Genomic DNA, 72,089 nt, shown 5'->3' on the forward strand with positions numbered 1-72,089 from the left:
GACGTCCCTTTTTCCTGGGGACACTGTGTTTCATGCCCGCAGGTCTCGATAGACAGGTCGAGAGTCCTCCAAGTAGGCGATCAGCTCAGCGGAATATGTCGGTGCACTCCATTTGCTCCGGAGTTGCTTGTTTGGTCAGTATGATTTAGATGTGTATTGTTTGGTATGGCGGGGCTCTGTCCCGACCTTTATGACAATTCTATATTCTTAGAGGCTTGTAGACAGATGTCATGTATATGAAAGATTGTACGACCTTGTCGGCCTATGTTTTGAGTTTATTAATGATCATGTAGGCCTATTAGTCCCGTATGTCACGTGTATATGATGATGTAATAAGAAAGATACGTTACGTCGGTACTCGGTTGAGTAAGGCATCGGGTGCCCGTCGCGGCCCATCGGTTTGGGTCGTGACACTTATAATACCATCTTCATAACCAACACTTAGACATGCATAACAACAACAACATCCACAACACAACCAGGTTATTCTACATAATTTCTAGCCACAAGAAGTCATATACACAACCTCAAAACAGTCCAGCAAAAAGACATCAACACCTTATGCTATTTTAACCACTGTCTTGTAGTTTTTCATTCAAACAACTCAACCAACACTTGAATAAACTTAAGCACAATCAAGGAGATAATACATTTACCTTATATATCAACTAAAACTTGATATCCAAGCTCTTCTTAGCTCATAACAACCCTCAACATCATCACAAGATCATAGAAGTGTTGTTCGTCACCACCCTTGAACCCTTGCAATCTGTTTATGAGGGTTAGGAGGAGTGTAGGGAAATATTTGGGTTGAAAAATGAGCAAGAATGGTCGTCCAAATCATTTTTAATATAAAGTAGGTTGACCACCACCTAAGTGGGCCCCATAGGGGCTGCCTGCGCATTCTCGCAAAAATGCGATTATCCCTCTACTCTAAAGTCGTATCAATGAATGCATTAGAAACTAGACTCGTAAATCTTCAATTTGGTGGGTGGATCACCTCGTAGCTCCAAGTAAATTGGGTGAAAATCTCAGTCATGTTAGACCTAAATTTCAGCAAAAATATGAACGTAACTTGCAATAACTTTTGCCGACTTTTCTTTTATAACTTGCTTGACTTCAAAGCCTAATATACGAATATTATATGATTTAAATATCTTTAATCACAGCCTGCTTAACATATTAATCACTCCTAGTTTAACCCCGAAAGTACGGGTTATAATATCTTTGATGCGTTTAACGCTGAAACCTTTTGGTAAATGATTAACACTTGTTTAATACCTCCCTTAGACTTGTAGGGGTTTCATGGCTTCCTCGGACTTACATTAATTTACTTACGATATGAATGATGCAAAAAATTTTAGTCGTAACAATACATACCTCAAATAAGCCAAGTCCATACTCTAAAATGCCTTCCCATGCGAATCGACCTCCGAACGACTCGAATCTAGCCAACAACAACTCAATAACATCAAATAGTGCCATAGGAATCAAACCCAAATGATTAAGGTTGAATCTTTAATCAAATACTCAATGTCAACCCATGCCCGCACCTCCGAACCCAACAAAACTCACATATTCTGACAACTCATTTAAATACTAGTCTAACCATATCGGTTTCATCCAAATTCGACTCTGAATCGGTGTTCAAAACCCAATTATTCACTTTAGAAAAGTTTTGGCCGAAACCCCCAATTTCTCTTTATGATCCACCTATCAAATGCCAAAATCAAAGATAGAATCATGAACAATAATCAACACGTGGTATTGAGCTCCCAATCTCATGGTATAATGAGTTCCAGGTCCGAAAATAGGACCTTATACAACTACTCCAAGCAAAACCTTCGCAAACGCAACACGTGCCTCACATGTGCGAAGCACAATATATCCTGACCCCAAATAAACCGTCTTGTTAGCATCATCACCATTGCAAACGCGATGAACAAATTCAGCCTAGCTGCCACACCTTCGCGAACTTGAATATCCGGGTTCGAATGCGAAGCACAAATTACCCAACTATCGCGAATGCGACTCCCTGTCGCGAATGATAAGTACAAACTCTCCCAGCTCCAAATTGCTCTTCGGGAACGCGTAACTCTGGCCGTGAACGCGATGAATACTGATACCTCATAAAAACCAGTTGCTCAAACATCAGTAGAAATGGTTTGAAACCACCCCGAATCACAGTCGAGGCCCCGTCCAATCCTACAAACAAGTACGAATACATAATATGGACCTACTCGAGGGCCCATATAACACAAAATAACATCAAAACAACAAGTTGCACCTTAATTCAAACTTAATGACAAATTTCAAATTTCCAAATTTCAAAATTACACCGAACACGTCTAAATAACTCGGAATGACCCCAAATTTTTCATAAAAGTCATAAATCACCATGCAAACCTATTCAAAGGCTCAGAACCCCAAATGGACATCAATAACTATAAAGTCAACTATGGGTCAAACCTATCAACTCTCCAAACCTTCAAACTTCCAACTTTTGAGAATTAGCCTCAAAATCATCTAGGAACAACAGAACTCAAATATGGGCATACGCCCAAGTCCAAAATCAGCATCCGGACCTAACAAAACTATCACGCCATGACCTTGGGGAGCACAACTGGCGCTCAGCCGAGATATCCCAGTCAAGCAAGCCTACTTGATGCCTTCTACCCAACCTTACCCATGAAAAATGTGAAGATGAATATCCAGAGTTGGACAAGCGAGGGAATAACATGTATAACACCGATTTCATTACTTTTAGGAACTTCATTTCTGATTTACAAAATGTTATATATTCATAGCTTAAAAGTGGAAACATGTTTGATTTTTACAATATTTTTAGTCTGCTACCCAAATCAACATACAACCCACACCATGTCTATGGATCCTCTAAATGAAACAAGAGGGTAGTATGAAAGTGCCAGCGACAAGGTCCCGACTATACCTCAAAACATACAATATTAAGTGACATAAGGCCCCGAAGTAGAATAAGGCTCACCAAAATCCGCTGAGTAGAGGGTAAGCTGCTAACAAGGATCAAAGCTGCTTGTTGTACCGGCATCCATTAATGATGCAGTTCCCCCAACAAAAGGGACGTTAGTACATATAGAAAAGTACTAGTATGTAAAACTAAATACCCTCTTATGGAATAGAGTATCAACACAAAAAGAGAGAAACATGGAATCAATATGAAAGTAAATCTTCGGCTAGCCGTCTTATGGTAGTGTATGGTAGTACCGATACACTACCATTCATATGGCATGGGGACCGATCTTCGCCCGATAGTCTTAGCCGTCTCACCCCTGTGTGTGCGCGTGGACATAGAAATACAACACCACCATCATGTGTGCGGTATAGTGTTTGATCACCGCCTGATCGGCTAAGCTGTCTCACCACAATGCTGTGTGGGTAGACATGGTCCTTTGATAGCTATCATCTCATCACAATTAAGGAGAATATCAACACGGGAATTTATCCCTCAATCACTCCTACACCGGCACGTGTAGTTTCAGGTTTAAGTCATTTCAACCCACCCTTCCTCAGTGACCTAACAATACTCCCAAGAATATATATATAAAATATTCATCTCATATCCCTTCATAAAATGTTTCATTTCATTGGCACTCTTGGCCATACACTTAAATCATTGCTTCTTGGCACGATGGTTGTTACACCTTATGTTTTCGTACGTGAGAGTATGTCGTAAGTCAATTGATGTAAGCTTAGAAATGAGATTATATTTGAAAGTATATAAAGTAATTAAATCATGTTACCTTAGAGGTTGCAAATATTTAAGATCATGATTAACAAGTACCAAGAGGGTTGGAAAGCTTAGAAGCTAAGCGAATTGAAGAAAATAAGTTTTGTCGAAAGTCGACAAGTTTGGAATGTTATAACGTGTACTTTTGGGGTGAGACTAGGGTTATTAACATGATAAGTAGGTTATGTTATGAGTTATTCTATTCGTATGATATTCGTGTATAACGTTTTGAAGTCAAGCGAGTTGTGGAACAAAAGTTGGCAAAGGTCATCACAAGTTACATTCATAAATGTGCTAAACATTATGTAAACTGTCGCTGATCTTTTTCTCCCAATAAACTTAGAATTACGGGATGATCCACATATTAAATTGAATATATACAAGTCTAGTTTCTAATGCATTAAACCATTCATCGATACGACATCAGAGTAAAGATATATTCGCGTTTTCGCGAGACTACACAAGTAGCTCCCTATGGGACCAACTTAGGTGGTTGAGATATCTTGATATATATGTGACGCCTAAATACCATTTTAACTCTTTATTTTTCACTCTCTTCAGACCCTACAATCCTAAAAACTTTCTCTCAAAGTTCTCTCATGATCCAAGACCCAAACCAAGGGCAAACAGCACAAATAAAGTGTCGGGAATCCCCTGGCGCTAGTGAGTTTCTTGTTCTTCTTGTGGTTGCTGATTTTGGTGTGGTTCCAGATCGTGTGGAGAGTTTTTTAAAGTGGTTTAAGTTATGTAAAATACTCTCCCAAGGTTTTCATATCAACCCTAGGTGATTTCAAGTCTTCCAAAGTGATTCTAGTGCCGAGAAACCCAAACTGATTATTAGTTTCACTTCCTTGTTCTTGTGGCTGCGTTGGAAAGATATTTTGTGGTGAAGTAAGCTTAAATTGGAGTTTTTCTATCTATTTAAAGGTAAGGAACCTCTTACTCTACATTTATTTAAGTTTATCCAAGTTGCGGCTAAGTCGTTAAAGCTAGAACTTGTGAGATATTATCACAACCCAAAATCCTAACCTATCGTGATGGCGCCTATCGTGGTACTAAGCAAGCCGACATTTAAAAATATTTCCAACACTTTTAACAGAAAATGAATTTAAGCAGTTTAAACAATGAATGATTTCATAAACGGGATAGGAACCCAAAATACAACGCTGAAATTCCCAACATCAGGGTGTCACTGAGTACATGAGCATCTATATATCCCAAGTCCGAAAAATGTTGTCTATGATAATCTGAAACTAAATACAATAAATAGGGAGATAGGGTAGGAGAAACAAGGTCTGCGAAACGCCAAGCAGCTACCTCGATAGTCTCCGAGAATCCGAACTCCACAACTCAGCAATCGTCGTGACCGGATGTACCTGGGTCTACACACAAGGTGCAGGGTGTAGCGTGAGTACAACCAACTCAGTAAATAACAAGACTAAATAAAGAACTAAAAGTAGTGACGAGCTTCACAGTTATAGTTCAATTACAGTGATTTCAACATGGGAAAGTACGCATGCTCTCAAGTTCGATAAATTAGATCAAACAGTTACTCCATGACAAGTTTAAGTGAAACAGAATGTAATATCTTTCAGAAATTTCAAGACAGTGATACATAGCAGCTAAGTGCAACAATAATGAAATCAAATGCATACTCTCAGGGCCACAATCACTCAGCCCTCCCATTCCCTCAGCACTCGGTACTCGGCACTCACACTAAGTAGGTACATGCGCTCACTGGGTGTGTGTGCAGACTTCGGAGGGTCTCTTTCAGCCTAAGCGCTATAATTCACAAGGACAACTCATGTGCTGCACGAAAAACTCACGCGCTATAGTATAATATCTAGATTCACACGGACAACTCACGTGCTATAGTATAATATCTGGATCCGCACGGACAACTCAAGTGCCTGACTCAGTCATAAATCTCTCTAGTCTCTCGGGCTCTTAGTAGTCATGAAAGTCAGCCCCAACAAAAATGATATAATGTATCAGCAAGGAAGAATAAAGACTGAGATCTAATAAATAAGTAAAACTGTGACTGAGTACAAAACATCAATATAGAAGATAATTCAACATGTACACGACCTTTGTGGGTCCTTACAGTGTCAACACATAGTCCAAACATGATTTCTAACATGATTTGTGGTTCAATTTCTCTACTACATGGAGAATGTACAGATAACAAAATATTATACAACTACACGGTTCCATGGATTTGACCAAGTCACAATTTCCTATGGTGCACGCCCACACGCCCATCACCTAGCATGTACGTCACCTCAAAATCAAATACATGACACGTAATATGGAATTTCGTACCCTCAGAACCAAATTTAGAACTGTTAGTTACCTCAATACGAGTAAATCTCTACTCCAACACACCCTTGACTAGCGAAACGGCCTCTGAATGCCTCGAATATAGCCATAAACAATGTAATATAATCAATACGGGGTAAAGGAATCAACTCCATAAGAAAATGCTAAGCTATTAATCAAAATCCAAAATCGGCTCAAAACAGCCCCCGGGCCCACGTCTTGAAATTCGATAAAAGTCACAAAATCGAAAAGCCCACTCAACCACGAGTCTAACCAAACCAAATTTATCAAAATCTGACACCAAATCGTCACCCAAATCCCCAAATCAAACTCTCCAAATCCCTAGCCTCAAACTCTCAATTTACACCTTAAATGCACACTAACTAGGTGAGAAAATCAATGGGGAAGCAAGATTATTGATCAAAAAATGAGCACAAGGGACTTACCTCAAGAATTCCCTCGAAAACCCTCTCAAAAATTGCCTAACCCGTGCTTGAAATGTTTGAAATGAAGCCAAAATCGCGAATAGTTGTATTTAACTTTTTGTCTTGCCTTTTTGCTTCTGCGAACACTTAACCGCATCTCCGGTGTCGCAGAAGCGACCAAAATTCCGGTTCTGTGGTGAACCACTGGAGCTGGGCCTCCGCTTCTGCGGTCCTCGCCTCACATCTGTGCAACCGCAGAAGCGGGATTCCCTATTGCACCTGTGAGCCCTCCGCTTCTGCGCCCCTAACGCCGCATCTACGACAACGCAGGTGCGGAAATAACCTCACACCTGCGACCTTTGCTCACTTCTATAAGGCCCTATAAACATTTTCCTAAAAATCGGGGTTCCGTGATGCGGGGTAGGCGTAGAGGTTAATAATAGTAGAAATGCTTCGGACTTTTTGGATTGAACAGTGCGCTAGGGAGTTGAAGGAAAATATTTTGCAGAAATAGGCATTTCTGCGGCCCATTATGCGGCCACATAATCACTCTGCGGGCCGCAGAATGGCCGTAGAGTGAAACAGTTATTTGGGCCATTTTTTATGTCAATTTTGCGGCCAGTTATGCGACCGCACAACCATTTTGCAGGCCGCACTTTGATCGCATAATCAGCCTTGGACTTTTGCGGAGGGAGGTTCTGTGGCACATTATGCGACCACAGAATAGGTTTGAGGTCCGCATAGTGACCGCAGACCCAGGCAGATTTTTCCCAGTTTTTGGCCCCAAATTGTGCGGCTGATTATGCGGACCGCATATGCGACCACATACCCTGTTCCGGAGCTTAATTTTTGCGTTTTTATAACCCGACCCTACCTCGATAATTAGACATTTTGTCCTATTTTTGAGCTAAAATCTGACATTTTGAGAGTGAGAGAGTGCCCTTGAGTGAGAGAGTGATCCTCAAAAAATTGTCCTTCAATTCTTGCTCGAATCTTTGAAGATTAACGAGGAAAACTCACTAGGTCTTCATCATAGAGGTAAGATTCTACACCCTAACCCTCAATTTTGAATTTTGTCTAAGAATGGGATAATTAGAAAGACAATTATTAGGTGTGGGGGTTATTGCCTTGCATGCGTGTATTCGAAGTATGTGGGAGGGTTGTGAGCTAAAAATGGTAGAGAATGGGTAGGGGAATGATGGAATCTACCACAAAAGGGCGTTAAAACATTGATGCTCACCTAGTATTTGATAATATGCTCAAATGAGCTACAATCATGGTCATCTTCCTAATTTTGGTTCAACTTGTTATATTTCTAAAAGATATTGAAGTTGCTAAAAACTCCGGAATGTTTTAAAGGTTTAAGGAAGCTCAATTGAGGTATTTTGGCTAAACCCCTTCTTCTTAGAATCGAATCCCACGGTGTTCATGAAATTAGTGTAGGTCCCAAATTGATCATTATAGAATTGGCTATTCCTAATGTGTTTGTGTGGAAGGATATATGTTCAATATTTATTCTAAATGCTTCATCATGTCATCTTGCCATTTGAGGATGTGTTCAAAATGTGGAATATGTGTTAGAAATGTTAAGACTTCATGTCAAGGTCGAATAAAGGTTGTTATGCCAAATTGTATGAAAAGCCTCTATGTGCCTAAGATTCCCAGATTGCTCATATGTGAATTTAATGTCTTGAATGGGAAACCTTATTGTTGTTGATAATGATAATGATTTTGAACGTGGAAAGGAGAAACTGGAATTATGATATACAGCCAAGTGCCAAGAATGACTTTCTAATTGATGCCACTCGTGCCAATGAATTGAAAAGATGTGAAAGAAGTATGACGTGAGATGATTGATTAAAAAGGTAATGTCTCGGGTGAGACGGCCTAGCCGATCGGGCCGTGATCAAAAGCCGTGCCGCACACATGGTGGTAATTATGCTGGAAATTATAAACTGAAAAAGGTAATGTCTCGGGTGAGACGGCCTAGCCAATCGGGCCGTGATCGGATGCCATGCCACACACATGGTGGTAATTGTGTTGGAAATTATAATGAAATTGTTGTTATGGTTGATGTCTCAAATGAGACGACCTAGCCGATCGGGTCGAGATCGGACTCCGTGTAAGAATACGGAGGTATTGTGAATTATGGTATATTGGCTTTAAAGATCACCCAACCTAATAACATGGGAATTGACTTGAGAACTTATATGATCCTTACTTGATGTTTTAGTATTGTTTAAAGCTCTTATTGAACTCATGACTGTTTCCCCCTTGTATTATTATTCATTCTATTGAGATGGTGTTTAGTTTTACATACTAGTACTATTCAACAGTTCTAACATCTTTTTTTTGCCGAGGGCACTGCATCTTTAAATGGATGCAGGTGGTTCAATAGAAGGCAGTGTTGATCAGCGATAGCAGTACACCTTCCTCCTAGCAGACTTGGTGAGCCCCACCTCATTACGGGGTCATGTATCCTTTGTACATTTTGTTATCACGTATTGAGGTATAGCCGGGGCCTTGTTGCTGGCACTATCATAACACTCTTTTGGATCTTTTAGAGGCTCTGTAGACACTATGTGGGTTGTGCATGGGTGCTAGAAAAGTCAAACAGATTATGTTGTGTTTTGGTCTCTTGTTCCACTCGAATCATAAGAATGTGTGTATCTTGAAACTTAAAAAAAAATGATGTAACCAATGAGACGATTTAGTATTGTATATATATGATCTTCCTATTGTCTAATTAATGAAATCATGTCTTCTCTTGATCATGGATAAGTTGGGTAGAAAGTATCTAACAGGCTTGCTCGACCGGGTTCACTCGGTTGAGCACCGGTCGCCCTTCCCGAGATTGGGATGTGATAACTTCCTCCCTGGCTGCTTCTGTGGCTCCCTTAACACTTTTGCGCGAACGCACCTACGATCCCAACTCCGCAGGTGCGATTACGCCAGAAGCTGGTGAGCTTCAGCATTCCCTCAAACTTCAAATCGATCCAATAACCATCCGAAATCAACCTGAGGCCCCCGGGACCTCAACCAAACATACCAACGGGGTCCTAAAACATGATACGAACTTAGTCGAGCCCTCAAATCACCCCGAACAATATCAAAAACACAAATCGCACATAGATTCAAGCCTAATGAACTTTGAACTTCCAATATCTATAAACAATGCCGAAGCATATCAAATCATGTCCGATTGACCCCAGATTTTGCACACAAGTCTTATTTGACATTACGGACCTACTCGAACTTCCTGAATCGGAATCCGACCCCGATATCAAAAGTCCACTCCCGGTCAAACTTTCCAAAAATTCTGACTTTTGCCATTTCAAGACTAATTCCACTACAGACCTCCAAATCACAATCCGGACACGTTCCTAAGTCCAAAATCACCTAACGGAGCTAACAGAACCATCAAAACTCTATTCCGGAGTCGTTTACCCATAGGTTAATATTCGGTCAATCATTTCAACTTAAGCTTTTAACCTTGAGACTAAGTGTCTCATTTCATTCTGAAATCTCACCGGACCCAAACCGACTACCTCAACAAGTCACATAACCGCTATAAAGTACAAAATGAGCAGTAAATGGGGGAACGGGGCCACAACTCTAAAACAAATTGGCCGGATCATTACAGATATCTATTGAAAGGCTTGTTAGTAACATGGTTGATTGGTGGACTGTATTGGGAGTATTAATATGATTATTATTGATGTTGTTTAGGTTGTTTGGTGACTTTTAGTAACTTATGGGATGTAGTAAAAATAGGGGAGGTGCTGTCTGTTTTCTTGTAGAATATTGGTTTCGATATATAAGATTTACAATGCTTATATGATGACGACGAAGTAGGTTTACTCATTGTAGACGTAAGAAGATCATATTGAGCTTGGTTGACGATTGGAGAGAGGCTTGTAGAGGTATGTTAAGGAACTTCCTTCTTTCTTTTGGCTTGATCTAAAGTGAAATGAACGTAAATGATACCTTATTTCATAACGGATCTACTCCTAGCAACTAAGGTAGTCCATGTTGTTCTTTACTTATAAAGTTATTCTAAGTATGTATGTATTATGTTTGAATTCTATTGAGGTTCATATTGATGGTATGATGTCCATAACGTTAACTAATAGCATACTAGGAAGCTCAACTTTATTTAAGGACAAGGATGAAGCTTTGGAATCTCAAAGAGGGCCTTTAACAAGATCTCAAGCTAAAAAGTTGCAAAACAAGGTCATTGGACTTCAGGAGCGAATAAAGAAATTGTTAGTTGGGAGGAAGAGCTCAAGGATAAAGGATATGAGTTGTCTAGGTGTTATATTTATTTTATGGCCCAAATTCATCTCCAAGAAGAGGTGGATTAGATCCCAAGAGACATCCTCTAAAGAAGGTCCAAATCAAGCCGTTGATGGACCTATTTGGCACCCAAAATATGTCCAAACATTCAGCCCAAGAAGTCCTACATAAGACACATTTTTATAACATAATAAGGACTTACTTGGAGGCGAGACTCTAGGAGGGGAAGGGGAGGTGAGGCTAGACTCGCAGGTCATCCCTAGGAGAGGGAGTTTTAAGTATCTCAGGTCTATTTTTCAAGGGGATGGAGAGACTGATGAAGATGTCGCACATCGTATTGGGGCGGGATGGATTAAATAGAGACTCGCTTCCGGTGTTTTGTGTGACAAGAATGTGCCACTGAAATTTAAGGGTAAGTTCTACATAGTGGTGGTCAGACCAATAATGTTGTATGGGGCTAAGTGTTGGCCACTGAAGATTGCTCATGTCCAGTAGATGAAGGTAGCAGAGATGAGGATGTTGAGATAGATTTGCGGGCACACCAGGTTATATAGGATCAGAAATGAGGTTATTCACGATAAGGTGGGTATGGCCTCTATTGAGTACAAGATGCGGGAAGCACTTCTTAGGTAGTTTGGTCATGTGAGGAGGAGGAGCACAGACGCCCCGATGAGGAGGTGCGAGAGGTTTACATTGGAGGGCCTACAGAGAGGTAGAGGTAGGCCAAAGAAGAGGTGGGGAGAGGTGATTAGGTAAGACATGGCGCAACTTCAGATGACCGAGGACATGACCCTTGATAGGAAGGTATGAAGGTCGAGGATTAGGGTAGTAGAGTAGGTAGTGTAGAGTGTTCATAACAGTAGTATTGGCACGCAATCTCGCTTTCTGTTAGTAGTAGGTTTTTATGACTAAACGTTATTTTCTTTCATTGTTGATCACCTTACTGTCTTGTTGTTTTATTGTGCTTTTATATGGATTTTTGGTACTATCCCTTATTGATTATTTTCATTAATGTGGTACTTATACTATCCTGAGCCGAGGGTCTATTGGAAACAACCTCTCTATCCTCACAAGGTAGGGGTAAGGTCTGCGTACACACTACCCTCCCTAGACCCTACAGTGTGGGATAATACTGGGTATGTTGTTGTTGTTGTTGTAATAAGGAATTACTTGATGTCCAAGAAGGGTTCAATAGGTGTTCTAGAATTTGAGTGCAAGTTGGTGCCAAGTTGCTTGCAAATTTCCTTCAAGATTTTCAAGATTTCCAAGATCCTATCAAAGATTAGTTTGGGACTTTCAAGATCCTATCCTAGATTAGTTTTAACTTATTTCCATATATTTTGGTAGTAGGTTTATTGCTTTCCGAGGTAGTGAAGGTTATGTTTTCCTTTTCCTAAGATTGTTGGAGTTACTTTCCAAGATTGACTTGATTTTTGTTTCCTAGTATTTTTTCCTTTTCCTAAGGTAGTTGGACTTGTTGTCCAAAGTAGTTTAGGACTTTATTTCCTTGTTTTTAGGCTCAATTTTATGACCCCTAACCTATATAAAGTGGTTTCTTCTTTGTTTTTAGACATAGATTATGACATATTATTATCAATAAAAATTGTGAGATTTTTCTTGTACTCTTGTGTGTGGCTACTCTTGGATTTATTCTTCAACCTTTAAGACTCAATTTAAAGTGGTAAGATGAAACTCTTTTCAAAATGTTAGATCACTTCTAGGTATTCAAGAAAGGTGATAAGTTTATGCTTATTGTTGTTCTTGTTATTCTAAAGGGTCGGGTTTCACAATCTATTTCTTTCTTGAATTAAATCTATCTTTAATTTATGTCTTCTTTTTCGTTTCCCTATTTTCTTTTAGCTTCCGCACGTTTCTTGATTTTCTTATTTTTCTTTAGTAATTCTTGAACCCCTATCGTGTTGTTATCAAGTGGTATAAGAGCATAGGCTAATAGAGATTTCAACCTTGATAATCTTGGGAGGTTCTTGAGTAAAATAAAAAAACCAAAAAAATATTAATAACAAAAATCAACCCCAAAAAGTGGTATTGCTCATTATTATTTTCAGAATTCAAGTATTATTTAGTTTCCAAGTCAAGAAAGGAAACAAAAAGACGGGATCCTAATTCTTGAAGATTAAGGTCACTTCTTTTCTTATTCTTGTGGGTTTGGGGTTTTGTAAATTCTTTCCTTTTTCTTTTAACACCAACCAATTCCTATTCTTTCTAAGTTTGGTCTCCCACATTCCTTTTCTTTTTCTAACTCCTTATTCTTATCAATACGGGTTGTGACTTGTTAGGTTTTTTAATAAATCTAAAGATTAAAAATCAAGAGTTGCTTTGAGTGGAAAAGGCAAGAAAGATGAGAGTATTAGAAGGAAAAATCCAAATTTGAGAGATACATATTTCTTTTAATCTTTGTTCAAGATGTTTTAAATATGTAGTTATGAAGAAAGGAGGCGAGCTATGACTCAACAATTTGAAAAGTCGAACTTACAATATGTCGAATGGAAGGAAGACGATAGTAAAGTTATTTTTCAAACTAGTGCTAAAGTGCTATCTAAGATTTGTGCCCTTAGAATTAACAAAGGGTTTGGCTATAACTCAATTAGTACTTATATAGTTGAGAAATTGAACTTACCTTATGTTGAGCATATTGAACCCTACATATTGAAAGAAGTAAAGGTAGATAAAAGTGTGTTATTACCATTCTTTATTGGAAGGTATGAGGATGTGATCTGGTGTGATGTTATTCCCATGAATAGTTATCATATCTTATTGGGAAAGCCATGGTATATCTATAGAAGAGCTTCATATAACATGAAAAAAAATATATACTCTTTTGAGGTTAACGGGAAGAAACTCATTCTTGGGCCTTTGACTCCCTCACAAATTTGTGAAGATGAAAAGTCTGTTAAAGAGAATAAGGAAAAATATGAGAGTGAAAAGAATAAGAGGAGTAAGGGAGTACATGTTGACATCCCAATAGAGGAAAAATGAGAGGTTGTGTCGAGTGAAGAGAGAGGGATGTCAAGTGAGTGTCACGCCCCGACCTCGGGGAGTGCGACCGGCGCTCAACCGAGTTACCCCGACCGAGCAAGCTTGTACAATACCTTCTACCCAACTCACCTATGAATAAAGAGAAGAATTTATTTCGTTAATTAGAAAGTAAAAGGTCATATGAATAACAGCAGTTCATTTCCATTAGTTACGTCATTTACAAGTTCCTTACATAGTACACTATACATTCGTAGTTAAAGTGGGACAGATAATACAATTACAACAAGTTTACTTCAACCTTCCCAAAATAGGATACAACCCACACTATCTCTACAAAGCCTCTAACAGAAACAAAAGAGTACTACGGTAGTGTCGGCAACAAGTCCCCAGCTATACCTCAAAACACGATGTATATGGAACAAGAGATACATGACCCTTAAATGAAATGGGGCTCACCAAGTCAGCTGAGGAGAGGGTGTGCTGCTATCACTGGTCAATACCACCTGCTATGGAACCATCTGCATCCATTAAAGATGCAGCGCCCTCGACAAAAGGGGCATTAGTACATATGGAATAGTACTAGTATGTAAAACTAAACACCCTTTCAATAGAACGAGTAACAAAAAACGGAGAATAAAGCATGAAATCAATAAGAGGCTCAACCAATATCAAGGTGTCAAGTTAGGGTAGAGGTAAATTTCAAGTAAGTTCCATTAATTTAAGTTGGGAGATCTTTAGCACCGATACACCACCGTGTGTTAACATGGAGTCCGATCTCAGCCCGACCGACAAAACCGTCTCACCCAAAAACATACACTCACAATACCACCATGTGCGCAGCATGGCATCCGATCTCAGCCCGATCGGCTAAGCACTCTCACCACAATACCGTGTGGGTCGACATCACATCACAGTTCGCTAGCAATTATCTCATCCCATTTAAGGGGAAACATCTCATCCCATATAAGGGGAAACAGTCTCATCACATTAACATGGGGATTTAGCCCTCAATCACTCCTACACTGGCCCGTGTAGTTTCAGGGTTAGGTTGTTCCGACCTACCCTTCCTCGGTGGCTAAACGATACTCCCAAGGCATTTATTATTAAAAGTATTTATCACTCAATTCATATTCTTTTACATGTCATTCATTTTATTGGCATCATTGGCCATACGCAATATCATTCTTGGTACATTGGCCATACTTCATAATTCATGCTCACTATTCCACTTTCAAACATTAACACGGATTGTCAACAACAAACATTTCTATTCAAGACTTTAAGCACGGATTTGAGCAATTTAGGGTCTTAGGCACATGTGATTTCTTACACAATTTGATATGATCACTTTCGTTTGGGCATGACTTGAAGTCACAACATTTTAATACATACTCATACTTTGAACACGCTCCTAAAGAATAACATAACATGATAAGAATATTCTAGAATAGATTTTGAACATATTCATATACATACATCATCCGAAACCATACTTATTTAGAAAATTCAATTCATAATGGACAACTCGGGACTTACAAGATCATCGTAGGAATTCAATTCTATGAGAGAAGTTTAGCCAACATACCTCACCTCGAGCTTTTTAAATTACTACAATATTCCGAAATTCTTAGCCTCGTCGATCTATTTAGAAATATAGCAAAATTGAAAACAAATTAGGAGAGAGTTCATAGTTCTAGCTCACTTGAGCATTTGATCAAACATTAGGTGTGCATTAAGGTTTCAAGGTCCTCCTATGGTGGATTCTTTCATCCCTCTACCTAAAGTTTACCCAAAAGAGCTCAACAATCTCCCCACTACCCTTGGTGGTACATGCATGTAAAATAAATAACTCTCATACTCAAGAATCATATTCCCAATTGCCCATCTTCGACATAAACTCGAAATTGATGACTAGGGTTAGAACCTTACCTCTTGGATGAAGACCTTGTGAGTTTTCCTTGTGAATTCTCCAAGTCTTGAGAAAGAATTGTTGAACAATTACCCTAGGGTCTCCTTCTCTCTCTCTAGAACATTCTCCCTTCTTTCTAAAATATCAGATTTCTCTCTCAAAAAGAGCCCCAAGGGCTTTTAATCAAAATAGGGTCGGGTAAAAAAAAATTAAAAACATGAAGCCCCGACACAGATCTGCAGTCGCATATGTGACCGCATAATACTTCTGTGGTCCGCAAAATGGACCGCACAATGGCCCTCCGAAACTGGGCAATTCTGCCTCGTTCTACGGCCGATCTGCGGTCGCATAATGCGGTGCAAAACTCCCCCTCCGAAAAAGTTCATGTTGGGTCTGTGATGGGTTACGCGGCCCGCATAATGATTATGCGGCCGCATAATGGACCGCATAAGGGTCCAAAAATTTTCCCAAGTTTCTGCTTAAATCTGCGGTGGATTTGTGGTTCGCATATCAATTTTGCGACCGCATAATGGACCGTAAGAAATGCCCTGCACTTCCAAAAAAATTTTCCAACTCCCCAACGCACTGCTCAACCCAAAATATTCGAACCTACAATCGACAACACATAAGCCTACTTCGGTACCAAAAAACCCCGGGTCTTAGGTAAAATTTTACGGGGCCTTACAGTAAGGAAAATAGTGAGATTGAGAGAAAAGAAAAGAGAGAAGGCCATGAGATAGAAAAATATTGTAAGGTAGCGAGAGAGAGAGACAGATAAAAGAAGGTTTGACTAAAGAAAAAGAAGAAAGCTTTAGTGAGAGAAAAGAGGCTAAGGGTGAGAAAAAGTTAGTCTTGTGATAAAAGCTAAAGAGAGTGTAAGTAAGAAAAAATGTTCTTTACTTCCTAACCCATTAACTCTTTCTTGTTTTAGTTCTCGTGATTTTGTGAAGCCAAGTATTGAAAGGACTTTTGAAAGGGAAGGTGAGGCGCAAGAGATGGTGGCAAAGAATCCAATTGGATTCCAAGATGAATTTGGAAAAATCAGTTCTTACTTGATGGTGGAAGATAAAAGCTTGGTTAATTTCTTTGTTGTTGAACCATTTTACTATTTTGATCTTATTTACAGGTTTATAACATGGAGTTTCCTAAAGGCATTTCTAAGTTAGACCCATTGCATAAAATAATACAAGGTGATGATGTTCCATTGGTTAATAAGTCCAAGTATGGTATGCATAATTGGTTTATTCGCATTCTTGGCCTTTCTAGAACACCTAAGGTATTTTTAGAGGTAATAAACTATACTCTTATTTCTTATGTTGGTAACTTTAAAATTTTTGTGGATGATGGCATTTTGATGCATATCAAGTCATTAACTATAATGTTTAAGTTCAAGTGCAAGAGTAATTTGCTTCCTTTTGAAATTGAGTTTGACATAGATGATTATGCATTCCAACTTGGTGGATTGAGGCACGAAATCTTGGTGCTTATTATTCATGATCTTAAATATTTGTAACCCCCAAGGTAACATGATTAACTTACTTTATGTACTTTCAAGGAGGATCTCATTTCCGAGCTTACATCAATTGACTTACAACGTACTTTTGCGTACAAAAATATGGGGTGTAACAATGTTGAGCGGATTGATTATAGGTGTCAGCACGAGATCTTTGCTATGTGATTGTGTCTATTGTTGTGCGCGTGGGGTGAAATAAGGGTGGCATTTTTTCGGGTTGCCCACGTGGCTAAATAAGGGTAGTGATATGCACATGTGGCAAAATAAAGAGGGAATTTTATTGTTATGTGCACTTGTGGCGAAATAAGGGTGGCATTGTTGATGATGTTATGTGATGATTTGGGGGAGTCTTTCTTGGTGTTGTTTATGTGTTTCAACGGGGTTGATATTCTGATCATATGTATGTTTTATTAAAACTCCGTCTTGTATTTTTAATGAGTTGTTAGTTGAATTTGACGTGTTATCACATGCCCCCACTTTTACTTAATGATTTGTTGACAAAGATGGAGTTTTCTACTTTGAGTAGATATCTCATGTTTTTCTGTTGAGTTGTTGGTAGCATATCGGATTGACGTGATAAACAAGTTGTCATCATGAATTGATATATTTGATTCTTGAAAAGTTATCTTGAACGTGTTATTTGGTAATTGATACGGAATCGGATCATGTTGGGCACATGTTTACATTCTTTTATGAGTATTGAGAACACATATTATATGGTGCATACCTCTTTGTGAGTGGGGTTGGTGCAGGTTGTATTTGTATAACATGTCCAATTGGTAGAGTTGTTATTACCCTGTCCCAATTATGCACCTTTACTATTGGTATTCTTTATTTCATAACTATATTTCTGAAATATGTTTCTGTGTATTATACATGTTATTGAGCTGCACTAGTTCTACAAAGTGAGTATCTTTTGACATAAAAGCCCCGTCACTACTTCTCTGGGATTTAGGTTCTAAGGGCTCTACGAGACTTGTTTTGTTGTTATATCTTGTTGCATTTATGTTCCCCCTACTTGTTTGATTATCTGAGTTGTGAATCATGTTAGAAGACATGTTTAGGCTATGTGATTATTTGGTTGAGACCTAATGAGACTATTTCTATTATTTTGAGTTATCTGATTTAACTGCAATTATACACTCAGTCGTGATTCATCATTTGCATATCATATCTCAGTCTCTGCTCAACATTCACTGTTACATCGCATGTTATCATTGCTTTTCCATATGTTGAGTTGTTGGGCTGAGTGGTATTAGATTGTTAGCCCTTGAGACTTGAGAAGTTGATGACTGAAATGGGCCGTAGAGCCGAGTTGAGAGTGTTCTCGTGGATCGGGCCGCGCACCACAGCAGGCCATACTGGCTTTATTATTATTATTATTATTATTATTATTATTATTATTATTATTTATTGTGGATTGGGCTGCACGCCGCCGCAGGCCTTATAGGCTTTAGATTAGCACTTGGGCAGGATCCGCCCCTTCGGAATCTAACATACCAGTAGTGAGTGCATGCGCAGTGATATATATATATATATATATATATATATATATATATATATATATATATATATATTTGATGAGGGGCTTATGAGCCAGGTACCCGTATAGTGCTGAGTGATTATGTGTGTGTGATGAAGTGGGAAATTGAGACAGACAGTTTGAGTATGTTGAGGATGAGAGTACCTGGGAATATCACCGTGAAATCATTCATTTGGCATGCATACTTGGCATGTAGGCATAGAGCTGCATTTTCCACATACTAAACGGTATTGTGGAATTCATGATTTGACTTGTAGGCATTGAGATGCATATTCCTCATGCTAGATGGTATATGATAATTGATGACTTGATATGCATATTGACATGTAGGCATAGAGATGTACTTTTCTCATGTTATTTTATAATGAAATGTCTTATCTGTTGTTGAAAGTTTGGGAAAAATCATATTTTTTCTGATATACTCATATTTTGGTGACTCCAATGAATGATTTGGGCTTTACTGTTAAACCTGAAAAGCATGTCAACTTTTCCGTAACTGTGAACTAGCTGAGCATAATATCGTTTTAGTTATTACTTGTACTGCCTTCATTATATTATTACTAGTTGTTATTTGGCTATCGGTGTTGGACTCTACCCATTTTCCATGATCGTCACTACTTTCAACCTAAGGTTTGGTTTGTTACTTATTGAGTACATGGGGTCGGTTGTACTCATATTATACTTCTACACCTTGCGTGCAGATTTTGGAGCTGATGTTGCTGTGTTTTGCGGGAGCTGGCATCGAAGATGTACCTGTATTTTGGTTATTGCTACCTTCTGTTCATGGTAGCTTTAAATTTGTAAATCTATTTATGTATATTTCGAACAAAGGATGTATTCATTTCGTACCAGCTTGTAAATTCTAAGTCTTAGAAGTTCATGATTTGTACTACCAGTCCTTGGGGAAAATGTATTAAATTCAGTTTTTTTAACCTTTTTTTGACTCTTATCATTGTCATTAGATTAGGTTTACTATTATTGGCTTACCTAGCGGGTTGAGTGAGGTGCCATCATGACTAGTTAGATTTTTCGATCATTACAAGTTGGTAACAAAGCTCTAGGTTCATAGGTTCTGTGAGTCATGAGCAAATGTCTAGTAGAGTCTCGCGGATCGGTATGATGGCGTCCATACCTATCTTGGAGAGGCTACATGGCATTTAGGATAAACTTCTCATCTTTATTTCCTTATCGTGTGGCATTGATTCAAATTTAAATGTATCTTTTTGAATTTCGTCCACTAACTCATATGAATATGTGAGCGCTCGATATCAGTTTTGCATCGATGGCTTGTGATTTCCATAGATGATGTGCGGGATGTGTTTTCTAGGACTTGAGGCTAGGGTTGGACCGTAGCTTGGCCTCGGTGGTTTCAGTTGTGTAAGCATGCGCTTTTGTGCTTATATGTATAGTAGTATCCCTAGGACATACGCTGATATCAAGACCCTTAGAACCTAAAGCTTAGAAGCTAAACGAATTGAAAACATAAGTTTTGTCGAAAGTCGACAAGTTGGGAATGTTATAACATGTACTTTTGGGGTGAGACTAGGGTGTTTAACATGATAAGGAGGTTATGTTATGAGTTATTTTAGTCGTATAATAGTCGTGTGTCATGTTTTTAAGTCAATCGAGTTGTGGAACAAAAGTTGGCAAAGGTCATCATAAGTTACATTTATAAATGTGTTGAAAATTAGGTCAAATGTATCAGATCTTGTATCTCAATAGAATAAGAATTACGGGGTGATCCAACTATAAAATTGAAGGTCTACGAGTTATTTTCCAACACATTAAACCGTTCATCGATACGAACTCAGAAAAGAGTGATATTCACATTTTTACGAGACTGCGCAAGCAGCTCCCAATGGGACCCACTTAGGCGGTGGGTGATTCTCCAACCTTTAAAGATCATGGAAAGGCTCATTTGGGTTAATATTTCAACCCAATCAGACCCTATACTCTCCCAAAACACTCTCAAAGCAGTCTCCATAATTCTTGTCACGACCCCAATCTCCCACCGTAGGATATCGTGATGGCACAAAGTCTCTAAGACTAGGTAAGCCTAACATACATAGAGAAATAACAGAAATAATAGTAGAACTTCAAATTTAAACCAACTAGCTATCATAAAAGAACTCCACAATACAACTGACAATAACTCCTAAAATCTGGTGAGACTTAGTCATAAGCTCTACACGAATATTCTGAAACATCCCTAATACATCACTGTCTAAGTAAAGAGTAAGCAGTAGAAAAGAAATAAGGACAGAGGGTGGCTCTGAGGCCTGTAGATGCCAAGCAGTTATACCTTGAAGTTTCCGAGAGGTATAGCCAAATCATTGGTGCCTAGTCTGATATGAGGTACCTGGATCTGCACAAAAAGATGTGCATAAGTGTAGTATGAGTACACCAAAACGGTACCCAATAAGTATCAAGACTAACCTAGGTAGAGTAGTGACGAGGCCAAGTCAAGACACCTACTAGGATAGGAAAAGAAGGTGAACAAGTATAGCATAGTCTAAGAAGTGAAACAAGGAAAAAACAAGGAAATGAAAAAATACAACAAGATAGACTACAACTAAATTTAAAGCAATGAATGCAACAAGGGAGAAACACGTAATAAGAACATCAAGAAAATAATGCGGAAAAAAACAAGTGAGTTAAATGAGAGATAACAACAAGTATCACAACCGAGGTACCGCCTTGTAATCTCATTTCACAATCATATTTTTTTCTTATATCGCCGCGTGAGCCTTGCATTTAGATAGTTTTGAAAATAATTTTCCCAAAATAGCTACACGCACTTTATCCCACCTTATGTCGCCACATGGCTTCAAGTAATTCCCTTACTAGTAACACGTACATAAATCCCACCTTATGCCGCCGCATGTACATTAAACCCTATCCTTATACCGTCGCATGCGCATCAATATCACAGCATAATCACAACTCACACCACAAGTGTCCATATTCCACAGCTTGCCAAAAGAATTAACAATACCAAGGTTTCCACACAAATAGCCCATGGCTCAGCCACAATGTGTACAAGAGTGTCAATAATAGCAAAATGAAAGTGAATAGCTCAACAAGAACAGTATTTTAACAATTAAAAACTTTGCCTCAATGTGATCACAGCTTTTACAACTTCAACACCAATAACTCAACAAGAAGCTATTCCATGAAAACAACAACTTCGAGTAAACAATTCAACAATCAAAGAAGTAACAGACAATAAAGAAGACAATAACTTCAACTAAAGCATATAAGAGCAAATAACAAGTAAAAGGTGGAACAAGTTTTAACAATTTCAAATATGGAACGTGAGGGTAGATTTATACATGTAAGGGTAGACTAACAATGATAGATATAACATGATATGACAATTCAATTAAAGGCATGAAAAGAGTCCAAATAGCCTAAATCGGTCAAATATCACATATAGCTCGTGTACTCACTCGTCACCTTGCGTACATGACTTGCACATATCATGAATAGCACAATCAACCCAAATCCTAAGGGGTAGTTCCCTCACACAAATTTAGGCAGGATACTTACCTCAAACAACCTAACTCAATCCACTAGTAAGCATTTTCTATGAATATCCAACTCTGAATAGCTCGAATCTAGCCAAAATAAGTTTATACCATAAATACAAAACATAGGAATCTATTCCGGATAATAAAGTTGCAATCTTTAAAGAAAATCAAAAAGTCAACTAAAAGAGTCAACCCTAGGGACACATCTCGGAACCCGACCAAAATTACAAAATCCGAACATGTCATAACCCAAAATCCAACTAGTCGTGATGGCACCTAACCTAAAATGCTAGGTAAGCTAATTAGCATCAATCAAATTCAAATGAGATTTACTGAGAAAATAAATGATGAAATAACTAAACTTTTATACAACTTTCCAAGGACTGGTAGTGCAAATCATGAGCTTCTAAGATTTAGTGTTTACAAAGTTGGTATGAAATAAATACATCATCTAATCGAAATATACATAAACAGATTTATGAAAATTCCGGATCTCAGTAACTGAAGAAGATCTGGGCCAACTCTGAACTGCTTCAATCTTCTTTAGGTCTACCTTGATCCCCTCACTCGACACCACATGACCCAAAAACGCCACCGAAACAAGCAAGAATTCACACTTTGAGAACTTTGCAGACAATTTCTTTTTTCTCAAGGTCTGGAGCACAATCCTCAAATGTTGCTCATGATCCTCCCAGCTGTGGGAGTACACCAAGATGTCGTCGATAAACACAATGACAAATTAATTAAGGTATGGCTGGAATACACTATTCATCGGGTGCATAAATGTTGCGGGGGCGTTGGTCAGCCCAAATGACATCACAAGGAACTCGTAGTAACCATACCGAGTCCTGAAAGCAGTCAACAGAATATTTTCGGATCCTGAATCTTTAGCTGATGATACCCTGACCACAAATCAATCTTTGAGAATACTCTGCCACCCTGTAACTGATCAAATAATTCATCAATGTGTAACAATGGGTACCTATTCTTCACTATAACCTTGTTCAACTGCCGATAATCAATACACATGCACATAAAACCATCCTTTTTCTTCATAAACAGAACCATAGCACCCTAAGGCGACACAGTTGGTCGAATGAAGCCCTTATAAAGTAACTCTTGCAACTGCTCCTTTAACTCGTTCAACTTCACTAGTGTAGGGCCCCATACAAATTTTACTAAAACCCTGGGTTTCGTGGTGTTGAGGTAGGCTAATCATCACGGAACAGACTTTTTGGGTTATGCAATGCGTTGGGGAGTTGGAAGAAAATTATTACAGAACATGGCTTTTCTGCGGTCCATTATGTGACCGCAGAACTACTCGGTGGACCGTAGATCCTCCGTGGAATGGAGAAGAAAAATGGGCCAATTTTGGAGGTCATTTTGCGGTCAACTATGCGACAACATAATCGTTTCGCGGGCCGCACATCTGTTACAAAAATAGCATGAGAAAACTTTGAAGGAAGATTCTGCGGTGCATTATGTGACTGCATAGCTGATCTGCAGACCGTAGATTTGTCGCAGACTAGACCAGGGCAGCCCAATTTTGGAGGTCCATTTCGCGGTCCACTTTGCGGGCAGGAGGGTCAATTTTCTTATTTTATAACCCATGCCTTTTTTATAAAAAGACCTTGGGGTTAATTTAGAAGGTTTAAACTGCTATTTTAGAGAAAGGAAAGTGCTCTAGAGTGAGGAGGAATCCCTAAGCTTTTGTTCATCAATACTTGCTCAAGTCTTGGAGAATTCACAAGAAAAACTCATAAGGTCTTCACCCAAGAGATAAGGTTCTAGCCCTAGGTTTCCATTTCGAGTTTGGGGTACAAGATTGGTAATGTGGGGTGTGATTCTTGGGTATGTGAGTGTCATTTATGCATGCATGTACTAACAAGGTTTGTGGGAAGGTTGTTGAGCTCAAATGGGTAAACATTGGGTTGTGGGATGAAGGAATCCACCATGGGAGAACCGTGGAATAATAATGCACACCTAGTGCTTGATAAACTGCTTAAATGAGCTGAACCCCTGAATATCTTCCTAATTATGGTTCAATTTTTTTATGTTTCTAAATAGATTGAAGTTGCTAGGATTTCTGGAACATTGTAGTAATTTAAGAAAAGCTCAAAGCGATGTATGCCGGCTAAACTCCTCTCTTAAAATTGAATCCCACGATGTTCTCGTAAGTCTCAAGTATGATGGGCCAATTTCTTACTTCTCATGTCCCGAGTTATTCATTATAAATTTGACTATTCCGAATAAACTGTGTCGAAAGATATATGTTCAAAATGTGTTCCGAATGCTCTTATCATATTGTGTTATCCTTCGGGAACGTATTCAAATGTGACCAATGTGTCAAAATCTTATGAATTCAATCATGTTTCAATTGCAAGTTATTGTGCCAAATTGTGGAAGAAAACTCAATGTGCCTAAGACTCTTATTTGCTCATATGTGTACTAAAAGTCATGATTAAAGATGCCTTGTTGTTGATAATCCATGATGATGTTTGAAAGTGAAAGTGGTGATCATGAAATATGAGATACGGCTAACGTGCCAAGAATGATATTACATTTGTGGCCACTAGTGCCAATGAAATGAAAAGATATGTAAAAGGTTATTAATTGAACTGAAAATCCTTTTTATAATAAACATTTTTGGGAATATCGTTAGTCACCGAGGAAGAGTAGATCGAAATAACCTAACCCCAAAATTACACATACCGGTGTAGGAGTGATTGAGGGGAAAATCCATGAACTGATGTGTTGAGAATATTCCCCTTAAATGGGATGAGATTGATGCGTTGAAATTATCCCCCTTAATTGGGATGAGATGATTGCTAGCGGAGGGTGATGTCAATCCACACAGCATTGTGGTGAGTCGGCCTCGCCGATCGGGTCCAGATCGGATGCCATGCCACACACATGGTGGTGATTGTAATTCTGATTGGATGTCTTTAGGTGAGACAGCCTAGCCGATCGGGCCGTGATCGGACTCCTTGCTAAAGTCACGGTGGTATATTGGTACTAAAGATCTCCCAACCTAAAATATGGAAATTTACTTGAAAATGTATCTTTCTCCTAACTTGATGTTTAAGTGTTATTTGAACCTTTCATTTTGATCCTATGATTGTTTCTCCTTGTATTGTTACTCGCTGTATCGAGAGGGGTGTTTAGTCTTACATACTAGTACTATTCCATATGTACTAACGTCCTTTTTGCCAGGGGGTCTGCATCTTTAATGGATGCAGGTGGTTCCACATCAGGTGGCATTGATCAGTGACATCGGTACACCCTCCTCCCAACTGACTTGGTGAGCCCCACTTCATTTTTGGGTCGTGTATATTTTGTTCCTTATGTATTATGTTTTGAGGTATAGCCGGGGCCTTGTTGCCAGCACTATCATATTACTCTTTTGTATAGAGGATCCGTAGATATAGTGTGGGTTGTATATTGGTGTTGGAAAATTTAAACTAGAATGTTGTATTTGTATCACATGTTCTACTTCTAAACAATGTAATGCAATATTTTGGAGACTTATAAATAACGTAACTAATGGTAATGAATTGGTGTTGCTCAAATGATCTTCTCATGGTCTAATTAATGAAATATGTCTTCACTTTAGTCATGGGTAAGTTCGGATAGAAAGTATCTAGTAGGCTTTCTTGACCGGGTTATCTCGGTTGAGCGCCGGTCAAGCTCTCCGAGGTCGAGGCGTGACAGCTAGGTCATACGATATGGTGGAATATAAATGGGTGGATTGCCCGGCAACAAGTCAATACCAAAATAGACATGTCTATCGGGCGGCATGCCCTGAAGATCTGCTGGGAATACATCTGGGAAGTCTCTCACTAACAGAACTAAATCAATGGTAGGAGTGTCAACAGTGACATCTCTCACAAAGGATAGATATGCATCACATCCCTTCTCAACTGTCACGACCCAAATCCGTAATAGGTTGTAACTGCACCTAACGCCGCCATTAGGCAAGCCCACAAATGAAACTATTATTTATTTACCCCTTTTTAAGATTTTGAAAACAGAAGTTTTCCTTTTTAAAGAACAGTTTAAACTAAATTTGTGCAACCGTAACATCTCTTTTAAACACGTACCATCATAATAAGAACATCCATAATGGTGAAAGAAATGATAAAATACATCAGTACATAAATGCTAAAGATCCCCCAGAACCCGATATCACAAATGCAAGAGCAATCTAGAGAATATACAAAACTACTACAACTACTGTCTGAAAGTAATAGACATGATAATAAATAGGGTAGAGGGAGACTCCGGTGCTGTAGATCGTAGCAAGGCAAGCAGCTCACCACTAAGTCTCCGGAAATAATCGTCTACACACCTGCGTGTTCGCTGGTAGTACCTGTCTCAGAACCTGCACATTAGTGCAAAAGTGTAGCGTGAGTACGGTAAACAACGTGCACCAAGTAAGTATCTAGTCTAACCTCGATGAAGTAGTGATGAGGGGTCGACTTGACACTTACTAGAGGTCAAATAATAATGATACAAGTGCATAAAGTAGACATGATGAGTATAAAACAAGTACCAATGAAGCAAATAAGAGTAACTACAATAAATACAATCAGGAGTACGTATAACATCACAAACATATCATAACTGGCCGTGAAGGCGCTAACTCAATTATACCCGAACCGGAATCCGTTTCATTTATTAAGCACAAAGTTTCCAAGGCGAATGACCCAATCCCATAAGAATTGTGGTACTCAGTACTTTTGAGGCGAACAGCCCGATCCCATAAGAATAATGTCATTATCATACTGCCGAGGCGAACAAACCGATCCCACAAGAGTGGTGTTATCATGCTGCAGAGGCGAATGACCCGTCCCATAAGAGTGGTGTTATCATGCTGTAGAGGCGAATGACCCATCCCATAAGAGTGGTGTTATCATATTGCTGAGGAGAACAGCTGGATCTCATAAGAGTGGTGTTATCATGCTGCCGAGGCAAACGCCCCATACCATTAGAGTAGAGAAATTTACCTAGCTTAACTTTAGAAATTGATTCCATATAAATTTTTTTTTATCTTTAACCCAAATCAAACCATCAACCTCGAGCCCCAGGCTCGAAATCCTAAATTAATCATAGATATAGATTACCCCTAACATCCGGAGTCCGAACATAAGTAGATTCTAAATTGGGTTACAATTTCATGTTCAAAACCACTGAATTCATTCTCTTATGTTGTAGACAAAATCCCAAAATTCTTTTATTCAAATCCATGTTTTGATATTAGATCTATTGGTAATTCAATATATAATCCATAATTTAGGTTAGAATCACTTACCCCAAGCTTGTGGGTGAAACCCTAGCCTCAAACTTCTCCAAATAAATTCCAAAAATTGGGAAAATAAAATAAAATAACAAAACATGGCCTCAAATAATCCATGCTAAAACTCTGCCCAGCACCGCAAAACGCACTATGCGGATTGCATAACTGATCTGCATTCCGTGAAACCTGTCATAGAATGAAATAGTCCAAACTCACAGCAATCACATAATTGATATGCAGCTCGCAAGAACCATTATACAGTCTGCAAAACTCAACATGAAATTTTCCAAACCACTATTCACCCAGCGACTGCAAATCCGTTGTGCAACCAGCATAACCAGTCTGCGGTATGCAATACTGGTCACATTATAGACCTGACAATAGCCATCTTCTGCAATTTCGCGTCGAACACGCCGAAACTCACACAAGCCCTTCGAGACCCCATCCAACCATTTATACAAGTCAATAAGCACTACTCATACCTATCTAAGGCCTACAAATACATCTAGTAATCGACGCTCAAACCGAATCGGATATCTTTTAAGTTTATAAAATTCAAAACGTCCAACCAAGCGTTTGGTTCATGCTTAGACACCTCAGATCTCAACCAAACTTTGCACACAAATTCCATTCAAACATATGGACCTATCTCGAGTCTCGTAATAATAATCAAAGTCCAATAACACTAAAGTTAACTCTTTGTCAATATCATAAACTCTTCAATTCTTCAAATTGCTGACTTTTGGCAAATATAGTCAAAACCCTCTACGAACATCCAAAACTAAATTTGAACATACGTCTAAGTCCAAAATAACCATACAAAGCTAGGAACTCAGATCCCGATTTCAAGGTAGTTTACTCAAAAGTCGAAACTTAGTCAACTCTAGCATCATAAATATCCAAAATGAGACTATGTGTAGCAATTAACTCCCAAGCCTTCTTAAAACCAAACTAACCACTTCCACAAGTCACAAAACATAAAAGGGATATCATTTCTTCATATCTTCTTCTACCTCCTAGATAGCCTCCTCGAATTGATTGTTTTGCTATAGCACTTTGACGGAGGCAATTTCCTTATTTCTCAGCTTATGAACTTTTCGATGAAGGATGGAAACTGGCACTTCTTCGTGGGTCAAGCTATCATTAATATCAACACTCTTCGGGGGAATAATGAGACAGATCACTAATCACTTTCTTCAACATGGACACGTGGAATATAGGTTGCACAGAAGAGAGCTCTTGAGGCACTTCAAGCCTATAAGCTACTTGGCCGGTCTTTTCCAAAATCCTATAAGATCCAATGTACCTTGGACTCAGCTTCCCTTTTTTCCCAAATCGCATTACGCCTTTCTTGGGAGGAACTTTCAGGAATACCCAATTATTTTTCTTGAACTCCAAATCTCCATTTCACACATCTGAATAGGACCTCTAGCGACTCTAAGCAATTTTCAACCTTTCATTGATGATCTTGACCTTCTCTGTAGCTTGATGCACAAGGTTTGGCCCTATCAATTATGCTTCACCAACTTTAAACCAACCTATGAGGGACCTACATCTCCTGCCATACGGGCCTCAAACAGTACCATTTGGATACTTGCATAATAGTTGTTATTGTAGGGTGGAACATTGTGATGAGATTTATATGAGTACCCAATCCTTTTTGAAACTTCTAAAAGTTTGTCGTGAAATGAGTGCCAAGGTCGGAGATAATAGATACTAGAGTACCATGCAATCTAACTATCTCCTTGATATACAATTAAGCATAGTGTTCTGCTGTGTCAGTAATCTTAACAGGAAAGAAGTATGCTAACTTCCGTTCCACAATCACCCAAATTGAATCAAACTTACTAGGTGTGAGAGGTATACCTTCTAAAAAATTGCATTTTTATCATTTCCCACTTCTGTATTAGAATCTTTATTTTCTGTGCCAATCCACCGAGCCTTTGATGCTCGACGCTTAAAATTTCCTTTTCTTGTCATTCCAACAATAAATCCTTTTGAGAACATGGTACATCTTCGTAGAACCTAGGTGCATGGAATACCGGGAACTATGAGCCTTTATCATGATTCTCTCTGTGGGAACGTCTATATCAGCGACACAGAATCACACTTGGTACCTCAATGTACCATAATTTACACCAAGAGAAAAATCCATCATCATGTGTTTATGAATTCTTTCCTTCAACTGCACCAATAATGGATCATCATATTGTTTCTCTTTAACCTCCACAACATGTGACAAGTAGGCTCTTCTTTGCATAATCACACCGCCTTCGCTTGAGTCCGCCAATCTAATTCCCAAACAAGCCAATCGGTGAACTTCCTTGGCCATTGACCTTTGGTATGCCTTTAGGTGAGCCAAACTACACATAGAGTTTATGCTTAAAGCATCGGCTACAATATTGTCCTTCCCGGATGATAGAGAATGTCGACGTTGTAATCTTTAAGTAACTCAAACCATCTCCTTTGCCTCAGATTCAACTCTTTATGCTTGAAGATATACTAAACACTCTTATATCCTATTGATATGTCCACATGGACCCCATACAAGTAATGACACTAAATTTTCAATGCAAACACCACCGTTGTAAGTCTAAGTCATGAATTGCATAATTCTTCACATGGTTCTTAAGCTGCCTTGAAGCATAAGCGACCACTTTGACATGTTGCATTAGTACACACCCAAGCCAAATCCTTGAAGCATCAAAATATATACTACAAATCCATATGTGCCTTCCAGTAAGGTCAACACAAGTGTCGTGTCAAAATTGACTTCAATTATTGAATACTCTTCTCACAAGCATCAAACCATTAGAACTTAGCGGCCTTATAGGTCAACTTAGTCAATGGAGACGCAAGGGAAGAAAATTAGTCTAGGCCAACTTAGTCTAGGCCAATTCTTCATCCTCTAAGGATTCGCCTTGATACCCTCACTGTAAGCCACATGTCCTAACAAAGTTAAAGATGCAAACAAAAACTCACATTTTGAAAACTTCATATATAACTTGTGTTGATCCAGAGTTTGCAACACCTCACTAAGATGATCGGCATGGTCCTCTGGACTTCCTAAATATACAAGGATATTGTCGATGAATACTATCACAAATGAGTCAGAAAAGTCTTGATGACTCGATTCATGAGGTGCCTGAAAGCTGTTGGGGCATTTGTCAACCCGTAAGACATCACCAAAAACTCAAAGTACCCATATTGGGTCTGGAAGGATGTCGTTTTATGCATATAGAAAGGTTGGATCATTCGATCAACAACAAAATACTCCTACTCCTTATCATAGGATAACGGTAGATTGGATCATTAGATCGACAACTCCACAAAACTGGCACCATTTTGAGTGACTGCGCTCATAGGGCCCAATGTAACAAAGTTTATGCGAGACCTTTGAACCTAAAACTCTGATGCCAACTTGTCATAATCCAAAATACCTCCAAAGGTTGTGATGGCGCCTAACCTAACATGCTAGTCTAGAGAACACTCAGTAATAACAGTATGATTCAATTATTAAGCCTTTAATTGATTTATGATTTAAATAAAAGACAAAATGAGTCTCAACATACATCAAAGTATGTAAATCACATACAGGGTCTAAATACGACCACAACTATCTCACAACTCTTCCAAGATTAGTGTCACAACATTGTCACGAGCATCTAATGAGAGTATGTAGTCTCATCTAATTAACAACATTTCTCCAGAAATAAAAATATATAGACAAATATAAATGAGCAGGAAAGAGGGACTCCATATGCTATGGATCGGATCAAGTAAGGCAGCTCATATGAAGTTTCTAACATAAATTCTCCTACTCATCTCAATGGGTACAACTAATACAAGTCTCAGAACTTGCTCAAAAATGTATAGAAGTGTAGTATGAGTACAAACCTATGGTACTCAGTAAGTATCAAGTCTAACACTGAAGAAGTTGTGACGAAGGGTTGACACTAACACTTACTAAATGATAACCATATCAAAATGCGAGTAAAGCATGGAATAAAGCATGACAACATCAATTAAGTTCACCAGTAGAAACACAATAAATTTGGAAATTAGTCATGCTTTTCAGACAAGAGATGGAGCATAATATCAGTCATCTCACTTCTTTTCATGATCGTGATAAGAGTCGGCCAACATTCATATATAAATAAGAGACATTGCACAAGTCTAGGATACCAATGTATGCTCACGAACCAATATGAATACCTCGTTACACAAATCCATATATCTGACACTGGTCAAGTGTCCAAACAAGCACCATTCTGAGTGATTGCGCTCATAGGTCCCAATGTAACATGGGTAATCACCCGACTTCAGAGGCTTTGATCCATATCCAAGCTCTATTGTGGCATGCAACCTGATCCGCTAATAGTAATATTGCAGCGTACAACCCGATCCAATCACAATATCATAAGTAATCAATATCTGCTCAAAAGGTCCTTGGTGCCTAAATTCTCACTATTTCACAATATTCAACTTTCTAACTCAGAAATATGCACATGAAATAATATAATAATGACGTACTAGGACATAACAATAAAATCGAATGAATATTTAGATGTTTAAGAGATGGTTATTGCTAATGACGTATTTTAATTTTTATAATTGTTCAATTTTCTTATTTAACATTTTTAAGTCTGATTATGACATTAACAAGAGCAAAGTAAGTCAATAACCAATAATTCATAAGTTAAGTAAGGCAATTGTATGACTACGGCTAAATTAGATAGCTCAACACGGTGAAAGAAGTCGGTCATGTCCAAATCAATTTAGTCATAGCCCTAAAATGGCTTCTATCGTGATTAAAATTCATCACGTAGTCATAAAATCAAAGAAACATGAATAAACAATTCATAAAGCTAAACAAGGCATATCATAAGCCTAACTTTGTCAGGCTTGGGTCATAATCTAGCTACGAATATACACTCGTCACCTCGAATATACGTGGCACCTAAATTATGCAACAAATATAAAATCAATCACCTATGGGGACAATTCTCTATTACATGGATAGACATGAGATTTACCTCTACCTGGTAACAACTTCAACCTTCCAAAAAATAGCTTTTCCTCTCAAATCAACCTCCAAAAGACTCGAATCTAGTCAGCGAAAGTCAACCCGAGCCCACATGGTCAAAACTCTAGTCAAGGGTTAGATCCCGACTACCCTTAATCCCACGAGTCCAAATATATGATTAGATTCCAAAAGCGAGTCAAAACCCGCCCCAAATCCCCAAAATAAACTCTCTTAAGTTCATTCCAAAAACCCCAAATTTTACACGTTTACCCCTTGTTTTAGGGGCATAAATCTATGGGTATTCAAGATATATAATCAAATCCAAGTAGAAATTAGCTACCCTCAAAATAGTAGTGAAAATATAATTATAAATCACCTCTTCCCAAGCTCCAAATCTAAAAATAGTGAAATATGAGCTAATCCTCAAAATAAATAAGTCTTCCAAAGATTTTGCATCTACAACTAAAAGGATCTATCTACAACTAAAAGGTTCACATCATTAAACTTTCTCCTGTGACCCACAACTAGCATCTGCGAGATTCTCCTACACAGCCAGACCTCGCACCTATGACACACCTATCGCATCTGTGGAACCGTAGGAGCGCAAACACACATGCAGGCGTGACAGCGCATCTGCGCCTAGACCTCCGTAGGTGCTGTCTCCCAGCTCCAGGTCCAACTTTAATTTTGCGCCCCCTCATCCGTAAGTACAACATTGCACCTGCACACCAAGCGTCGCAGGTGTGACACCAGCATCAACAGCATACAACCACTCTAAAATGGTTCAAAATCATTCTCAAACACAGCTGAGCCTCTCAGGGCCCTCAGGCCTGCATGTGCGCCTAGACCTCCGTAGGTGCTGTCTCCCAGCTCCAGGTCCAACTTCAAATTTTGCGCCCCCTCATCCGTAAGTACAACATTGCACCTGCACACCAAGCGTCGCAGGTGCGACACCAGCATCAACAGCATACAACCACTCTAAAATGGTTCAAAATCATTCTCAAACACAGCTGAGCCTCTCAGGGCCCCGTCCAATCATGCCAATAAGTCATATACCTTATCCAAACCTACCCTAATTCTCAAAACACCACAAATAACATCAAAAACAAAAATTAAAGATCAAAATCTATGCTTAACTTCCCAAACATTCCAACTTTTTCAAACCTGTCCAAATCATGCCTAAACATTCTCGATCATAACCAAACTTTGCACACAAGTTCCAGTCAACTAAATGATCCTATTCAAGGATCCTGAAAACCAACCGGATCCCGATATCACCAAAGTTAACTCCACATCAAACCTATAAACTCTATAATCCTTCAAATTGTCAACTTTCAGCAAATACAACCAAAATCTTTTAGGAACATCCAAAACCAATTCGAACATACGCCCAATTCAAAAATCACCATACGAACCTGTTAGAACCATCAAATCACCAATTCGAGGTTGTTTACTCAAAAGTCAAATCTTGGTCAACTCTTACAACTTATGTTTCCAAAATAAAACTAAGTGTTTCAATTCACTCTCAAGCCTTCCCAAAACCAAAACAACCATCCTCCCAAGTTACAAAACATCAAAATAAACTATGAGAAGCATAAATTAGAGGAAGGTGGCTCTAATACATAAAAATATTGGTCTGATCGTTACATGAAAACAAGCTGTTTCTAAACTTGAGATTTAGTTTTGGTTCAAATTAGAAAGGAGAAATTTCCTTCCAAAAGAAAGTCAAAGTTGCATCCTAGAGTAGATCGCCCATTCTATGTCTTTGAAAGGATTTGAGACAATGCTTACACATTGGACCTTCTTGGGGAGTTTCAAGTAACTGCTACATTCAATGGTGCTGACTTATTTTTATTTGATGTAGGATCAGATTCGAGGATAATTTCTTATCAAGAAGAGGAGAATGATAGAATCAAGGACATGTATGAAGTTTTGGATGCCCCAAGAAGGCTATTTACAAGATCAATAGCTAAAGAATTGCAGAGCTAGGTTACTACTCTTTAATGGAAAATAAAGAATCTTTTAATTATTGACGAAGAGCTCAAACCTAAAGGAGACGTATTGTCCAAATATTATAGGAATAGATTTTTGTGGGAATTGAAGTCCAAGAGGAGGAAGATTGGGTCCCAAAACTAGATGTAGAAGTGCACCAAAAGGGCACCTAAAAGAGCTCAAAGTAAGCTTAAAAGAGGTCCAAAAGAAAGGTGTTTGAAAGGGACCCCAATTGGAGTCCAAAACCAGCAGTTTAAGCTGGGAGTTTTAAGGCCCAAATCCACCCCAAAATGATTCCACCAACCCTATTTTTATTAATTTCTACTAGGTTTCTAGTGTTCCTCCAAGTTAGGGTTTTATTTTATGATTCTAAAATGATCTTTTGGGGTTTCTTTTATCCCTTGGCAGTCACCCTACCTAAATTTTAGGAATATTTACTCCTAAAAATAGGAGTGATTTTCATTCATTGTGGCACTTCATTACTGATTTATACCTATTAGACTTTGAGAGTTCTTTTGTTTGTGACTTATGCTTCTTTCAACTTTTAAGATAACTTCTTTATTGTGATATCATTGATTCCTTTGTGGTATTCTTAGAAGGCGATTAATAGTAGTTATTAATTATTGTCTCAAGTTACTCGTAAAGCGATCAAGATACGAATCTATTATTTTAATTTTTCTCTCAAGTAAAGGCATTTGGTTTCCTTAATAAATCAAAAACGTTGTTACTTGGATCTTGTCAAGGCTCTAGAACTTGCGTTCTTGGAATTCATTCCCTGAATATTCCCATATCCTTTATGTACTGCACTTTAATTCTAGTCGTTCAATTCCTTATTGTTATTGCTTCAGCATTGTCTTATCAAATTCTTACTATAGTTTGGATTCCCGACCTTGCTGTTATCACAAACTCTCATGGACAAAAGTAATTATGCCATGTGGCTAAAGCCCTTACCAAATCATATAGCTCTTTATCTTAAGTAGAATAGTTCAATATGGCTCCACTCAACTTCTCAATGAAGTAGGCATTAAATTTAGAATCTTACATCAAAACAGCACATATTCCTTTGCTAGAAGCATCATATTCAATTTTAAAAGATTTACAAAATTTGGGAAATTGTAACAAAGGAGCATAACAAAACTTTTCTTTAACAAGTTTAAATCATCATCTTGTTCTTTTCCCCATGTAAAACCCTTATCCTTTTTAATAATTTTAGTTAAAAAAGAAGAAATTATAATGACCCGGCCGGTCGTTTTGAGCTTTAGCATTCCATTCGGTAGTTTGAGATTTTGAGTAGCTTCATATGATGTATTATGACTTGAGTGTATGGTCAGTTTTGGTTTTCGATTGGTTCAGGATTGATTTGGAAGAATGACTCTTGATTTAGAAGCTTTAAGTTGGAAGAGTTAACCAAGGTTTGACTTTTGGGTAAAGGGACTCGAAATCGTGTTTTGATTATTCCGATAGGTTTGTGTGATGATTTTGGACTAGTACGTATGTTCGGATTTGGTTTCGGAGGTTCCTAGAAGAATTTGACACTATTTATAGAAAGTTGGCAATTTGAATAACTTAAGAGTTCATAAATTTGACCAAGAGTTGACTTTGATATTACTGGACCCCAATTGGTATTTCAAGACTTTGGATAGGTCTATATAGTTGAATTGAACTTCTGTGCAAAGTTTGGAAGTAATCTAAAGTTTTTAAGTATTATTCGGACACTCTTTTGAAAGAATGAAGATTTAACAACTTAAGAGAAATTCTATTCGGTTTGAGCGTTGATTCTTTCTTGTGATGTTCCCATGGGTGTTTTGAGGCTTTGGATAAGTTTGGATAATGTATTTTTACTTGTTGGTATGATTGGATGAGGTCTTGAGGGGCTTGGGTGTGTTTTGGATCATTATTTGATAAACTAGTTAAGTTATGGATTTGGAGTTTGACCATTATCAATATCGGGTCAAGATGACCTCTTTTCAGTGTTTTGAATGTGCGAGTAGGTTCGTAGCATGTTATATGATTGAGATGCATATATGGTTTGTGTCCGTGAGGTTTCGAATGAGTTTTGGGTGTTAAAACAAAGACTTTCTTGTTGCTGGTTTTTTTTTCTGCTGAAAATAATTATAAAAATACCATTTATATCCCTAAAATTTTCAGACTTCCTTTAAAACATCATAACAACATATCCCCCTCATTTTAAGGAAAATTGGGTAATTCAAAAGGCTATCTTGGGTGTAATCTCACAAGGATCATGTTAGGCCTATCAAACGCGAGTTTCAAGATCATCTAGAATCCGATTCGAGCTGGGACAGTTGCAGCATTTTTACTTGTTTCGGAATTTAGTTACTTTTTCTCACAAGGTTTTGGAGCTCGATTTTGTTACGACCCCAAAATCCCACCTAAGGTAGTCGTGATGGCACCTAGTATCTAAGACTAAGTAAGCCTAGCATACAGTGAGAGATAGAAGAAATGATAACTTAAACATCAAATTAAACTATTAAACTATCATAATAAAACTCAAACGGTAAAGATGTCCAATAACGCTCAAAACCCGGTGGAACTGAGTCATAAGCTCTAACAGGAATACACTTAGGATCTCGAAATACAATACTGTCTGAACTGGAAATAAACAGTAATACAGCCAAAAGCAGGAGGTTACACCGAGGCCTGCGAGCGTCGAGCAAGTATAACTTGAAGTCTCCGAGATAAATGATCAATCACCAGCATCCGGCACGAGCAGATGTACTTGGATCTGCAAAGAAAATGTGCAGAAGTGTAGCATGAGTACACCACAACGGTACCTAGTAAGTATCAAGCCTAACCTCGGTAGAGTAGTGACGAGGCCAGGTCAAGACACACACTCGGACAAGTAAAGCTGCACACAGTATAATATAGACTAATAACGGAGAGTAAGGAAATGAATGATAACAAGCGGCACAATAACGTAAACTAACAACAGAATTTAAGGAGATAAAGGCAACACGGAGTGAACACATGATAAGAACTATTCAACCAACAAGCCTTTTTAGCAAGACTGTACGATAAGAATCACAACCGAGGTACCACGCCTCATATCCACATTTCACAATTTATAAACACAATCTTTCCTTATATCGCTACATGAGCCTAACATTTAGATTGTTTTGAAAATGTTTTCCCGAAATAGCTACACGCGCTTTGGCCTCCTTATGTTGTCGCGTGGCTTCACGTAATTCCCTTACTAGCAACACGCACATAAATCCCACCTTATGCTGCCACATGCACATCAACCCCTATCCTTATACCACCGTATGTGCATCAATATCACAACACATCAACAACAACAACTTGCACCACACGTGCCCATATGCCACAACTTACCAAAATCAATAATATCAATGTTACCACAACATATAGCCCATGGCTCGACCACAATATGTACAAGAATCTCAATAATAATAAGAATGAATGGAAATTTCTCAACAAGGGAAGATATCTCAAAATCAACAGCTTGAACCTCAATGTGATAATAGTACTCATAACTTCAACTTCAGTAACTAGAAATGAAGGTGTTCCCATAGAATGACAGCTTCCAATCCAAGTGTATAACATAAGCTTAACAACGAAAAGATAGTATGAAATAGCAACTACGTCTAATGCATAAGAATGATTCAACAACAAAAGAGATGTCACGAGATAACAACTTCAAATAAGAATAATTCAACAATAAAAGAGACATCCTGAAATGAGAACCTCAAATAAGAATCATTCAACAAAAGAAGAGACAAATGGCAATAAGAGAGGTAACAATGTCAATCAATCAACCCCGGGTCCAAGGGTAGATCCTGACAACCCATAACCTCATGAGTCCATATATGTATTTTGTTTTCAAATCCGAGTCCAATTCGACTCTCAAATTGCAAATTTTCATTTTTCAAAACATGAACAAAAATTTGTAAACTTTCCCTTTGATTCTCATAAATTTGATGTTAAATCTTATATATAATCATGTAAAAGAGTTGTAAATTGATCAAAATCACTTACCCAATGATTGTAAATGAAAATCCCCTCTCCAAATCCTCTCCTACCGAGTCTAGGATTCTAAAATGAGAGAAAATGAGATAAATTCCTGACTCCCAGCCCATTTGTTCAGTTGCAGATGTCGCAATTACGACAAAAGGTTTGCAATTGTGAATCCTTGCAATTGCAAAGAAAGTCTCGCAAATGCGGCTACTGACAACCCAAGGGATAAGTCGCAAATGCGACAATGGGTTCGCAATTGCGAACCCTGTTCCCCTCACAAATGTGACTAAATATGTCGCAAATGCGATCCTACCCGAACTAGCCTATCTTTGCAATTGCGAGTGAAGCATCACAATTGCGATACCTGACCCTCACTTGTTCACTTCGCAATTCCGAGGCTGGTGCTCGCATTTGCGACATCAGAGACACTAGCACATCAGCAACCTGGATAAGTCCAAAACTATTCCAAAACACGTCTGAAACTCATCTGAGCCCTCAAGGCTCTAAGACAAACATCCACACAAGTCTAAAAGCATCATACTAACTCGCTCACTCGATCAAAACACAAAAATAACATCGATAACTATGAATCAGACATCAAAATGCATGAATTTTAAAGAAAAGTTCAAGAACCTCTAGAATTGCAACCAACCGTCTGACCCTATAAAGCCAACTCTGATTGATACCAAATTTTGGAGACAAGTTCCAAATAAAAAAACGGACCTATTCCAAGTCCCAAAAACAAATTCCAAACCTAAAAGCCAAAAGGTCAACCTACGGCCAAACATGGGAAAACTTCTAAACCTCAAATTGACAACTTTCAGTTAAACAAGTCAAATCAACCTAGGGACATCCGAATTTGATTCCGGGCTTACACCCAAGTCCAAAATCACGATAAAAACCTATCAAAACCGACAAAACACCTTTCCGAGGACATTTTCACAAAAAGTCAAACCTTGGTCAACATTTTTAACTTAGGCTTTTAAACCAAGAACCAAAGGGTCCAAATCAACCCAAAACCTTTCTAGAACGAAACTAACCACCCCTGCAAGACATAAAACCACAAATACACATGTGTGATACATAAAAAGGGATAACGGGGCTCAAATACACAAAACGACTGGTCGGGTCATTACATTCTCCCCCTCTTAAAAGGTGAGGATAATGACTCCAGATGTCGTGCTCGGTCTCCTAGGTCGCCTCCTTGACCAGACGACCCTTCATTGAACCTTCATTGATGCAATGTTCTTTAACCTAAACTTTTGGACCTGTCTATCCAAGATAGCCATCGGCTCCTCATCATAAGTCAAATCCTTATCTAGTTGGATTGATATGAAATCTAATACATGTGATGTATCAACATAATACTTTCGGAGCATGGAAATATAGAACACTGGGTGAACTACCGATAAACTAGGTGGAAATGCAAGTTTGTAGGCAACCTCGCTCACTATCTCAAGGATCTCAAAAGGAACAATATACCTAGTGCTCAACTTTCCTTTCTTCCCGAACCTCATCACACTCTTCATAGGTGAAACTCGAAGCAAAACCCTCTCTCCCGCCATATATGCTACATCATGAGCCTTCTGATCAGCATAAATCTTTTGTCTAGACTGTGATGTACGAAGCCGATCTTGAATCATCTTGGCTTTCTGCAAGGCATCCCAAACCAAATCAGTGCCCAACAACCTAGCCTCACCCAGCTCAAACCAAGTAACTGGAGAACAACACCTCCTCCCATATAATTCATCACAAGGAGCCATCTGAATACTCGATTGGTAGATATTGTTGTAGGCGAACTCTGCAAGCAGTAGAAACTGGTCCCATGACCCGCGAAATCCATAACACAGGCACGTAGCATATCCTCCAAGATCTTAATGGTGCGCTCAGATTGCCCGTATGTCTGGGGTGAAATATTGTACTCAACTCAACCCTTATGCCTAACTCATGCTGCACGGCTCTCCAAAAATATGATGTAATCTGCACGCCATGGAGACAAAAATTCTCACGGATATAGATTTGAGCCAGCTACTCTAAAGAATAAGTAGTCACCACCAGAATGAAATATGCCAATTTGGTCAGCCTATCCATAATAACCCATATTGCGTCAAATTTCTTCAAAGTCAGTGGGAGCCCGATAACGAAATCCATGGTAATACGCTCATATTTCAACTCGGGAGTCTAAAGTCATATTTCAACGAAATCCACCTACATCTGATGCTCGTACTTTACCTGCTGACAGTTCAAGCACCGAGCCACATACTCCACTATATCGTTCTTCATTCTTCTCCACCAATAGTGCTATCATAAATATTGATACATCTTAGCGGCACCCGGGTGAATGGAGTACCGCAAACTATAGGCCTCCTCAAGGATCAACTCACGCAACCCGTCCACATGGGGCACATATATTCGGCCCTGCATCCTCAACACCCCATCATCTCTAATAGAAACCTTCTTGGCATCACCGTGCTACACTGTGTCTATAAGACAAGCAAATGGGGGTCTTCATACTGACGCGCCCTGATGCTATCATATAAGGAAGACCGAGAAACTACATAAGCTAGAACCCGACTAGGCTCCAAAAGATCTAACCTCACGAACTGGTTGGCCAAGGCCTGAACATTTGATGCAAGCGATATCTCACCAATAGGAATGAATGCAAGGCTACCCATACTCTTAGCCTTCCTACTCAAGGCATCGGCCGCCACATTCGCCTTTCGGGGATGATACAGAATGGTGATACCATAGTATTTTAACAGCTCTAACCACCCCCGCTGCCTCAAGTTTAGATCTTTTTGCTTAAACAGGTGTTGTAGAATCCGATGATCGGTGAATTACTCGCAAGACACGCCATACAGATAGTGCCTCTAGATCTTCAATGCATGAACAATGGAAGCCAACTCTAAATCATGAACGTGGTAGTTCTTCTCGTGGAGCTTCAACTGGCGCGAATCATAAGTAATCACCCTACCCTCCTAAATCAATACACATCCAATGCCAATGCACGAGACATCACAATACACTGTATAAGAACTCGATGCAGATGGAAAAACCAGAACTGGAGCTGTGGTAAAGGAAGTCTTGAGCTTCTGAAAGCTCTCCTCACACTAGTCGGACCACCTGAATGGAGAACCCTTCTGGGTAAATATAAATAGATGAAAAACCCTCTACAAAACGGTGATAATACCTGGCCAAACCAAGAAAACTCTGGATCTCAGTAGCTGAAGACGGTCTGGGCCAACTCTATGGGTCAATCTAAATGGGCGAGAAAACCTCTACAAAATGGTGATAATACCCGGCCAAACCACGAAAACTCTGGATCTCAGTAGCTGAAGACGGTCTGGGCCAACTCTGAATTGCTTCAATTTTATTCGGATCTACCTTAATCCCCTCGCTAAACACCGCATGACCCAAAAATTTCACCGCATCAAGCCAAAACTCACACTTTGAGAATTTTGAATATAAATTGTTCTCTCTCACTATTTGGTGCACGATCCTTAAATGATGCTCATGATCCTCCCGATTGCGGGAGTACACCAGGATGTCATAAATGAATATGATGACGAAAAAATTAAGATATGGCTAGAATACACTGTTCATCAAATGCATAAATGCTACTGGGGAATTGGTCAACCCAAATAAAATCACTAGAAACTCATAGAGACCATACCGAGTCCTGAAAGCAGTCTTCGGAATATTCGAGTCCCGAATCTTCAGCTAATGATACCCTGACCTCAAATCAAATTTTGAGAACACTCTAGCACCCTGATGTTGGTCAAATAAGTCATCAATACACGGTAGTGGGTACTTATTCTTGACTATGACTTTTTTCAGCTGCCTATAATCAATACACATCTGCATGGAGCCATCTTTCTTCTTCACGACCGAAACCCTTATCAAGCAACTCCTGAAGCTGCTCCTTCGACACATTTAACTCCACATGTGCCATATGGTATGGTGGAATAGAAATGGGCTGAGTGCTAGGCAATAGGTCAATACCAAAGTCAATATCCCTCTCAGGTGGCATGCCCGGTAGGTTTGCTGGAAATACATCTGGAAAATCTCTCACTACTGGAACTGACTCAACGCTAGCAGTGTCAGCACTAGCATCTCTCACAAAGGCTAAGTATGCATCACATCCCTTATCAACCATTCGTTATGCCTTTAGAAAGAACACTATCCTTCTAAGAATATAGTCCAATGTACCCCTCCAGTCCAATCGTGGCAAACCTAGCATAGCCAATGTCACGTTCTTGGCGTGACAGTCCAAAATAGCATGATCCGGGATCCGTCCTATGCCCAAGTCCATGGACCGGTAGACTTTTATTTGATACGGGCACCACAAATAAAATCGAGGCATCCCTATGATAGACTGGAAAAATACTTGTGATGACTATGTCTGATGCGACTGCCTCCATCCTACCTGGAAAAGCATAGAATCCGGTATGGCCTCCCCCCTAGGGAGACCTCTCATCGCCTAACCTCCACCCCTAGCTGGCAGTGTAGGTAGAGCGGCAACTGGAGTAGCAACCATAGCTTGTGAACATTGTGGACTGTGTGGAATCCGTAGAGCTTGTGTAGTATATGGAGGTGCACCCCTCCTAAGTGTGGGACAGTCTCTCACCATATGTCTGGTATCACCACACTCGAAACAAGCTCTCAGTGGGCGTGGTTGCAGAAATTAACTATGGTTGATCGACTACACTGACCGCTAAAGGGATACCTAAGACCTCGGGAGGTGGTGCACTAGAAAGTGGATGTGTAGGAGATGCACTAGAAAGTGGATGTGCAAAATGGGATACCTAAGACCTCGGGATAGCCAGAGCACTGCTAGTAGCTAGAACTGCTGAATGAACTGGGCGACTCACAAACCCTCTGCCATGATGGGCTAAACCTGCAGCGTGGCCACCACTAAATCTTTTAGGGTTTTGAGACCTCTTGGCCTCCTTTTCCTCCCTATCTCGGCCCCGCATATCCTGCAGCCTCCGTGCGATCTCTACCACCTGCTGAAATGGAGTATCTATCTCCAACTCTCAAGCCACACTGAATCTAAGATCATAATTGAGCCCCTAGATGAATCTCCAGACTCGCTCTCTGACTATCGAAACCAAGGTAGGTGCATGTCGGCATAGCTCACCGAATCTGAAGGCATAGTCCTCTGACGCAGCTGCTCAAACTCTATGCACCATGCATTTCGAAGGGTCTGGGGAATGAACTGTCTCAAAAACATATCTGAAAAACAAGCCTAAGTGAGTGGGGATGCATCAGCTAGCCTACCCTCCTCGTAAGCCTATCACCACCTGCATGCTGCTTCTGACAGTTGAAATGTAGTAAAGGCAACTCCGCTCGTCTCCACAATACCCATGGTGCGGAGAATATACTGGAACTTGTATAGAAATCCATGTGCATCCTTAGTAACTGCGCCACTGAAAGTAGGAGGGTGAAACTTCTTGAACCTTTCAAGTCTCAGATGTTCCTCCTCGGATGCCTCTGCCCTAAGTCAGATACTTCTTGAAAGATGTTCCTTCTCTAAAGATTGATTTGAGATCATGTTACCATCAGTTCAACGTTAGGGCTTCTGAGATCCCTAAATGGTGTTTAGGACTCGTTATGGATATTATGAGTTCTTGGTAATGTCTTTTTGTTTGACTAATGCCCCAACAACTTTCATGCATTTAATGAACAATGTATTTCAGCCATATTTTGATTCCTTTGTCATTTTATTCATTGATGATATCTTGGTATATTACCGTGGTTGGGAGGATCATGAGCAATATTTGAGGATTGCTTCAAATTTTGAGGAAGAAGAAGTTGTATACTATGTTCTCCAAGTGTGAGTTTTGGTTGGATTCGGTGGCATGCTTGGGTAACATGGTATCTAGTGATTATATCAAGATGGATCTAAAGAAGATTGAGGCATTACGAAGTTGGCATAGACATTCTATAGCTACAAAGATTAGAAGTTTCTTGGGTTTTGGCAGGCTACTATCATCATTTTATAGAGGGTTTTTCATCTATCGCAGCCTCATTGACCAAGTTAACATAGAATGGTGTTCCTTTTAGATGGTCTATGAGCATGAGGAGAGCTTTCAGAAACTCAAAACTACTTTTGCTATTGTGTATGATTTGGAGTTGGCGGCTATTGTGCATGCACTCAAGATTTGGAGGCATTATTTATATGGTTTGTCATGTGAGGTTTACACTGATCATAGAAGTCTTCAGCATTTTTTCAAGAAAAGGGATTAAATTTGAGGCAGTAGAGGAAGCTTGCATTTCTTACGGATTATGATACCACTCTCTTGTATGATCCAGGTAATGCAAATATGGTAATAGATGCCTCGAGTAGAAAGGCTGAGAGTATGGGTAGTTTGGTATTTATTCCAGCCGAGGAGAGGCATTTGGATATGGATGTCCAGGCTTTGGCTAACAGATTTGTGAGATTGGATATTTTTGATCCTAGTAGAGTTCTTGCTTGTGTTGTTGCACAGTATTCCTTGTTTGAGCATATCAAGGTGTCACGCCCCGACCTCAGGGAGCGCTATCGGCGCTCAACAGAGATACCCCAGTTAAGCAAGCCTACTAGATGCTTTCTACCCAACCTTACCCACGAATAAAGTGGAGATGTATTCCATTAATTTGACAATGAGAAGTTTCCCTAAACAACATCAATTTCGTTACCATTAGAACTTCATTTAAAATTCCCCAAAATATTACATTACACATTCATAGTTTAGAACTAGAAACATGTGATACAAATACAACATCTTTAGTTTGACTTTACCAAAACCAAGATACAACCCACACTATGTCTACTGAGCCTCTAATGGATACAAAAGAGTAATGTGATGGTGCCGACAACAAGGCCCCGACAATACCTCAAAACTCTATACATAAAGAACAAAAGATACAATACCTCGATATGAGTGGGGCTCACCAAGTCAGCTGAGAAGAGGGTGTACCGCTATCACTGATCGATGCCACCTGCTATAGAACCACCTACATCCATTTAAGATGCAGCGCCCCCGAAAAAAGGGACGTTAGTACATATGGAGTAGTACTAGTATGCAAGACTAAACACCCTCTCGAAGAATCGAGTAACAATACAAGGAGAAACACATAGGATCAATGAAAGCCTCAGACAATAATAAAGCATCAATTTAGGAGCAAGATAAGTTGTCAAGTAAATTTCAATATTATAGGTTGGAAGATCTTTAGTTCCGATATACCACCGTATTTTTAGCACGGACTCCGATCACAGCCCGATTGGCTAAGCCGTCTCACCCAAAGACATCATCATGTGTGTGGCATGGCATCCGATCTCAGACCGATCGGCTAAGCTGTATCACCACAATGTCTTGTGGGTAGACATCACTTTCCGCTATCAATCATCTTATCCCAATTAAGGGGAATAACCTCAACACATAAATCTCATCCCATTTAAGGGGAATAATCTCATCACATCAACATGGGGATTTTACCCCTCAACCACTCCTACACCGACACATGTAGTTTCGATGTTAGGCTATTTCATCCTTCCATTCCTCGGTGACTAAAAGATTCTCACAAAATATTTATTATACAAAGGATTTACAACTCATTTCATAATCTTTCACACGTCTTTTTATTTCATTGACACTAGTGGCCACAAGTGTAATTTCGTTCTTCGCACATCGGCCGTATTTCATATTTCCTACTCACTCCTTTTACCATAAATCATCATCATGGATTATCAATAATAAGGGCATTTATAATCAAGACTTTAAGTATACATATGAGCAATAAGAGTCTTAAGCACATTGAGTTTTCTTCCACAATTTGGCATAATAACTTGCAATTGAAACATGACTGAAATCATAATATTTTGACACATTGGTCACGTTCAAATACAATTCCGAAGGAGAACATAATATGATAGAATCATTTGGCACACCTTTCTTTTTGTACATAACTTTCGGCACAAGCTTGTTCAAAATAGTCAAATTTATAAGGAACAACTCGGAACATGAGGAATAAAAGCTTAGCCCATCATACTTGAAACTTACGAGGAACATCGTGGGATTCGATTCTGAGAGAGAAGTTTTAGCCAACATACCTCGTTTGATCTTTCCTTAATTTATTACAACGTCCAAATACTCCTAGCAATTTCAATTTACAGGAAGATGATAAAATCGAATCAAAATTAGAAGGATTCTCGTGATATAAGTCTCTTGGAAATTTTGTCGAACACCTATCATGCAAAATTGAATACAAGGCTTCTACAATGGTAATCCTTTCCTCCCTTAACCAATTTCAACAAAAATCTACCCGGAATAGTTCAACAACCCCGCATACTACCCCCTAATGGCACATGCATGGCCCATCCCTAACTCCACACCTTACTTTAACCCATAGCAATTGCATGAAGGTTTTAGAACAAGGTCTTACCCGGATAGTTGATGGCCTAGTGAGTGATTCCCTTGAATATTCAAGGTTGGGCAGGAATTAATGAGCAAAGGGGTTAGGGCTTTCTGCTCTCACTCTAAAATACACCCCTCTCTCTAAAATAGTTGTTTAGACCAGCCGAAATGACCCCCAAAGTCCTTTTATAAAAATGGGATCGGGTGAAATTTTCCCAAACATAATCCTATGAAACCGGGTTTGCAGTCGCCGACCAGACCGCAAAATGAATATGCGGTCTGCAAAAGGGATCGCAAAAATGGTCCCAGAACTGGGCAGGTCTGGCCAGGTATGCGGCCGTTATGCAGCCCGTTGAATAGTTATGCAGTCGCATATGCACCGCTGAATCTCCCTTCAAAAATCTTGATACTGAATCTACGATAAATTTGTGTGGCCCGCAAAATAATTATGCGATCGCATAATGGACCGCATAATGATCTTCAAAAATTGGCTCAAGTTCTGTTGCACTCTGCGATCCACGAAGAGGTTCTGCGATCGCATAGTGGACTGCAAAAATGCCACATTCTGCAAAAAATTTCCTTCAACTCCCCGACGTACTATACAACCCAAAAAGTCTGTACCGCGGCGAGCGAATTTCTACAATCCTCAAACACATTAGCCTACCTCGGCACCACGAAACCTCAGATAATAGGTGAAATTTTACGGGGCCTTACACAAGACTTGTCAGTATAATGATCCCCATTTGCTCGTCCTTAAGGACATGGTGTTGCGAGATGTTGCTAAGGATGTAGTCATTGGTGATGATGGTGTGTTTCAACTTCATGGTCAAATTTGTGTTCCAAATGCGGATGGTTTGAGGGAGTTGATTCTTAAGGAGGCTCATAGTTCGCGGTATTCTATTCATCTAGGTTCTATGAAGATGTATCGCGACTTGGATCAGCATTATTGATGGCGAAAGATGAAGAAGGACATTGTTAGGTATGTTTCACTATGTGTGAATTGTTAGTAGGTCAAGTATGAGCATCAATAACCGGGTGGTTTTCTTTAGAAGATGGATATACTATAGTGAAAGTGGAAGCATATTACTATGAATTTTGTGATAGGATAACCACAGACCTTGAGAAAGTTGTATGCTATTTGGGTCATTGTGGGTAGGTTGACCAAGTTTAAGCATTTCATTTCGGTGATGACTTCTTACACTTCATTGAAGTTGGCTCATATATACATTAAAGAGATTGATTGCTTGCATGTTGGGCCTATTTTTATCATCTCAGACTATGGTACTCAATTCACATTGCACATTTGAAAAGTTGTTCAACAAGAGTTGGGTACATATGTGGAGCTTAGCACTACATTTCACCAACAGACGGATGGCCAGTCAGAGCGGACTATTCAGATCCTTGAGGATATGTTGAGAGCCTGTGTTATTTATTTTGGAGGCTAGTCAGATCAAATTCTACCATTAGCGAAGTTGGCTTACAACAACACATGCCAGTCATTCTCCGATTAGTTGGTTTGAGCGTAGGAAGGCTAGGTTTTTGGGTATTGATTTAGTTCGGGATGCTTTGGAGAAGGTAAAGTTGATTCAGGAGAAGCTACGTATAGTGTAGTCCAGCCAAAAGAGTTATGATGATAGGATGGTTCGTAATGTGGCTTCATGGAAGGTGATAAGGTTCTTTTTGGAGTTTTTCCTATGAAGGGCGTGATGAGATTTGGGAAGAAGGCAAGTTGAGCCCTAGTTATATTGGTCCATTTGAGGTCTTGGAGAAAGTTGGCGAGGTGGCTTAAAGGCTTGGTTTTCCACCTAGTTTGTTAGGAGTTCATCTGGTATTTCATGTTTCCATGCTTTGGATGTATTATAAAGACAAGTCACACATGTTGGATTTCAGTTCTGTGCAGTAGTATGAGAACATGACTTATGAGGATGAGCCAATGGAAATTTTGGATAGGCAGGTTCAGAAGTTAAGGTCGAAAGAGATTGCATCAGTGAAGGTTTAGTGGAGAGGTCGACCGGTCTAGGAAGCGATTTGGGAGACCGAGCATGATATGCGGAGTAAATATCCTTATCATTTTGGCATTCTAGGTATGATTCTAAACTCGTTCTAGGCCAAACGTTTGGTTAAGATGGGGAGAATGTAATGACCCGATCGGTCATTTTCTATACTAGAGCCTCGTTGTCGTATTGGATACTTCATATAGTTTCTTTTAATGTTTTGTGACTTGCGTAGAAGGTTGGTTTGGTTCGCGAAGGCTTGAGAGTGAATTCGAATACTTAGTTTAATTTTTGGAAATTTAAGTTATAAGGGTTGACCAATGTTTTAATTTTGAGGAACGGCCTCGGATTGTTGATTTGATAGTTCCAATAGGTTCTTATGGTTATTTTTGAATGAGGAGTATGTTCAAATTTGGTTTTGGATGTTCCTAGAAGGTTTTGGTTCTATTTATCGAAAGTTGACAATTTGGAGGATTGGAGAATTTATAGGTTTGACCGAGAGATGACTTTGGTGATATCGAGTGTCGATTGGTGTTCTGGTACATTGGATAGGATCATTAAGTTGATTGGAACTTGTGTGTAAAGTTTGGTGAAGTTTGAATGTTTGAAAGTTAAGCATATGATCTTTGATTCTTGGTTTTGATGTTATTTTTGGTTTTTTGAGCATTTGGGCAAGGTTTGATAGGGTATTAGGACTTGTTGGCATGACTAGACGGGGCCCATGGGCTCATGTGTGTTTCAGGATGGTTTCAGAACATATTGGAGTTCTTGGGTATTGCTAGTGTTTGGGTGTCGAACCTTCGGTTCTGAGTGCGCATGCGTGACATCGCACATGTGGATGAGGGGAACACAAAAGCGAAGATGTATTTGGAGGTGGGAGACCACACTTAAGGAAGTCCAGGCGCAGATGCGCTGTCGCGCTTGTGTTTTGTTTGTGCACCTGCGATTCTTCAAATGCAACAGGTGCGTCGCATGTGCGAGGTCCGGCTGTGGATGAGAAACTCACATATGCGAGCTTTGGGTCGCATATGCGAGTGTCACGACCCAAATCCTACCAAAGGGGTCGTGATGGCACTTAACCTTCAAGACTAGGTAAGTGATAAGTTGGTATTTCACCAACTTACCTCTTCTTGATACTTAGACTTTTGCATGATTTTGTTGAGAAACTAAGGCATTTGTTGAGGTTTATTGGCATATTTCAGGTATTATATGATTTGGAGAAGATACGGAAGAAAACAAGTCCAAATGTATTAAATTGGGAAAAATGGTCTGCTGCCGGATATTGCTCTGTGCGATCGCGGAGAGTTACATGCGATCGCAGAAGTCCGGGATAATGAAGGTATGTGAACGCGGTTGAAGCTGTGCGAACGCAAAGAAGAAAACCTGGTCAGCGGCTGGTCAACTATGCTACGAAAACACGACTGTTGCTAGGCGATCGTGTAGCTTGGCAGAAGTAGTTCACCACGATCGCAGTTCTATGTGTGCGATCGCATAGCACATTTTTTGGGAATAAATGAAATTTCACGTTTTGATCCCCAAAACCATTTAATACACGACCTAGCTTATTGGAAAGAAATCTTTTGGCCAGTCTCTGCACATCTTTAACATGTCTTGACTAGAGAAGAAAAGTTTTGGAGCTAGGGTTCTTGCACACACACTTGGGCCTTGAAGATTTGGAGCTTTTGGTTAAAAATTTATTACCTATTTATGTTCATTTCTTCATTTCCTTGCTTTGTATTGAATATCTAAGTGTGTAGTATTTGTTTCAATACTTGATTCTTGTTTACGGGAATATTCATATTTAAAGTGTGGATTAAATATCTTGTTGTGCTTATGTATTGAACGTTTTTTATTTATAATGAAGTGAGTTATTTTTTCTTTAATTATTCTTGTTCTTTAATGTTTTCAACGGGATTAGCTAACCCTAGGACCGCCCATTTACTTTGAATTGATTTTGGAAAAGATAATTTGGGGTTGGAAAAGATTAATTAACAAGAACTTGAGGCTTTAACCCTCACATTATAGATTCTACCTAGGGATAGGATTGAACTACTTATAGCCATATTCGGGTGTGCGTAATCTCTTAATTGTTTTTGGGATAATTCAATTAGGAAGTCTTGTTAGTCTTCGGAAAAAGCTAATATAGAATTATTATCCGAGGCTAATTAACATAAACTCGCTCATATTTATAAAATCGTGAAATACATTGGACCGTTACTTGAGTGTAATTACCAATGCATCCATGCTTTGTAGCCATTGATCATTTTACTTGCTTTCTAGGTTAGTTTATATTTTTGCATTTAGACATAAATATTTTTCACAATCACCTTTTAAGTGTTTGGCTTAGCATAATAAGTGATAATTCTCTTACACGCCTGATCGCCTACATATTGTTCTCTGTGGGATTCGACCCCGACTCATAGTTGGGTAAATTATATTTCATGTGAACATGTCCATTTACTTTTTAGTAGTGGATTTGGACATCATCAAAATTTGCGTCGTTGCCGGGGAATAATTTGGCGTATTTAGGTTGTTTGAGAAATAAGCGTACGTGCTTTGGTCCAAACTTGTGAATATTTATGTAATTATTTTCTTATCTTTGCTTATCTTCTTAATTATTTTCTATTTTATTTTTTTGTTTATTTTCTTAATTTTGAAAAATGGCATACTTTGAAGACCCTTGTCCTTATTGTGGAGCACCACACTCATGGAAAAATTATTTAAATTCTACCGGGGGTGGATTCTGCGCACAATCTCAAACCCATGTGTGGAGTATATGTGATAACTGTGGTGGTCAAAATAGCCATTGGGATAATTGTGCTTATTTGTCCTTCCCCTCCTCGAACACCCGCTATGATAATTCTACTTTTTGTAATGATAATTATAGGGATAAGGAAGTGGAAGAAGTTGAGCATGGTCAAAATGGAGAGTTCAAGTTCATGATGGAATGCCTACTTGAAGGAGGAAACAAAGAGCAAAATGCCTTTGATGAGCTTTTGGAAAATAGTCTCCAAAATAATTTGGCGCTTGAAAGGTTGAACTTACAAATGGGAGAAATGCTTGAAGCTTTAGAGGTCCAAAACTTCCTTGGAGGTTGAAGCCGAAAATCCTTCCTTGGCACTTGATCAAAATCAAGAAAATCTCTTAAATGCTCAAAATGAAAGGATGATGCTCATGTTGGAGGCCATTCTTGAAAATGAGGAGAAGCACGACTTGGCACTCGGGGACTTAAAACACGTTTTGACTCAAAATGATGAGAATATCCACACTTTGGAAGATCATATGAAAATATTGGTTGAGGCTCACTATGCCCACCAACTTGAGAGTATGGAAAGAGCTCAAGAAAAGTTTAACTTCGAGGAAGAAAGTGAGCTTTATTTTGAGGAATCAAGAATTGAACATCCGCCAACCGACTTCATTCCTTTTGACAATGCCAAGAAAAATATGAAATTAGAGCCAACCGATGTAATTTAAAAGATGGTTGAAAATGACGCTAGTTCGGGGGAAAAAGAGGATGTCAAAATCCGAAAAAAGTTACAAGTCGGGAGGCAACTATCTCATTCCACGCATTTTTCAACTTTGGACTTGTATGGTAATATGAGAATTGAACATGTGAATCCATGTGGGAGTGTAAAGAAGAAAGACAAGAGCCATATATCTTGCAATTTGAAAATTCAAGAACGCAAAATGACATTCCTCAAAAGAAAGCCAATAAATGCAAAATGAAGAAATTGACATTTGGCTTGATCATTTACTTACCGCCCCATTTTGTTCGTGGTCATAAGCTTGATTCCAAGTTAGGTGCCTAATTCATATCTTTCAAGTGGAGAGAAAAGTGGTAAAGTTGATTCGCGTTGTTAAATGCGGAGCTTGGTGGAAGGCAACCCATCATTTTCAAATATTGTTGTTATATTTTTATTTTTGTAGATTACTTATTTTTGTTGAACATTTTGATGTGTGTGTGTCTTAGAGTGCAGTGAAAATGAAGCAAAAGTGGCTAAGCTTGCTTTCTGCGGCAAAATAATGCGATCGCATAGTGGTTATGTGGACCCTATAGTGGTTGTGGAATGAGTCAGAAGTTCGTAAGCTGTGGTCGCTCAAAAATATGGTGAAATGCCAATTCTGAGGATCGCATAACGGTTATGCCCCGAAAATGCGGTCGCATATTGGCCAAGCACGCACCCATCATTTTCTAAGATTTTAGTCATTTTTCAAATTTTTCATTTTTAAAGTGGCTTAGCATATTGTTTTTGACTAATCTGCCAAGTTTTAGAATTTTTGGAGTTGATTTGATCAGGTCGGAGTACCCGGACAACCAAAATCCAATAGTTGAGGAACACTGCAGAAAACTACAGAGAACCGCAATCGCGTGAAAAGCAACGCATTCGTGTAGAAGAATTATTTATGTTATCTTATGCGATCGCGGAAGCTGAAACGCGGTCGCATCTGTGAGGGAAATATTTGTTCTTCGCGAACACTGGAACATTGTGCGATCGCATTTCATTAGGTAAGTGCATGTCTAATTAAAACACTGGAACCTAAGAACAAAACCGCTTATGCCCAAACAATAGAAACAGCTCTTTCCTCCTCCCGTGATTTTCAAAATCATCTTAAAGCTTCTTCTCTCTTCAATTCCATATCAATATTCAAGGTTTAATCTCAGAGGTATGTGCTTCGTCACTCTACTCGTTCTTAAAGTTCAGTTCTTTGTGCTAGTGTAAATGAACAGCCATAGTTTTTCCCTTTTGTTTCATGTTTAGGGCTAAATTTTAGGGCTTTGATATGAATATTGTGTGTGAATGTGTGCTTTCTTGCTGGGTGAGATTGATTGAGAGTTGTGAAATTTTTGTGCAGGATATTTTGAGTCAATGTTATGAAATTGCTATAAAAATCCACTACCCTCTTTATGTTTACTGAAATGCCTGAGAGAACTGTCACCGAGCGAGAAAGAAGACACTCGCGATCGCGATGTGCCATTCCACGATCGCGTAGGTCTAATTCTGTTGCAGAACCAAGTTGCCCTTCATGATCGTGTTGACTATTCCGCGATCGCAGTGCTTTCAAATTGAGGAAAACAAAAATGCTCTTCGTGATCGCGTGGTTATTTCCGCAATCGAATTGCTTTAACCTCCAGGTAGAAAAATAGTAGCATTGCATATTTGAATGCTGATGATTTTTGGTCATTTTCTTTGGCCTAAATACATCATAATACAGTGTATTAAGTACCCCGTACAAGCATTTGGCATGTGGTCTACTTTTGTAGGTAGTTTGAGCATAAAATGGTCTCAGGAAATAATGAAATTATGCAATCTCCTATTCCCCAAGCTGTGGAAGAGGAATATTTTGATCTGGACAGATTTAGAGCTGCTGAATGTGAAATAAACTATGACAAACGCATGTCAAAGAGCATCATCAAAGAGAGGGGCATCCATTTGGACAAACTAGAGGCTAAGATGCCGGATCTTTTTCGAAGATTGACTGATAGTGGATGGATTTGCTTTGCTCCTGAACAAATCAAAGACAACTACACAATAGTTCGTGAATTTTATGCCAATGCCCTAAAGACCGACTTCCAAGAGGAAGTATTTACCCTTGTTAGGGGAAAGTGGGTCAAGTTTGGTCCTGAGGTAATAAGTGCACACTATATTCTTCCCAATGCTGACAATGAGGTATACAAAGCCAGAGCAAGGGAGAGAGGAAGCCAATGGTTGGTGGAGAAGCTTTATGTCGTGGTGACTCTGACTTGGGAAAAATTGCACAAAGGGGTTGATTCTTCTGAATTCACAACTGAAGCCAAGACTTGGTTGACCATTATTGCTGCAAGAATCCTCCAGTCTAAACATCAGTTTGAGGTGATGCCTAAGAAGGCATTGATGATTGCTGCTATTATGGATGACTTGCCAGTGAACGTGGGCCAGTACATGGTGAGTGAAATTGAGGAAGCATGTAACGGGAGGTCTAAGAGTCTATTTTTTCCCTCATTGATCACTCCGTTGTGCTATGATGCTGGGGTGCTAACAGACCCGAATGATTCTGAGAAGGACCCAGGCACGACAATTTATCCATTGCTTAGAAAGGGGCCAATTGGCGGGCAGAAGAAGAGGAGGATTGATGTATCATCTCCTTCAGTTGGGCAGTTTCCTGAGACTGCCGTTGGGCCCGGTGGTTCTTCCACAACTGCAGCAGTGCTACATGACCCCATTGCTCCACTTTCTTATGGACCTCCCACTATGCGCCAACTCTCCAGTCAAATCTATGGCGTCGATGCACACATTCTCTGACTTGTAGCTGGCCTTCCGTTTGGTCCATCTGGGGAGAGCACTTCTACTGGGATTGGTAAGAAGCCATCTCTGGATGATGTAGTTCAGGAACAAAAAGCAATCAAAATGTTGGATGACATGAGCCAAAGACAAGGAAATATTGAGAGGAGCATGAGAAAAAGAAAAGCAAATTCCTGTCCAAAATGATGCACAAGCTGAGTTCATTTTGTGGCTCAAATGAATCAGAGGACGATGAGGAGGAGGATTTGGAGCTCAAATTTCCCATCACCTCCAGCTCTGAGTGATGCAGTTTCAGGGAGTACCTCTTTCATTTTATCTTGTTTTGTTTCGTTGGAGAGGACAGTGCAACACTTTAGGTTGGGGTGGCTCATTTATATGTGATGATGTATTTAGAGCATGACTATTTTTTGTGAACTTGTGTAGATTGGTTAACGTTTGTAGTTTATTAGTGATATTTTGTATTTTATTTCTAGCGTGTTAGCATTATTTTTTATTTTCTTATTTTGTTACATTATTTACTTGTAGTAGAATTAATCAAACTCCTTGATTTTTCTTTATGCCGCGGTTCTTGTCCAAGAAAATAATTTGTGTCGAACCGGGTGACTTTTCCCTATGATGGATGGCGTGACAACTTTCTTAAGAGATTAGTCTTGTCTAGTTTTTCTCTTTTTTAGGTAAATGTTTTTTAGTTAGTTTAGTAGCTAGTAGTGAATAAATTGGTTATTGGGTGTGATCTATTTGTCCATAAACCAACATGTGGCTTGTTTGGTACCAACATGATTTAAACTTTGGCATATGAAGTCTTGATCTTTAAAATGAAAAATGATTGAAGGGATAATCCTTGTTGTGACTTTTAGGTTCTATTTTTGGCTCATTGATTCATTAAATAATCTATTAGGCTATATATGATTTTCTTTGGGTTCATTGGTTTTAATTGGATTTTGGATTTATATGTCACTCGAGTTTGCATGTGCCATGAGTGGTGAGATTTGTTGTGAGTTCTTTTGCATTATTTGTAGTCTAGAACTTACCTGGAATGTGCTTCAAGGTGAAATCCTAGACTAACTTGGTTTGAAAAATGATGTTAGGCCTTCCTTAGACCGTTATTGTACCTTAAATTTCCTACCCTTGCATATTTTCCCTAGTCAACCCATTTTGACCTTTTAAACTTTTTTTTTTTGGCAACCATGTTACAAGCTTTAACACTTGGTTCTTTATTGATCTATCTTTTGGCATCCTACCTCCCTAAATACTTTGAAAGTGTAAGCATAGGGTAAAAGCCTAAGTTTGGGGGTGAAGGTTGGAAAAGTTGTGATGTGGAAGTTGCTTAAAAGGTGAAAGGTATTATATAAAATAAAATAGTGGAACCTTCCTTGATTTTAAAAAAAAGGGTAAGAAAGAAGAAAAAGGAAGTAAAAATAAGGAGTTGTGAATAAAGGGAAGACTATGTGTGGAATGAAAAGTGAAGAAAGGATGGAAAAAGGTTTTGATTGTAGTGCTTAGGGAGGTTTTGAGTCACTCTTATCCAAATTGTGACATGCCTTAACAAAAAACCTATATTACAATACTTTAAGTCCTACTTGATTTTGAACCAAGTGTGTCTACATTAGTGGAGAAATGCATGAAGGGCAAGCCTATGGTACTTATGTGCATTTGAATATCTTTGTGTGTGTGTGAGAGAGAGAGTTAATTCTTTCCATTTGATATCCCATTTGTGTTTAAATTGCAATTTATAATTTTGTATTCTCTCTTAAGTGTGAGGGCACATGAAATTTTGGGTTGTGAACTTAATCCAATCTCCAATTGGGGGGGAATGAACAAAAGAAAATTATTTGTGATAATGAGGCAAATTTTGAAGCATTAGTGTCATTACTTGGTTGCTACTTTGATTAATGTGGTGTTTGAGCACTTGAATTGAAATGAAATTTGTGACAAGTTATTGACAGTTCATATGTTTTGGGTTAATTGTTGGTACCAACCGAAGTCACTAGATTGTATTCAATTTGAACCTTTTTTACTTGAAATGATGTTTGGTATGTCAATGAGCTTAATTGATGATTTTATTAAAGGATGTTCTTAGTTGTTGAATTGCTTGAGGACAAGCAATAGTTTAAGTTTGAGTGTTTGATAAGTTGGTATTTTACCAACTTACCTCTTCTTGATACTTAGACTTTTGCATGATTTTGTTGAGAGACTAAGGCATTTATTGAGGTTTATTGGCATATTTCAGGTATCATATGATTTGGAGAAGATACGAAAGAAAACAAGTCAAAATATATTAAATTGGGAAAAATGGACTGATGTCAGATATTGCTCTGTGCGATCGCGGAGAGTTGCATGCGATCGCAGAAGTCCAGGATAATGAAGCTATGCAAATGTGGTTGAAGCTGTGCGAACGCAAAGAAGAAAACCTGGTCAGTGGCTAGTCAACTATGCTACGCGAACGCGACTTTTGCTAGGCGATCGCGTACCTTGGCAGAAGTTGTTTACCGCGATCGTGGTTCTATGTGTGCAATCGCATAGCACATTTTCTAGGAAGAAATGGAATTTCATGTTTTGATCCCCAAAACCATTTAATACACGACCTAGCTTATTGGAAAGAAATCTTTTGGCCAGTCTCTGCACATCTTTAACATCTCTTGACTAGAGAAGACAAGTTTTGTAGCTAGGGTTCCCACACACACAATTGGGTCTTGAAGATTTGGAGCTTGTGGTTGAGAATTTCTTGCCCATTTATGTTCATTTCTTCATTTTCTTGCTTTGTATTGAATATCTAAGTGTGTAGTATTTTTTCCAACACTTGATTCTTGTTTATGGGAATATTCATATTTAAAGTATGGATTACATATCTTGTTGTACTTATGTATTGAACGATTTTTATTTATTATGAAATGAGTTATTGTTTCTTTAATTATTCTTATTCTTTAATGCTTCTAAAGGGATTAGCTAACCCTAGGACTCGCCCATTTACTTCGAATTGATTTTGGAAAAGATAATTTGGGGTTAGGAAAGATTAATTAACAAGAACTTGAGGCTTTAACCCTCACTTTATAGATTCTACCTAGGGATAGGATTGAACTACTTGTAGTCATATTCGGGTGTGCTTAATCCCTTAATTATTTTAGGGATATTTCAATTAGGAAGTTTTGTTAGTCTTCGAAAGAAGCTAATATATAATTATTATCCGAGGCTAATTAACATAAACTCGCTCATATTTGTAAAATCGTGAAATACATTAGATTGTTACTTGAGTGTAATTTTCAATGCATCCATGCTTGTAGCCATTGATCATTTTACTTTCTTTCTAGGTTAGCTTATATTTTTGCATTTAGACATAAATATTTTCACAGTCACCTTTTAAGTGTTTGGCTTAGCATAATAAGTGATAATACTCTTATACGCCTAATCGCATATATATTATTCTCTATGGGATTCGACCCCGACTCATAGTTGGGTAAATTACATTGCATGCGACCGTGTCCATTTACATTTTGGTAGTGGATTTGGACGTCATCAGTAAACCAATCATATCAACACCATTGAATCATAAAAACATGATATAATAAGACTAAATTTAATATGACAACATAAATAGCGATAACGTAAGCCAAAACTGACATAGCAGCATACTACTTCCCAAGACCAGGTAGTACAGAGTCATGAGCTCTAACTGAATACATAAAACTGTTGAATGTAAAAGTAACGGTATCAACATAAAGGATGGGACTCCAAGAGACTGCGACGATCATGCAGCACTGCCTTGAATCTTCGCGAACCGTTTATGAACTCACTCTCAAATTCTGCTGCCTCCAACACTCGGATTTGCACAAAATAGTGCAAAAGTGTAGTATGAGTAGACCACAATCAGTACCCAGTAAGTATCAAGATTAATCTCGGTGAAGTAGTGACGAGGTTCAAGTCATGTTATACTCACTATTCAAAGAACCTGTGCAATATATAATTAAATGTCAACAAGAATATATAATAATAGAATACGATACCAACAATCTCGTTAAAACAGGTGATAACAACTCAATGTAGGAAAACCTATATTTGACAAGCAAATTATTAAGTAGATATAGAGGCATATGATTGCATGTTAAATACGACTTAAAACTTGTTGAAATGCATGACGAAGTTTAAAGAATGTACATGATTAAGAATGTCACCCTCGAACGACCACATACATATCATCAAGAATGCCACCCTTATTCCACCGGATGAGCAATAGTCAAGAAATGTCATTCTTATTCCGCCACATACGCATAATCAAGATCACCACTGTTATTACAACATATGTGCAAACCTAAGAATGCCACCCTTATTTTGCCACATGTGCACAATAATAATCACAATCGCACAGCAAAGACCTCGTACAACACCCAATCAATCTGCCCAACATGTTCACATGTGCCATAATCATCACAATGCAATATGCCAAATTGCCATCAAAAGTCATAAGCTCACAATTTATCAATAAGGTGCACAAGGACATGACAATAATAGAATGTCGGATGGGTGTTCAACATTTAAAGCATGAATACAACTAAATTAATTGTGGAAATCAATTTCATGTAGTCACAAGTGATTAAGCATTATTCATATAAGGAACATCATCAAAATAAGGCATTTTAGAAGCCTAAGGTCTAATACGATCACATACCACATATAAAATTCGTGTACATGCTTGTCACCTCACGTACATGTCGCTTTTCACATAACACAATTAGGCAAAAAAGGCCAAATTCTAAGGGGTATTCTCATACACAATGTTAGGCAAGATATTTACCTGAATAAGCCTAAATCAATCCTCCAAAATAGCCTTTCCTCTAAAACAATAACCTCCTCCTGACTCAAATCTCACAAAAAATAACTCAATAACATTAGACAATGATATAGGAATTAATTCCAAACAATAAAGTCTCAATCTTTACCAATTTTCCCAAAAGTCAACAAAAGCCGATCCCGGACCCACACGGTCAAAACTCGAGTCAAGGGGTAGATATTGACTACCCATAACCCCACTAGTCCAAATATGTGATTAGATTCCAAAACCGAGTCCAAATCGACTCTCAAATACCCAATTTTCATTTTTCAAGACATAGTCAAAACCCCCCTAAAACTTCCCTTCCAAAATATATGATTAGGTGTAAAAATCCATGGAAAAATCAAGATATAATATAAAAATCATGTGAAATCACTTACCCACTTGCCTTGTATGAAAATCTTCTTCAAATATCGCCCTTCTCCAAGTCTAGGATTCAAAATATGAGAAAATGGGTCTAAGTCCCGAAATGGCTCTAATAATATCATTTGTGGATGTCGCATTTGCGACCAAGGGTTCGTAAATACGAACCTCACAATTGCGATGAAGCGCTCGCAAATGCGAACAGGTCCCTTGAGCTGCTTCCTTTGCAAATGCGACCAGGGAGCTCGCAAATATAACCAAGCGTCACAAATGCGATGTCCTTTCGCAACTGTGGATATCGCAATTGCAACACAAGATTTGAAAATGCGAAGCAGCCCTTCTGAGCCACCTATCACAAATTTGCTCAAGAGTCCGCAAATGCGGTCCTTCTCAAATGCGAGAAGACCATCGAAAATGCGACCTCTGCAGCAGTCAAATACTTAAACCTCTCCAAAATCATTCCAAACTCATTTGAAACTCACCCGAGCCCCTCGAGACCCACACCAAGCATCCACAAAAGTGTATAAACCCCATAAGAACTCATGCAAGCTTAAAACATCAAAATAACATCCAATACCACATATCGACGGCAAAAGGCATCATGCAAACCTTAATATTTAACAACTTCAATATTCAAAATCAAGTGTCTGATTGCTACCAAACAAACTCGGATGGAGACCAAACTTTGCACACAAGTTAAAAATGACAAAATAAACCTATTCCAAGTCTTGAAACAACAATCCAAACCAGATAGCCTCATATTCAACTCATGGTCAAACTTATGAAATTTCTAAACCTTCAAATTGCCAACTTTCAGCAAAAATAGCCGAGTCATCCTAGAAAATTCCAAATCCAAATCTAAGCATACGCCTAAGTCTAAAATTACCATATGAACCTATTGAAACTATCAAAACACGAATCAGAGGTCGTTAACACACAAGTCAAACCTTGATCAATTCTTATAATGTAAGCTTCCAACAATGGAACTAAGTGTTCCAATTTATTCCAATACCTTCCCGGAACCAAATCAACCATCCCTTCAAGTCTCAAAACAAAAACTACGCATATGGAAAGCATTTTCAAGGGGGAAACATGGATCACATATACAAAACGACCAGTAGGGTCGTTACATTCTACCCCTCTTAAATAAAATTTCATCTTCGAACGAGTTAAGAACCATACATGAAGGGCCAAAGAGATATGCATATCTGCTCCGCATAACATGCTTAGTCTCCCAAGTTTCCTCCTCGTCTGGTTGACCTCTACACTGCACCTTCACCGATGCAATAGATTTAGACATGAGGTTCTGAACCTGCCGATCCAAAATGGCCACCAGCTCCTCATAGTCCATATTTCCATCCAATTGCACTGTATTGAAGTACAAAACATGGGACTTATCTTCGTGATACTTCTGAAGCATAGAAACATGGAATACATAATGAACTCCCAAAAGACTATGAGGCAAGACAAGTCTATAAGCAACCTCACTGACTCTCTCCAACACCTCAAAAGGGCCAATAAACCTCGGGCTAAACTTTCCCTTCTTCCCAAACCACATCACACACTATATGGTTGACACTCTAAGAAGAACCTTCTCGCTCTCCATGAAAGCCATAACACGAACCTTCCAGTCTCTAGTCCGCATAACTCTTATGCCTAGACTGAGGCTATGTGAAGCCTCTCCTGAATCAACTTCACCTTCTCAAAAGCATTACAGACCAAGTTTGTGCCCAATAACCTAGCCTCGCTGGGCTCGAACCAACCGACCAGAGAAAAACACTGTGTCCTATATAAGACCTCATACGGAGTCATCTGCATACCAGACTAATAGTTGTTGTTATAGGTAACTCTGCTAGAGGTAAAAAGTGGTCCCACTGGCCTCCGAAATCAATAGTTCATGCCTTCAACATATCCTCCAAGATCTGAATTATCTGTTCGGACTGCTCGTCCATATGAGAGTGAAATGCAGTACCCAACTCAACCTGTGTGCCCAACTCACACTGAACTTCCCTCCAAAAGTATGAAGTAAACTAAGTGTCGCGGTATGAAATAATAGAAACCGGTACACCCCGCAGGCGAACAATCTCCCTAATATAGATCCTACCCAACTACTCGGACCGATCCACAATGACCCAAATGGCATCATACTTCCTCAAAGTCCGTGACAACCCTACCACAAAGTAAACTTCCACTTGTCACTCCAGTATATCAATCTTTTGAAGCAAACCACCTAGTTTCTAATGCTCATAATTTACCTGTTGGCAATTTAAACACCTAGAAACATGCCCAACAATGTTCTTCTTCATGTCCTCCACCAATAATACTACTTCAAGTCACGATACATCTTCGTCGCACCTGAATGAATGGAATACCGCAAACTATGAGCCTCCTCAAGAATCAACTCCCTCAAGCCATCGGCATTAGGAACACAAACTTGACCCTGAAGTCACAACACACCATCATCACTGATAGTCACCTCCTTGGCATCACCATGTTGCATCATGTCCTTAAGGACAAACAAGTGGGGATCATCGTACTGGCGATCCTTAATGCGCTCAAACAAAGACGAAACAAGCAAGAACTCTACTCAGCTCTGAAATATCTAATCTCCCTAACATATTGGCCAATGCTTGAACATCCATAGCTAAAGGCCTCTCCCTAACTGGAATGAAATCTAGGCTCCCCATACTCTCTGCCTTTCTACTCAAGGTGTCTACAATCACATTGGCCTTCCCCGGATGATAGAGAATAGTGATTCATAATCCTTCAATAGCTCCAACTACCTCTGCTGCCTCAAATTCAAATCTTTTTTTTGGGGAGTTACTTAGCTTTGCTACAATCCCTCTCCTGCTTCTTTTGTCTTCTAAACTACATCAGGATAATCAGGATACCAATTCAGTGTATTCATGGTTCTATATAACCTAGGAAATAGCTTGGCCCTAATGTGTATTTCTTGAATGATTAGTCGAAGGATAGAATTAGCAGATCTCTTCTTCTTATGGAAAATAACATTGTTCCTCTCTTGCCAAATATGATAAACTGTTGTTGTTAATGACATTCTGCATACTGTTGCCCCTCCACTTTTACCTTTGGCCACCTTTTCTATCCACTTCAGCTCCTCCTGCCAATCTCCCTTTGTTCTCTGAATGCCTTGCCAGTTTATAAGTTGTTTCCATATAGTTGTTGATACTTCACAGTCAAAGAATAAGTGTTGTAATGTTTCATTCTCTCTTTGGCAGAGTAAGCATGTTTTGTCTTCCATAATCCCCCATCTTTCTAGCCTTTCTTTTGTAGCTAACCTATCTTGTATTGCCTGTCATAGTATGAAAATTCACTTTGGTAGTCCTTGATTATTACACACTAGTTTCCTCCATGGAACCTTCTGAAACTCCCCTTACATGGCTTTGTATATGTGTCTTACGAAGAATCTCTCCATCAGATTTACCTCCTCTTCTGTATATCCAGAAACCTCAAAGTAGTTTTTTGCCTTGAATATCTTTTGGATGACCCATGATGCACTCTTTGGCTTTGTATTCCATATAGTGTTCCCCTTTATGTAGTATGCATGAATCCACTAGACCCACAACTTTTCCTTCTTTGTACGAATGTTCCATAAGAGCTTGCAAATAGCTGCTTTATTCCACAGCTCCACATTGATGGAGTTTAGTCCTCTTGCTACCTTTGTAGCACACAGTTTATCCCAGAAAATCAATGCCTTTTTGGTAGGTTCAACAGCTCTTGCCCATAAGAATCTCTTGTATATTATTTCTATGAAATGAATGATTTACTTTTGCAAAATGAATATCTGAGCCCAGAATGTTTGAATTGCAACTAGAACACTTTTAATTAGCATTGCTCTTCCATCATATGACAAAAAGTTTGTTGTCCAACATTGGATCCTGCTTAACATTCTATCAATTAGAGGCTCACATTGGATAGTTGATAACCTCTTGGTGCTCAAAAGAACCCCCAGGTATCTAAAAGGTAGTTCTCATTTAGTGTACCTAGCATGTCCATAATATGTTGTTGAGCCATGTTGTTCACTCCACCAAAGTAAATACAACTTTTGTTAGGATTTGCAATTAGTCCTGAGGCTACAAAAAATACTTGAAACTGTTGATGGAGTATCTTGACTGATTGCATGTAAAAAGAAGTAGATCATCAGCAAATCCCAATTGCACTAAGTTGACTTTGGTACATTTTGGGTGAAATTTAAACTTTTTGTTATCCTTCAATGGCTTCAATAGTCTGCTAAGATACTTCATGGCCATCACAAATAAAACTGGAGATAGGGGATCCCCCAGCCTCAGTCCTTTCCTTGCATCAAATGGTTTAGCTGGCTTATCATTAATTATTACAGAATAGGCAACTATACCAATATATGTCATTATCCACTTCACAAATATTTCAGAGAATCCCAACATCTTTATCACTTGTTCAATGTATACCCATTCCACAGAATCATAGGCTTTCATATCTATTTTGAGCATGCATCTAGGGAATATGTTCTTCCTCCCATAGCCTTTTACTAATTCATGGCTCATAATGATGTTATCAGTGATCATTCGACTTGGTACAAAGGATGTTTTGGAAGTTATCTATTAGGTCTGTCATAACTTCCTGTAATCTTGCTATTAGGATTTTTGATATTATCTTGTATAGTACTGTGCAGCAGGAAATAGGCCTGAATTCCTTGATGATAGTTGGGTTCTTGACTTTAGGGATCAAAGTAATAGTGGTGCAGTTGATGGCTTTGCACATTTCAGCATTTTCACAAAACTCCATTACTGTTGCAGTAACCTCATCACCCAATATGTGCCATGTCTTCTTGAAGAAGTAGGAGTTATAACCATCACATCTCAATGCTTTATCATCATCAATATCTAGTATAGCTCTCTTTATTCCTCTCTAGTAACTGGCTTGATTAGCTGTAGTTGTTGCTGCCTGCTTAAAGTATAGCCTTTCTAAATGATCTCTGGGATAACTACTGGCATTTGTGAAGATGCTGTACCAAGTAGTTTTTTGTAGAAATTCAGTATTTCCTATTCTACTTCAATAGAACTTTGAGGAATTTGCATTGCACTGTTAGTTAGTCTGCCAATATGATTCTTTGCTTGCCTGTTTTTCACACAAGCATGGAAGTATTACGTGTTAGAATCCCCTAGTTTAAGCCACTTAATTCTTGACTTCTGCTTCAACACACTCTCCTCAACCTCCAATAACTTTTCCAGTCCAAGTTTTGCAGCCTTTTCTCGTAGTATTGCCTCAATGTCATTTCCTGGGAGTGGCATCTGAGCTTTGATACCTTCTAATTTGTTTCTTGCTACTTGAATATTGTGCCCAATACTATTGAATTCTTGGTTGTTCAGCTGTTTTAGAGCTTCTTTTAGCATTTTGAGCTTATTCCACACATTTAACATTGCAGTTCCCCTGTGCCTATTTCTCTAGAATTGCTTAACTATTTCACCAAAGTCTTGGTGACTTTCCAAACAATTGAGAAACTTCAAAGGTCGCCTACCTTCTTGATTAGTACCATCATTAGCTACACTCAAAGGATAGTGATCTGAGAAGCCATGATTCATAATGATCCCCTCCATGGCCGGCCATTTCTGAATCCATTCTGCATTTACCAATATTCTATCAATTCTACTATGGATATGGTTATTTGTCCAGGTGAACTTTCTCCCCACTGTTTTGAGTTCATCTAACCATGTACCCAGTATGAAGTTTTTGAAGTCTCTCACCTCTATCTCTTGTACTGAATTCCCCTGCACTCTATCCTCACTAGATAGTATAGTATTAAAATCCCCTATTATTAAGCTAGGGCCACTGACTCCATCCATAATTATCTTCAGGTCCTCCCATAGTCTATTTCTGTCTTGTATAGTATGCATTCCATAGACTGCACCAAAGTTGAAATTTATTATGTGCTGATTCATGATCACATGCCCTACTATATATTGTTCATGTATTCGGATAACCTCAAAATCCACATGTGTTTGATCCTATACTACCCAAATTCTACCTCCTAGTGCCTCATCATAATTAGCTACCCATTTCCAATTACTAAAAGCCTTCTTCATTATTGAAACAACATTGGTTGCCTTGACTCTATTCTCTAGAATAGCCATAATTACCACTTTATTCTCTCTACAAAAATTGTTTAGTTCTTTTTGCTTATACACTTTATTCAATCCCCTAACATTCCATGTATGATATTCATCATGATATAGTAGTTATTTTAGAGCCTCCTCCTCTGCCATTTCTACTCTCTGACCTTTTGCCCCCTGAGCTTCATATAGTTGCACAATCTTCTGGGCTGTGTCAACTAGTGCTTTGAATACATTGCCAATGTCTACTTCATTATCTCTTATGGATCCCATATTCTTCTTTGATGTAGACTTTCCTCTAGCAAGTTGCCATTGTTTTTCATTTCCCTGCTGGAATGGTAGCTCATCACCTTCTGATTACAGTTGATCAAGGAACCTACCATGAGCATCAATTTTGTCCACATTAGGATCAAGCACCCTCACTATTCTCCTTTCTTATTTTTGTTTCGGTTCAATACCTCTCTCATGTCCTCTCTCCTGGTTCTGCTTCTTTTGATCTCTACACGAGTGGCCTATTTGACAATATGTCTGGCAGTACTGAGGTTTCCAGTCATATTGTACCACCTGCTCGATCACCTTGCCTTTAGGGTCATATAATTTTATTAGCCCTGGTAAAGGCCTAGTGATATCCATTTCAATTAACACCCTAGCATATGAGACTCTATCAGCCACTGTAGTACATGCATCAACATACAGAGGCTTTCCCAAACCACTCCCAATTTTGCTTAGGGCCAGATTACTCCAATAGTTAAGTGGTAGCTTAGGGAATTTGATCCATAGAAGCTTGGTTTTAAGCACTTCCACATTAAAATCAAATCCTTCCGTCCATGGTCTAATTATGATTGGCCTACTACTCATAGTATATGGACCATTCAAGCACTTCATCCCTCTCTTCATAGCTATTCATCAAAATTATGAAATACCCATCGTTATGGAAGAATACCTTAGGTTTTTTGACCTTACTCCACTGGTTAGCTATGAAGCGCTCAATTGCCCCAATAGTTGGAGTATTTCCCACCACGTACAAGATTATTGCTCGATTCCACTTCTGGTTTTCCTCTGCAATGTCCTCTTCCAATAGTTGCATTACAACTTCCCCGTCCTGTAGCACCGGAGGGATGTAGGATAAATTCATACCCTTAGGTGCAAATTTGTTCTCCTAGAGCAAACCTGCCCATGATCTTTCCGTGTAAACATATGTTGGAGACTCTAGTGATCCAAATTGTAAACATGTGTACAATAGCTGCTAACTCTAAATCACACACCGTATAGTTCTCTTCATGGGCTTCAACTAACGCGAAGCATAGGCAATCATCCTACCATCCTGCATCAACACACACTCGATATTAACCCTCTAAGCATCACAATAAATTGTATATGATGTTGATCCTAAAGGCAAAAGCAATATTGAAGTTGTAGACAAGGCATTCTTGAGCTTCTGAAAGCTCTCCTCATACTCGTTTGACCACCTGAATGAAGCACCCGTCTGAGTCAACTTATTCAATATGGCTGCAATGGATGAAAACTCCTCCACAAAGCGGCAATAATACCCAGCAAAACCCAGAAAACTCCTGATCTTCATGGTAGTACAAGGTCTGGGCCAACCTTTAACTGCCTCAACCTTCTTTGGGTCTACCTTAATCCCCTCGCTGGACACTACATGGCCCAAGAACACAACAGAGACTACCCAAAACTCACACTTGGAGAACTTAACGTATAACTTCTTTTCCCTCAAAACTTGGAGCATAGTCCTCAAATATTGCTCATGCTCCTCCCTGCTACGGGAATACACCAGGATATCATCAATGAACACAAAGACAAAAGAGTCCAAACAAGGCTGTAACACACTGATAATTAAATGCATGAATGTTACTGTGGCATTAGTCAAGCTAAAATACATCACAAAAAGCTCATAATGCCCATATCTAGTCATGAAAGTTGTCTTAGGAATGCCCGATGCTAGATTTTCAACTGGTGGTACCCCGATCTCAAGTCAATCTTAGAGAACACCCTAGCATCATGAAAATGATCAAAAAAATCAACAATGCACGATAGTGGATACTTATTCTTGATAGTAACATCGTTCAATCGCCTGTAGTCAATGCACATCCTCATGGAACCATATTTCTTCTTCACAAACAATATTGGTGCACCCCAAGGTGAAACACTTGGCGTGATGAGACCTTTATATAGAAATTCTTGCAACTGTTCCTTTACTTCCTTCAACTCTGCTGGAGCCATGCGATATGGTGGAACAGATATGGGCTGAGTGCCCGGTGCCAAGTCAATACAAAAATTAATATCCCTACTGTGTGGCGTTCCCGGAATGTCTATAGGGAACATATTTGGAAACTCAATCACTATAGGGACCGAATCAACCGTAGGAGCATCATCACTAACACATCTAACAAAATCTAAGTACGCCAAGCACCCCTTCTCCACCATATGTCACCCTACTAGGAATATGACCCAAATAATCTCTCCATTCCAACCTTGGCAACCCCGGCATAGTCGACTTCACGGTCATAACATGTCGATCAAGAATAGCAAGGTTCGGATATAGCCAATTCATATTCAAAATCACATCAAAATCTACCATATTAAGCAGCAGAAGATCAACCTAGTCTCATAGCCACCAATAACCACACAAGAAAAGTAAACACGATCCACCACAATTGAATCCCCAATGGTTGTAGACATAAAAATAGGTGTAGCAAAAGAATCATGAGACATATCAAAATACGAAGCAAAGTAGGATGAAACATACGAATAAGTAGAACCTGGATCAAATAAAATGGAAGCATCTCCATGACCGAATGGAACAATACTTGTAATGACTGCATTTAATGATACTGCCTCAGTCCTACCAAGGAAAGCATAAAAATGAGTCTGGCCTCTCCCTCGAGGATGACCTCTACCCATGTGTCCCCCACCTCTAGCTGGCTATGTATGTGCTGTAGCATCTGGAGCAGGAATCATAGCCGGAGTACCCTACTAAGGTGCACCCATCTGAAGACTGGACAATATTTCACAGTGTACAATATCACCACATTCAAAATAACCTCTCTGTTGGCGTGGCTGTTGGAACTGATCTTGCCCTGGACGACTGAAATAGCTGTTGTAGGTACCCCATGCAGAAGGTGCGCTGAAGGATGACTGTTAGGTATGGGTGCTTTGAAATCCATGGCTAGCTTGAGCACTACGTGAAACTTGAAGTGTAGACTGAACTGGTCGACTAACAAAACCTCTACCATGATGGAACTTTCCCCTAGAGTAGGAGCCACTAAACCCTCCAAAACCACAAGGCTTCTTAGCCCCTCTATCCTCCCGCTATAGCCCGCGGCTAAGCTCTAACCTCCTAGTAATCTCCACAACCTAATGAAATGTTATCTCAGTCTCCATCTCTCGTGTCATCCCAAATCTAAGCCGGTAAGTGAGTCCCTAAGTAAATCTACAAACTCTCTCTCTCTCTCTCTCTCTCTCTCTCTCTCTCTCACAGTAGAAACCAAAGGAGCTGCATGGTAGGATAACTCTGTAAACCTCATAGTGTACTGGCATACAGTCATACCCTCCTAACGCAAATGCTCAAACTCGTTGCGTAACTCGTCCCTACGATTTTGTGGGATAAACTCCCTAATGAGAAGATCTGAAAACTGGGACCATATGAGTGGTGCTACGTCAGCTGGCCTACTAGCCTCATAGTTTGCCACCATTTGTATGTGTAAGGCCTCGTGAAATTTTGCTAAGGAATTTAAGGTTTTATGTTGCTTAGGTGGGCTAATGTGTTGGGTGGTTGTAGCGGTACAGAATTTTTAGGTTGTGCAATGCGTTGTGGAGTTGGTGGATTTTTTTTTTTTTTGCAGAACATGATATTTCTACGGTCCATTATGCAATCACAAAACCATTCCGCTGATCGCAGAATCGCCGCGGAGTTGAACAGGAGAAGCTCAATTTTGAAGGTCATTTTGCGGTCCAATATGCAATCACATAACCTTTTCGCGGGCCGCTCTTCCATTGCAAAATCAGCATATGGAATTCCGGAGGGAAGAACCGCGGTCCACTATGTGACCGCATAATTGCTCTGCTGACCGCAGATCAGCTGCAAACTTGAACATGCCCGCACATCTCCACACTTCAATATCTTGCTCAAGCTTTGGGAATACAAGGGAAGAATTCACAAGGTCTTCTTCTAAGAGGTAGGCTTCTACTCCCTAGCTCTCAATTTCGGAATTGGGCTGAATATAGGTAGTGGGAAGTATGATTCTTGAGAGTGGGAGTTGGTCATTCTGCATGCATGCACCAATAAAGGTGGTGGGGAGGTTGTTGAACTAATATTTGTGAGCTATTGATGTGGGGATTGGTTTGTGGGGTGAAGGATTACCACAGTAAGACCTTTTATCAGAACTTGCATACCTAGTCTTTGATGAAATGCTTAAATGAGCTGAACCTATGAACCCCTTCCTATTTATGGCTCGATTTTATTATGTCTCTGTCGATTGAAACTGCTAGGAGTTTTGGAAGTTGTAATAGTTCTAAGAAAAGTTCAATTGAGGTATGTTGGCTAAACTCCTACTATAGAATTGAGTTTCCGTGAGTTCCTTATGAATTCCAAGTGTGGTTTGACCAAGCTCCCATCCTTATTGTCCTAAATCATCACAAATGTTTTGACTTATTGAATGACTAATTACTCAAATCATGTCTCAATTGCTCTATGTGTATATCATGCTCTCCTTTGGGAAATAGTCCAAGTATGATCAAATTATCAAACAATTGTGAACTAAATCCATTGTTCTGTTGAAATCTATGCTCCTATTCGTAAAAGTTTCCAATGTGTTCTAAGCCCTTATGTATTCATGAACTGAAGCTATCATTTTCCGAATGATTTATAAGAGCCTTTAAATGATTCATAATCCATGTCAAATGAAAGTATGAAATATGAAATACGGACATTGTACCAAGAATGATGAATTACATCTGTGGCTAAGAGTGCCATTGAAGTGAAAGCAAGTATGAAAGGCAGTGCAATGAATGTAATTCTTTTACATATTAAATATTTTTGGGAGTATTGTTAGGTCACCAAGGAAGGCTGTGTTACAAATGCCCAAGCATGAAACTACATGTGTCGGTGTAGGCATTGATTGAGGGACAAGATCCCATTATATTGTATTGAGATTATTCTCCTTGATTGGGATGAGTTGATATCTAGCAAGGACCATGTCTAATAACACGGCACAATAGTGAGATGGCTTAGCCGATTGGGCGGAGATTGGATGCCATGCTGCGCACATGGTAGTGTTGTGTTTCTATGTCAATCCTCATACTTTGGGGTGAGACGACTTAGCTGATCAGGCAGAGATCGGACTCCATACCATATGCATGGTGGTGTATCAGTACTAAAGATATCCCAACTTAGAACATTGATATTTACTTGAAGTTTTACCTTGCTCTTAACTTGGCATTCTTAATATTATTTGAGGCTCTCGTTGATTTCATGTTTCTCTCCCTTTATGTT

The 72,089-nt window shown here is 39.1% G+C and overlaps 3 protein-coding genes across 3 annotated transcripts; all 3 read right to left on the reverse strand.

Annotated features, from left to right (window-relative positions):
* Nucleotides 1-39,825: 39,825 nt before the first annotated feature.
* Nucleotides 39,826-40,368, reverse strand: LOC138892411 (uncharacterized). Its single transcript, XM_070176123.1, has one exon. It carries the CDS (start codon nt 40,366-40,368, stop codon nt 39,826-39,828), a length of 543 nt encoding a protein of 180 aa, XP_070032224.1.
* Nucleotides 40,369-65,911: 25,543 nt separating this feature from the next.
* LOC138892412 (uncharacterized) lies at nt 65,912-66,598 on the reverse strand. The gene is made up of 2 exons (XM_070176124.1): nt 66,493-66,598; nt 65,912-66,369 (listed from the first exon to the last, which is right to left on the reverse strand). Exons 1-2 carry the CDS (start codon nt 66,596-66,598, stop codon nt 65,912-65,914), a joined length of 564 nt encoding a protein of 187 aa, XP_070032225.1.
* A 105-nt stretch (nt 66,599-66,703) lies between these two features.
* LOC117277165 (uncharacterized) lies at nt 66,704-67,712 on the reverse strand. Its single transcript, XM_070176125.1, has 3 exons — nt 67,521-67,712; nt 67,036-67,468; nt 66,704-66,930 (listed from the first exon to the last, which is right to left on the reverse strand). The coding sequence occupies exons 1-3, from the start codon at nt 67,710-67,712 to the stop codon at nt 66,704-66,706; spliced, it is 852 nt and encodes a 283-aa protein (XP_070032226.1).
* Between the last annotated feature and the right edge of the window lie 4,377 nt (nt 67,713-72,089).

Source organism: Nicotiana tomentosiformis, chromosome 5 (genome assembly GCF_000390325.3).
Source record: "Nicotiana tomentosiformis chromosome 5, ASM39032v3, whole genome shotgun sequence".
NCBI lineage: Eukaryota > Viridiplantae > Streptophyta > Magnoliopsida > Solanales > Solanaceae > Nicotiana > Nicotiana tomentosiformis.

Coding starts and splice junctions, on each gene's coding strand:
- LOC138892412 (XM_070176124.1), bottom strand. CDS start 66,598: ATGGCTATTCTAGAGAATAGAGTCAAGGCAACCAATGTTGTTTCAATA. Junction 66,370..66,492: donor TTATGATGAGGCACTAGGAG/GTAGAATTTGGG, acceptor ACTTTGGTGCAG/TCTATGGAATGCATACTATA.
- LOC117277165 (XM_070176125.1), bottom strand. CDS start 67,712: ATGAATTTATCCTACATCCCTCCGGTGCTACAGGACGGGGAAGTTGTA. Junction 67,469..67,520: donor GTAAGGTCAAAAAACCTAAG/GTATTCTTCCAT, acceptor ATAGCTATGAAG/AGAGGGATGAAGTGCTTGAA. Junction 66,931..67,035: donor GGAGAGAGGACATGAGAGAG/GTATTGAACCGA, acceptor AACTGTAATCAG/AAGGTGATGAGCTACCATTC.
- LOC138892411 (XM_070176123.1), bottom strand. CDS start 40,368: ATGGCTCCTTGTGATGAATTATATGGGAGGAGGTGTTGTTCTCCAGTT.